The sequence below is a fragment of the Perognathus longimembris genome, chromosome 4, assembly GCF_023159225.1.
Source record: "Perognathus longimembris pacificus isolate PPM17 chromosome 4, ASM2315922v1, whole genome shotgun sequence".
Classification (NCBI taxonomy): Eukaryota; Metazoa; Chordata; class Mammalia; order Rodentia; family Heteromyidae; genus Perognathus; species Perognathus longimembris.
This window is the reverse complement of record NC_063164.1, coordinates 64,034,718-64,106,806: the sequence shown is the minus strand read 5'-3', so window position 1 is coordinate 64,106,806 and position 72,089 is coordinate 64,034,718. Positions and strand designations below refer to the sequence as shown.

General features: G+C 37.5%; 2 protein-coding genes across 3 annotated transcripts in view; one reads left to right on the top strand and one right to left on the bottom strand.

Annotated features, from left to right (window-relative positions):
- The first annotated feature begins 21,668 nt into the window (after nt 1-21,668).
- Galnt5 (polypeptide N-acetylgalactosaminyltransferase 5) lies at nt 21,669-60,651 on the top strand. Its single transcript, XM_048345756.1, has 10 exons — nt 21,669-23,062; nt 38,568-38,734; nt 40,291-40,410; nt 43,051-43,186; nt 44,153-44,272; nt 47,278-47,395; nt 48,383-48,706; nt 55,115-55,195; nt 58,700-58,861; nt 60,511-60,651. Exons 1-10 carry the CDS (start codon nt 21,669-21,671, stop codon nt 60,649-60,651), a joined length of 2,763 nt encoding a protein of 920 aa, XP_048201713.1.
- Nucleotides 60,652-69,309: 8,658 nt separating this feature from the next.
- Nucleotides 69,310-72,089, bottom strand: part of Ermn (ermin) — a 4,404-nt gene continuing 1,624 nt past the window's right edge. For both annotated transcript variants that reach the window (XM_048344284.1, XM_048344285.1), the window contains exon 3: nt 69,310-69,827. In XM_048344284.1, coding sequence (XP_048200241.1) covers nt 69,310-69,827 — 518 coding nt within the window. The remainder of the gene's footprint in view (nt 69,828-72,089) is intronic.

Here is a 72,089-nt window from a genome sequence, read left to right as displayed (position 1 = left end):
TCACCTAGCGGGGAGTTGATGTAAGGCAACTAGTGGCGGGCACCGATTGGTCCCCCGGGGGAGTGTGGGGAGCGTGGACAGATCGTGGCCGGCAAGCCGGGCAGATGTGCCTGTGGGCTATGTCTCCATGAGCAGGAAGTGTGCTTCTACTGCTACTCCAGCTGACTCAACCAGACCTGACCAGCTCTACCCACAAATTCCCCCTTTTCTTTTAAAAGGACCGTCATTATGGTGACCAACGCGTTGTTGGAGGCATCGTTGCGGGGAGTGCAGGCATTTAATAATCCCCAGAAGAATAAGCCCTAATAGCACAATGCCTCCCCAGATAACTAGGGAGGATGGCGAAAAACATTGTTGCAGCTTTTTAAGCACATCTTCTAAAAAGGAGGCAATGGGAATAAGCTGTATAGTGGTCTGATTTAGGTGGGTAATATCATGCAGTAAGCATTGGGTAAAGTTTAAGTACTTAAGGGACCAAGGGCCTTGGATGTATTCACTAAGTTCAGTGACATTGGGCACGGGAGTGGAAAGCTGACAGACAGAAGTAGGCATAGCTTTGCACAGTCTTCCTTGTTGCAGCCGAAGAAAGGTAATCTGTTCTTGGAGCAAGTCTATTTGTTGTTGGAGCACAAGAAGGCCTCCTTTAAGATGATTGGCAACCTGCAGATGTTGCAGTTCTATGGACGACAGCTGAGGGATGAGCTGGTTTATCTGATGTACTGTGGACACGCTCTGGGACAACCATATAGCGGCGGTGGTAGCGGAAGCCACTGAAGCGATGATTGCCGACACAATCGCGATGATCAGTCCTATTGCTCTCCTAGGGCAGGGATGAATCAGTTGAACCTGAGAAAACTGAGAGTCGTTAGTAGCCAAAACAATAAATGGGGGAACACGTAACAAGCCTGCAAAGGGATATGTGTCATTTGGTTCCCAGTGATTATTGAGGGTGCAGGTGTCAGAAGAGTTGTCTCCTAGACAAAAAAGGAACGGGGCTCTAACTCCCACCATCCCTGACATTTGGTCACACGCAGAGCGGTTGCAGTGACGAGTGTTGGCCAATAGAAAAGGAGACAGGTCCAGGCAGAAATGTGATGAACAAACTATTGGCATGGGGGGGTCCTAGGCCCCCCAACCACCCCCCTGAAGAGTTATAAAACTCCTTTAGATTTTGAGATTTGGGGTTCTTCTCAGACCCGTTGTGTATAGCCGGGTGTATGGATGAAGTGAGGCTCCCAAACATCCTGCCTTGCCAGGAGCTGGCACAAAAACTAATCACTAATTCCTCAAGAAGAGTGGTAACATTGCTAAAACTATTAAACTCCCTATGGTGACATAACTGTATATGGAAAGGTATGTCAGTAGGCTGAGTGCAATTTTTTTCAGTGGGGCAAATAGGGTAGGGTCCCATGTAGTTCCACCATCCTGTCCCATGAGTCACTTTGGCGAGGGGGATAGTACAGCCATCAAATTGTCTAATTGAATCATTTGAAAAGCAAAAGGAAATAGCCTCCCCCATGTGAAGGTGAGGTTTGTCTTTGGATGCCAGAAGGCATCTGCTGAAAAGGGGAGGCCTATCGTGCCGTTGGAAGAAAGCATTTGAGGGAAGATGGTGGTATCTTCCCCTACCATCATCAAGATTTGAGGGCTGGGCACTAGCGTTATCTTACCCTGCCCTGCAGCAGATTGAGAATTGGCTGTAACAATGGCACACATCAGAAGGAATAGAGTACCATGCCCGGGTCTGGGTCTGGGGCCATAGCTTGAGCCTGTTCTATCAATCCCTTTAGGTCTCCCCAGGTGATGGCATGGTGTCTAGCTCAATGTCTGTGCCTTCTCCTCCGTGAGCTGTCCAAGTGTAGTAGACGCATCTCGTTTGTGGGTGGTGACAGCTGGTCAGACATCTCGAGCTGGAATCCAAACAGGTTTGTCGCTCGTGTCTGGAAAGATACAAGCAAATCCTCTCCCCTGTGCCATTAGGGGAGCAGGGCCCTCCCATTTTCTTGTGATGGGGTCCCTCCATCTGACCATGGGGACCAGAGTAGGTGCCTTCAGGAGACTCCAATGCAGGGCTGCAGGGGACCCGTGAGTGGTAGGTGCAAATGTCAAAACGTTTTTTATTATGAGACAATAGTTTAATTTTGTTTGGGGGTCTTTGAGTCCTAGCCCATCCATTTCCCCCTTTTCTTTTAAAAGGAGGGTCTTGATTTCCTTGTGACTGCTTTCGACAATAGCTTGGCCTTGTGGGTTATATGGGATACTTATGTGGTGTGTAATGTTCCAAAGGGCACAAAATTCATGAAACTGTCTGGACGTGTAAGCAGAGCCATTGTCTGTTTTAAGGGTCCAAGGAATGCCAATAATTGTAATGGCGTGTAAAAGTGATTTGATGGTGTGCTTTGTTGTTTCACCAGTTAGGGCTAGGGCTGTTATAAAGCCTGAGAATGTATCTATGCACACATGGACGTATTTTTGCCTGCCAAATTGGGGAACATGGGTTATGTCCATTTGCCATGTGCCACTGGGCCTAAGGCCCCACGGATTTGTTCCTATGGACTGTAGTGGTCCTAAGGGCAAGAGAGGCACACAGGAGGAGCAGGACCGAATCATGTGTTTGCATTGTTGGTGCGTTAAATCAGGAAATAACTGTTTGATAGTGGTTGCTGGTAAGTGGAAACGACCATGCAACGCTCGGGCCTGGTCCATGGATGTATTGGTGAGTAACACTGCGGGGGTGACAGCATGGTCATTAGCCTCGTTACCAACAGCTAGGGGTCCGGGGAGGTTAGTATGAGATCTAATGTGTTGAATGTACCATTATTGGGCACGATTGTCTAGCACAGTCTAAATTTGGAACATTATTTGTGTTACATCATGACCATCATCACTTAATAAGGATCCAGGAAGAATGGCAACAGTCTGTACAGCATATAGACTATCAGAAAAAATATTAAGAGGTTTATTGGGAAAGGATGCAAGGGCAAGTAATATGGCTAGTAATTCAGCAGCTTGAACAGACAGGGAATGCTGTTGAAGCACATATTTTTTTGCATCAGCATAATAAATTCCATAAACAGTTTTTCTAGCATCTGTAAAAAGTACAACGGCCTGAGGGATGGGTTATCCTTTTGGACAGGGAGGGCACCGCCATAAAAGTGGCAGCTCTTGGGTAACTCTTAACACAGGGTTTTTGGGCATGTGATTATCAATGCTAAAATAGTAGTGGATGACCTGTAAGGCTAATTCGTCTTCAGTTGTCAGGAAATTAAAGATGGTTTTTCCTATGGGCCAGATAAGATGGTCTGGGAATGTGCCATAAGTTTGACAGCAGCGTTTCGCACCCTTAATGGCCAGGTTGCACAGCATAGTAATGGGTGTGCTAATTTTTGGTAACTGGGAAGTGGCTAGATGTATCCATTGTAATATACCATGGGGTTGAGTTAAGGCTGCCAACAGGCAGGCCATTATTATTTATTATAAGTATGGTGATTTCTTGAGTGGCATCTACAAACACCAAGGGGGTTGACCATAATTGGTCAGCAACCTGTTGTAGAACTTGCTTAGCATCAGGGGAAAGTACACAAAGAGAAGTTGGGTCAGAGGGACCCTGAAGTAACTGAAACAAAGGTTGAAGTTGCTGGATAGGGAGACGCATAAAAGTCACGCACCCAATTGATATGCCCACATAATTGTTGCAATTCAGTTAAAGTATATTGGGGCTTAATAACAATACTAGGCCAATTTGGGGCAATTGTTTGATCTAAATGGTATCCAAGATAAGCGTAAGGGGTTTTAATTTGAATTTTCTCGGGGGCAATATGGAGGCCTAGTACTGCAAGGTTTTTCTTGAGTTGTGTTAAGCAGTTTTGCATGGTGGCAACATCTTTATGTGCCAACAAAATGTCGTACATATAATGGACTCAAAAGCACTTAGAAAGTAAAGGCCTGATAGCATGGGCAACATACATCTGACATAGCGTAGGGCTATTTTTCATTCCTTGAGGGAGAACTTTCCATTGATATCATCGAGTGGGTAGCTGACAGTTAGGTGCCCATACCGAGAAGGCAAAATATTCTTTATCATTAGGGTGCAAGGGAATGGAAAAGAAACAGTCCTTAATATCAATAATGGCAACATGCCAGCCTTTGGGTATTGCAGAAGGGTGTGGGAGTCCAGGTTGGAGCGTTCCCATCTTTTTCATATGACTATTAATGGAACATAGGTCATGGAGGAGTCTCCATTTCCCTTGAGCTCTTTTTTGGATAACAAAAATAGGAGTTATGGGGGCTGGTGCTGGGTTCTATGTGCCCCTTTTTTAGTTGCTCCTCCACTAGAGCCTGGAGATGGGGGAGCTTTTCAGGAGAAATAGGCCACTGTTCGACCCAAATGGGTTGGGTGGTGTCCCACTGGAGTGGAATTGGCTCTGGTCATACAACAGTGGCCATTAGAATTGGGGGTACTGCAGGTGATTAACGGCTCAATCTGTCATGAAGTCCTCATAAAAGGCCCTATCATCTGTTGTTAGCACAGTACCCATATTAGTAAGAACATCTCTTCCCCAAAGAGTGCATGGAAGGCCAGGAGCAACAAGAGGCTTAAAAGCCCCGATGGCCCCATCACAGTCTTCCCATTTAATAGGCCACTGGACCTGGAGGGAGGCAGCCTTTCCATTGACACCCTGTAGACAGGGGCCTGGAACCAGATTCCATCCCAACCCCTCGACTTCCTCCTTTCTAAGGACTGTACAGTCAGCTCCAGTATCAATGATGCCTTTAAATTTTGTTCCATTTAAGTTCCATTCTAGCTTTTCCATTTTGGATAGGAATAGTCCATAACACTTGGGGGAGGGGGTGGCTGTTGCCGTTGTCCTGTTGGGGTAGGGGCTGAGGACTGCCCCTTATCTAGTTTAAAGGCTGAGTTTTAGAGCGACACTCAGAGACCCAGTGAAAACCTTTTTTGCATTTAGGACACACAGAAGGGGGTTGTATCCTTTTGGGTGAGTCTCGGAGTGATGGGCGATCTTTTTTAAAATGACCTGTCCGGCCACATCCCCAACAAGGTCGGGCTCCCGCGGCGCCACTAGGGGGCACTCGAGTATTGGCAGTCATAGAGGCGAAAGCCTGTGCAAAGGCAGTCATAGCATGAGTTGAGGTCCCCAAATCTCTTGTGGCCAAGATCCAATCAGTGATCTCCGCGTTTCGATCAGGGGCAATGGCTTTTTTACATTCCTGAGTGGCCCCCTCCCATATTAGTGTCCGGGCTAGTGCATCTTGGGCTCCACCGTGGGATAACTTTCGGGCTACTGCCTCCTGAACACCAGCAACAAAGTCAGTGAAAGGCTCATTGGGACGCTGTATGAGGGTTTTTAGTTGCTTGTCTCCTTCCTTAGAAGGGACTGAGGAAACAGCCCATAATGTACAGAGGCGTACTTGGTCAAAGTACTGAGGGGGCACTGCCGCCTGTGGGACAGGAGAAGCATAAGCTCCCTCCCCCTTTAAGCAATCAGGATCCGCCATGTTAGCATTGTCTCCCCCAGCAGCTATATTTTGTGCACTTTGTTGTTCACATTCGTCATAAAAGGCAGCCTTCCATAAAAGGAAGTCTCCTGAAGATAGGGCTGCGCGCATTAAACATTTCCAATCATGGGGGCAGTTAAGGTCAATGCTAATGGTTTCAAGCATCTGTTGAGCATATGGGGAATGTAACCCATCCTCCCTGACAGTGGCCTGGTATTTGTCAAGCACCTTCGGGTCATGGGGTACCATAAATTGGGCTGGGTGGCAGTTCGGTGAACATTCACCGGGAATGAGAACTGGGGCTCATTTATGGGCTTGGCTGCCATTGCCACGGTAGCTGGGGGGGCCCGTAAACAGCTGTTGTATTACAGGAGGAACAATAGGTCCTTCCTCCTGAGAGAAATTGGATATGTCTGCCCAAGGATATAAAGTCCCCTGAGGGGGGTTCCCAAGCTAAACGGACTAAACGGCCAAAAGAAGTGGTTGGGTGGACTTCCTGGGATTGATAGTAGTGGGGAGGTGGCTTGGCAAGCACAGCCAGCTGGCACTCTGAGTCACAAGATGGCAGAAGTTGTTGATCCTCCACCATCTTGCTGGCATTGTCTGCTGCGCCACAAGAAGGCTGAAGTACCTGTGCAGCTCCGCCATTTTCTGCATGTTCTGCCTCCTCCCGCAGTGAAGCGTTGAAAGCCTGCAAAGTTTCTCCCTCCTCTCTCCGGGACAGACAGGCTTGAATGGCTATTACAATCGGATAAAAAGTCAAGGGCAGCTCAGTACCTTAGCAGATTTCTTTTTTAGGAGCTGCTTGAAGGACACAGGTCCAGCTCTCTGCATCCCGAATGGCCTTGGAGTCACTCCACGGACACAATGCACTATTTCCCATATCAAACTAGCTTCTTTTTCGGATACTTTTATCCGTCTACTCCGAAGCAGGGCAACAAATGCTCAAGATTGAGGCTCCCACGCTGCAGGTGGAAGGTTGCCCATGGAGGCACTTACCTTGCACTAGACTGTCCGTCTGCCAAAAACACTCAAGCCCTACATTGGGCGCCACTTGCAGGGCTAGATCTCTGGCAGGAGGTAAGCGTGAATGACGCACACAGGAACACACTCTGGGAGGACAAGCTTGAAGCAGGTCTCGTTTATCGTTGCGCAGATCAGGAATTATATAGCCCCCAGCACCCCAACCTCCTGAGTCCTCCCCAGCCAATCACCTAGTGGGGAGTTGATGTAAGGCACTAGTGGTGGGCACTGATTGGTCCCCCGGGGGACTGTGGGGAGCGTGGACAGATCATGGCCAGCAAGCTGAGCAGACATGCTTGTGGGCTATGTCTCCATGAGCAGGAAGTGTGCTTCTACTGCTACTCCAGCTGACTCAGCCAGACCTGACCAGCTCTACCCACACATTCTCTTCTTGCTTTTTCACACACACACGCACGCACGCATATACAGGATGATTTTCCAGCCAACAAGATTTGTGCTCACTTGATATAAAACTCCATATAATATATATGAACATGAGAAGTAGGAAACCAATTTTTAAAATAATACATTTTTTCCAAAAATTAACTTTTTCACTAGTATTCTATATTTCCTTTTGTAATTGAACTCATAAATTCTTTCTGACCAATATTTGCTTAATTGGTAAGGGAGTGATGAGCCCACGACTGTAATTCTCTGCGTTAATCCCTAAGTTGTGGACAGTAGATAGAGGACAAAGGATGATATATTGGAAGCCAAGATTCATTAAGTCAAAGCCAAGATTCTTTGAAAAAGAATAAGAAGCCCTGTGCAGAACTCTCAGTCAAGGGCAATAAAAAAGGCCTTGGCACAGCTTAAGTAAAAAGGTAGCTAGGGATGCAGAAAGTTTACCTCTCCCTTCTCAAAAGTTCCCCCAAGCCTGTGTTGTTTCCTTGACTTATATTGTCAATTTTATATGCCTTCTTTGCCTATTATTCAATTTTGATATCCCAAACATTTAGTTGGTTAATTAGAGTCTTGTGGGTTTGTCATTTCAGGCTGATTTCAAACTGTGAACCTTAGACCTCAGCCTCCTGAGTAGCTAGGATTTACAGCTATGAGCCACTGGCATTCAGCTAATAATCTCAAACATTTAGCATAGTCCTGGGCATGCAAGTCTTATAAACAGAGTCTCTCTACAAACATATATATGCCTCACTATGAATAGAATTTCTTCTTTTGTGAAGAAAGTCACCTTTATATGGACAAGTTTATTAATTGAATTAACAGCACTTTAAATTGCATGAAACTTTATGTTTTTATACTTAAATATGGAGCGGTCCTGGTCTGGAGGTATGGTTCAGGTGGTTGACCATCTCCTTAGCAAATGCAAAGCCCACAGTTCCTAGTTCAATGCCAGCACTAGAAAGAAAATAAGAAGGAGAAAGAGGAAGATGAGGAAGAAGAGGGGAAGAAGGAGGGGGAAGGAGAGGGAGTAAGAAGAGGAAGAAAATGAGGAGGAGGAAAAGAAAAAAGATGAGAAAGAGTTGAAGTTAGAGTTCTTTAACATGACTTTAGAGTTGATTTAAGTGTTGAGATACTCATTAAATTAGTGACAAATTAGAAGAGCATGCATTTGTCTTTATCACCAGAAACATCCTACTGCTAATGATTGAAAGGAAATCAAACTGGTGAGCATATAAGTACTGCTTTTTCTAAAAGAGTAGAGTATGCAATCAGGACAAGATTATCAAGCACAAACAGTCAGAGCACTCCCCATGCACTCAACTCCACCCTCTAACCCAGAGCTTACTGTGGCCTCAAATTGAGAACAAGAAGACCTCATTTTAAACTAGGTATGTGGACAATGTTACTGTTGCTTGACAGATAGAACATTGTGATGAATATCACCATGGGAAGATGATGAAAAACACAGATCAAGGTAGTGTGGAGTGCCTGCACATAAGCAGAGCAACTCCAAGGTCACCACTAACAAAAGGGTAGTACCTCTCAAAATTATGCAGTAAATATCCTTTCAGGACTGTTGCTTATCTGGATATGTGAAATCATGGTCCAGACTGTGTTATATCTGAAGAGAAAGACACACGAACAGTAACAAAGTCAAAAGTTCAGCCATCACAGTTACCAGGATGGACATGTTAGAACAAAGCACAACCATTGTACACTAAAGCTTCCAGAAATCTCTAGAATAAAATAGCATGAGAATAATTGAATTTAACCAAGCAACTTGGTGCAGCAAAACCTTGGCCTGTGTGATTTAATGAGAGACCAAAGACTTCTCTGCTCAAAATTCCACCTTCATCTGCTCTGAGGCTGGTCCATCCATGTAAGTCCATCGTTAGAGTAAGCATTAAAGAATCCTTGGGCAATTAGGCATTTTTCTCCCTTTATTTCAATGGCAAAGGAACATGAACTTGAAAACACTACAAAAATAATTACACATTGAAATAAACAAAGTAAGACAACAGGAATATAAGAGCAAAGACAAAGTATAACAGTCTTCCTCATGGGGGAAGTCAGCTAACAAGTTGACTACTTGTTGGCTTTCCTTTCTGGGCTTGGCTACCAAGAGGCAAACAAGCACAAATCAGTCAGCAAAGTTCCTCAGAGAATCATCACTATCAACATTAGGGTGGATGCTTATATGAGAAAAAAAGAAGTAACTTACAAAGAAATAATTTCTTTTTTTTGCAAAAATGTTTTTGCTAGTATAAATTAATTTTACAAAAATGTTCCATTGTGGCATTTACATACATTCTTTTTTCTTTTTTTCTTTATTGTCAAAGTGATGTACAGAAAAGTTACAGTTTCATACATTAGGCCTTGGGTACATTTCTTGTACTGTTTGTTACCTTCTCCTCATTCCCCCCTCCCCACTCCACTTTTCCCTCTCCCCCTATGAGGTATTCAGTTGGTTTACACCAAATGGTTTTGCAAGTATTGCTTTTGGAGTCACTTGTCTTTTAACCCTTTGCCTCTCGATTTTGATATTCCCTTTCACTTCCCTAGTTCTAATACCACTATAGAGAGTATCCAATGTACTCAGATGAGATACAGTGATAGTGCGGGTACAACCACAGGAAGGGGATACAAGAGGATCATCAACAATAGAAGCTACAGTTTCACATGGCATGTTGAAAGTGATTACAACAATGATATAACAGTTGTTTCCAAAACGTGGAGTTCATTTCACTTAGCATCATCTTATGTGTTCATAGGGGCATAGCTATTAGGCTCTTGTGATCCTCTGCTGTGACTAGCCTAAACCTGTGCTAATTATTCCCTATGAGGGAGACCATAGAGTCCATGTTTCTTTGGGTCTGGCTCCCTTCACTTAGTATAATTTTTTTGCAAGTGCTTCCATTTCCTTACCAATGGGGCAATGTCATTCTTTCTGATAGAGGCATAAAATTCCATTGTGTATATGTACCATATCTTCCATTCTTATAATGTTCTCATTCAGTATCATCTGCGATTTATTGGGCTTCATTATGATTTTCACATATGTATATATTGTTATTTTTCTAGTTTAATTTTTATTATGAAAGTGATATACAGAGGGGTTACAGTTACATATGTAAGGTAGTGAGTACATTTTTGGCTTAGTGGTAGAGTGCTTGCCTGGCATGCATGAAGCCCTGGGTTCAACTCCTTGGTACCACATACACAGTGTGAAAAAGCCAGAAGTGGCATTGTGACTCAAGTGGTAGAGTGCTAACCTTGAGCAAAAGAATAAATTTATTAAATATAAAAAAGCAACACCTTTCTACAACTACTTAAAGATAATTAAAAAACTATGAAGAAGTAATTTGAAGTAATTTCAAATAGTTTAAGGAATATAATTTGTGTGTCATATTATTATTATTATCTTAGAATCACAATGTTGATATCAGTAGTATTTTTCAATAGTATTTTTCTGAGCTCTTAAGGCATTTTTCTTCCTGGAGAAATTTTCGATTCACAGTAAAACTGAGTGAAAAATACAGAAATCCCATAGACCTTCCCCTAAGCACACATAGCCTCCCCTACAATCTATATTTTCCAACAAAGTGGTTCATAAATTCTGATAATAATTTATAAATATAATATATAATAATTTATGTCTTCATTTGTACCATAGAGATTGTGAATTTTTATTCCAGTTCCCCAAAAAGTGGACAAAGCATATAGAAATTGTTACATGTTCAATGTTCAAATTGGGGTCAAATAGTCTATTCCTACCCTTCAGGAAAATCAAAACCATAGCTGATATTCCTCAAATGTCTTTATATGTTTGAGCTTCCTAACACTTAAGTGAGATGAACTCATTTAATCCTCAGATCAAATAGTACATATACCTTATTAAGCTACAATATTGCCATATTTTCTGTGGGTTAAATGGCATCCAATACATATAAATCACATGTACCAGAGTTTGCTCAATAAGTACATTTATGAACAGTAGAAAGTTTAACACTTATCGGTACATATTCACAGAAATATACAATAATCATAACAGCAGGATCACATGGTTTCTTTACTTTTTACATATATATTTATGTTTCTTTCCAAATGAGGTACTCATTTACAAAAGGGATATTATATATTTACAATGGGAAAAATAAATTGGAAATTTTGTTCATAATATCAAAGCACAGATTACTATGAAGAATTTGGAGTCTGTTTCCATGAAATATGTGAAAAATGGAAAATAAAAAAGCAAATGTCAGAGATTTTTTTCCTAGAAGCAAATTCTATGTCATTAGCTATCTTAACAGATTCTTCATAATCAAATATGTCTTCTACAAAAGACATATCATCGAGTAATAATTAAAGTCCATGATGATGACTTTGGATGTGGCAAAAATCTTAAACTATCTTCCTATTCAATCCATAAAAGCATAAAGATAGCTATCATAGCACAATTAGGACTAATCTATTGAATTAACTCTAAACTTTTCAAGAATAGAGAACTAAAGAAAAAAACATTTAAAATTTTTCCATAGTCTCCCTGTATTGCATGTGTATTTCTTATATCCACATATTAAGGAAATATAAGCCACAAAACTCTTTAGAACTTACTGGTTTAGCAGGCAGAGGGGCTCCCAAGGTTTAATTTCAGTGTCTCCTTCTTTCTATACATGTGCTCTACCACTTGAGCTAAGCCCATAGCCCTTTTTTGTCCAACTTGAATTATTTTTTCAGAAAGGATCTCCAGATATTTTTTCCCAGACCACTAGGGAACCACAATCTTCTAGAACTCTCTTATAGTGGGGATTTCAGGCACATTATCAACATATTAGCTCTTTATTTTGTTGTTTAGGTGAGTCTAATAGTTTGCTGGCGGAACCTGAACATCGTTCTTCCCAATTAGTTACAAATAGCTGGGATTACAGGAATAAGCTGCTGTGCACTAGCCAAATTTATAATTTACTAGTTACAGCTACGTTTCTGTGTGTAAGCATGCGCATATGTCAAATGTCAAAAGTAAAGAAATTAAGAAAATAGCAGGGAATATACTTACATATGTAAGATGGAGGGAAAGAGAAACATGAGTTAATTTAATCTTGTTAAAGCTTGATGCACAGCTGTCTCTATAGTGATATCATAGCAGTTTTTCATTTTCAAGGGTCTATAGGCCACACTTTCCATAAGCAATGCTCATCATGTTCTAGTTCTACAGATACCATAGAAAGTGTATAAAAAGCTTCATATACTCAACCTGGAGGATTGAACTTGAGTAGCCCATCCCCAGACATTTCAGAAAAATCAAAATTCTAAATGAATTTAATTGAATGGTTTATAAGTTTATCACACCACTTTTTTTTTTTTTTGCCTGTTCTGGAGCTTGAACTTAAGGCCTGGGCACTGTCGGTGAGCTTCTTTTTGCTTATGGCTAGCACTCTACCACTTGAGCCACAGCATCACTTCCGTCTATTTCTGTTTATATGGTACTGAGGCATCGAATCCAGGGCTTCATGCTTGCTAGGCAATCACTCTGTCACTAAGCCATGTTCCCAGCCCAATTTTTCTTGATTGCAGTCATTGATCTTCATGACATTGCAAGGTGCTCTCATTACATGCCAGACTATAGATGAGGGAACAAACCCTATGTTAAAGTATTTGTCCAAGATCACCAAGCTTAAAATGGCAGACAGCCCCAGGCACCCTACCTCTATAGACACATGGTGTTCCTTACATGGAGTTCTCAGATGGTGTAAAACTTGGTTAGATAAAACTGGCCAGCAATTGCAGGACATTAGGCAGTTCTCCTTCCCCCATTTAATGCCACTAGCAGCACCTACCATTGTGACAACTAAAAGTGATTCCCAAACTAAAGGACTACCAAGCATCTGCTTTGGAATGAAATTGTCCAAGTTAGAAATACTACCAACCCTATTCCCAAAGCAATATTACATGAGTGAATACAAGCATACAAAGACACAATCAAGCATGTGTAAACAGTGAACCATCAGATAATCAGACAAAGCCAAGATTTGTTTTCTGGACAAACATTACTTCACTCCACTCCTTATGTATAGAGATCATTTGTTGAATGAAGAGGAAAACCAGAACACACAAACATTAGGGGTGAAAAAAAGAAGTGTTGGTAACAGAAATCAAATTTAAAATGAAATAAAAAGAACAGTTATCTATATATAACCTATTGAGATAGCACTTAGTTATTCATATGTCGTTGTTATTCACATGTAATTGAATTTTAAAAACAATAAAATAAAGCCACATCTGGCCTCAAAACTTGCTTATGTATTTTAGAGAACTGTTAGCTTTCAGAACAAAAATGAGGGCCTTCTTCTATTCAGTGTGTAAGTCTAAGCCTCCACTGAATTTCGGAATGCCCAATACAAGTTTTGTGACAGATGGCCTTCCATCTTCTGCCACATGTCATTTGCAAGAGCAGGCAGATCATTAACTACTTTTAGAAGGAATTCACGTCTCTTTTGTTTTGTACTAATTGTTAGAAAGATGTTCTCATTTAGAACAGAAATCTGCTACATCTCAGCCTCGGTTCCACCCTCTGAAACCATATGGAATGAGTTAAATCCCTCTCCCATATGAGATCCCGCCAAAATCTTGAAGCAGTGAGATTGCCCCTGAGTTTTCTCTTACTCAAAATAAACATATGCAAAACATATGATCCACCCTCCAAAATGTAGCACGCCTAGACCAATATCCTCAAAAGCCCTGTTGCCTGTCTTCCCCAGTAGTAATCTGTTTGTTACAGGTCTCGAAGTCAGCATGTCTGGATTGTACTGGTATGGCTGTGTTCTCTGAACTCTGCATGTACATATATGCATAAACATGCACCCAAACCTAAACCACAAATGGTGTTTGTATGCTTGTATACAAAAATACAGACACACAGACATGTACAAGTGTTTTCACATACATGTTGCTTACCCATCCTTCTCTTTCAAGTGTTTCTTCCTTCTCTGACTCCAATCCAACCACACACACTGCAAAAGTATCCCTATCTCTGGGCTTAGAAATAGGGTGAGTGTATGAGAGCTGTGTTTCTACCTCTTAGCTTGAGCCATGACAATAAACTTACATCCATATTTGTTAGCATATACATCACTAACTTCAGTCCAGTAACATTTTATCTTTGAAAGAAAATATTCATCTAGCAAACACACTGATATTAACTGTATGATTCAGTGAGTATTAACAAATACATACTTTCGGCCCAGTGCTAGTGGCTCACTTGTGTAAGCCTAACTACTCAGCAGTCTGACATCTGAGAATCATGGATGAAAGCCAACTCAGGCAGGCAGGAAGGTTTGAGAAATGCCTATCTCTAACCATCAAAAAGCTGGAAGTAGGGCTGTGGTTAAAGTAGTCAAGTGCTAGCTAGCTGGTTAGTTGATGGGCTCATCAGTGACTGACTTGTAGGAGCCTTGCTTTCCCAGGTCACCAGCCTCACATTTGTCTGATTCTGTGAGTCTGCCTAGCACAGATAGAACTGAGGTCAAATATATTCCCATTGGAAAGGTCTGAGGGGAACTCAGATACCATGAGTCCTGGGAGGCCTCTGGCAAAGAACAAAAGAATGTGGACATCTTCACTTTGGCCTTTTCCTCACACACTCAGTTTGTGTATTCTTTCTTTCTGCTCTCTGCCACTTGGCATTTGCTTATTTCCTGTGCCATTTTCAGATATTGAGAGAAATGTCCAAAGGACCCTGGGTTCAAGTCCCTTTCATATTCCTCAATCTAGTCTGAGTTTAACAGTTCCATGTTTTGGCAAGCCTCAGATGCAAGGGCTATTTCCAGGTAATGATCACATAATTGGATCCAAAGTCATTATCACACTGTCATCCTACAGAAAGCTATTTTAAACTTCCTCCTGGGGGCAGGAATTGAGTTGGTTGGGGGAAGAAGAGAGGGAAAGAGGAGACAGTTTGACAGAACCCAGCTCTTTTGAAAGGCTTTCATCTCATCCTACTTCTTCACAGCGTAGGAATGGTGCCCTGAAGTGCCCTATGTGCTACCATCTGTTCCACCCACAACCCTTCTTTTTCTACTCATTTCATTCTTTTTATCCTCTTTGCTGAAGTTGGTGGTCATAATGAGGGCAGTAAGGCTCTGTAGAGGACAGATAAGGAGAAGAAAAAGAGTGATAACTAGGTGGCATGATCTTCCAGAGGATATTCCTGAGGGCAGCACCTGGAAGGTTTCAGGGGTGGCAAACAGCAAGTTAAGCCAGAAAAACTCCATCAGGCCAGGTCTGGGTTTGCTTATCATGCACCCATCTCATTCTACATGACAACATGACTCTGTGAAAGCCCTAAAGAGACTCCCCCAGTTCTTTCCTTAGCTCCACTTCTGAATCCTTTAGGTGATATCAGAGAAGAATCATCCAGTTTTGCCCTAAAGATAAGGGACTTCCTTTTTATCATAACTAATAGTTTTTTAATGGATAAAGTCATCACTTTGGTCAATAAAGAATGTCTCTTTCCATCAACGAAATATGCAACAAAACATTCTAGAGCCCACTGCCAACTGGGACCTATTATGTAATTCTAATGCTTCCAAATCCAGCCTTTGTACTTCCTAGAGGAAGTAGTCCATGATATGTCCCATTTCATTCTTGTCAAAAATTGTCAAACTGCATTTACTCTCACATCACCTTCTGACTCTGCCTCATGAATACTGTGAGTGTCCAGAAACCTGCTTTGTTCTGCGTCATTCAGTGTTTTCCCTGCACTAGGTGCTCTGTGTAAATGACAGGATTCTGACAGCCTGTGATAGTCCTTACTATCTTTCTGAAGTAGTATCATTTCTTTCTTAGGATATACTCACATAGTCAATAACCATTCAAACACCCTGAAAGACTATGGATTCAAAGCCAAATAACTGCTATAACATTTATAAGTTATAACATTTATTGAGAACTGGTATCATATTTGTCAAGTAAGAATCTACATTCTCATTCTCATTGAAGAGATTTGAAGCTAGAAATAAAGCTATGCTCCAACTTTTTTGCAATGAGATGTTTCAGAGATATTTTTCATAGAATAAGGATGCATATTGAACTCAAATTATGTGACAAGGTCTCCTGCTAGTGAGTTATCTAGCCTATGGAAATTAAGTGTTGAAGGTTAAATAAAATAATTATTGTCAAATGACTGTCCTAGTGGCAGATATTTAGTAAATTCTCAATAAACGGTTGTTATTAAATACAATGGACCTGCATTGAATAGAGAGAAATCCCTCTTACTATGGAAAATATACCATTTTACATAAAAGAAAGCTAAATTGTATTTTAAATTTTACACAGGAAATTGATTCAATTAATAATCTTGAAAAAATATTCCAAAAATCATTGTATAACTCTAGATTTTTACATTGCTATTTATTCCAAATACATATGTTCAGTTGTGGGGAAATTTGATACAAAAAGGTAAAGCCTCTGGATTCCATCATCTGGAATGACAAACTAGACTGTCCCAGTGTAGAGAACCACAAATAGCCAAGGCTATTTCCTTTTCTGCTGGTAACATGAAAACTAATGCAACTGAACTGCAAGTAGGCTCAAAAACTACACAAAGACCATTTCTTGGGCAATGTGTGTGCTGACATCTGCTAAAAATAAACCTCAATTTCCTTATTTTTCCTTCCTTTTGCTCATATTAGTCATTGTTTAAGATACTAAACATTACATGTGTCCAGAGAACTGGTGAATAAGAGAAGAGATGCATAGGACCAGCAGAATCTGTTACTGGATCCCTCAGACCCACAATCTTGGGCCTGTAATATTGATTGATTTAATCAACTTGTGCCATCCCAATAGATTACCATAGATTTATCTGGGAAACCACAAGGAAGAGATACTGGGAGGAGCACAGATGATATACACACAGCTACTGGTGGCCAGGTCAGTAATTCAAATAGTAATTTAAATCAAGCCTAGCTTTCAGTTCATTATGCCTTCTCTCTGTACTTAACCAATGTTTCTTTTCTCTGTCAGGAACCTGGATTGTACATGATATAAGTTTAAGCCAAAGTTAAGTTACTTTAACCATACTAAATAGACAAAGTCTCCCCTTCAATTTTTATAATGTGGTATTTTGGTTTTTTTCCCTTGCTGGTTGCATTTACAAGGCGGAGAAAGAGAAAGAAAGGAGCATTTGACATCGGATCAAATGTATATGTAAGAATAAGGAAATATTTATTCTGTTATAAAACTGTTTTACGTAGGAAGGATGTAACAAGTGTTGACTTTTCTATAAAAATTTTGAGCAAATCCAACTATCTTGACCCTTGAGGAAGAGATATTTTTGGAGGAGACTCCAATGTTGTAGAATAAAATATTTACAAGACATTCTACTTTCCTGTTTAAAATAAAACTGTGGTACAAACTATCTATCCATGAGAATATTAAGTCCAAGTTTATTATTACATGTGGATTATAGACTACTATGTTAAGTTTTGTGTTGATAGGTCTCTACTAAGAGCAGACATGAGGCCATTAGGATGTAATTTGCTTCATTTTAGGGCACAAAGTGAGTTCACAATGGATCCATAATAAAATGAAATAAGTGGCAGGAATAGAATAACATAAAATACTCAAATTCACTTCTTGCCCCATTGGTAGAACCACATTACTCATAAGTCTTTTGTTTTATTTTTGGGAAGAGTTGGAATGACACCTTCAACATATGCCCCATACTCCAATCACAGCAAAATATTAATGACAGTGTATATTATTTATAAGGTACAAGAAGAACCTTGAATGATTTTCTTCCAGTCTTCCTATTAATCTGGAAGGCAGAAATTATTTTATTATTTATATTGCTCCCACATAAAATAAACTAACATGCAAGGTCAAATAGCTAGAGAAGCAGTACTGTGCAATGCTTAAATACATCTTCATACTGTTATGTATGCAAGATCCATCTCTTCCAGTCTGCACTGTAAAACATCTCTCTATTTTTACTCCTGATTACAAAAGAATTGTAATTTTATCCCTCTGTTGAATTATTCTAAGTATTGAGTGAAGTACTTAAACAAAATGCAATGGCAAAATACTTGAGACATACTAGATTCTTTTTCTTATCAGAAACTCTGGTCTCTCTGTGTCTCTTTCTGTCTATGTCTCACTAGTGCTCTGTTTCACATTGTCTCTCTCTCTGTATGTCTCTGTATATATCTGTCTATCTGCCTCTGCCTCTCTCTGTCCCTGTCTCTCTGTCTCTCACTCTCTTTCTTTCTCTCTCATACACATCGACACTCATAAAGAGACACTCACACAAATGCTAATACCAGAACCAGTGTTTCTAGTCATTTTTTGGTTCTCAAAATCTTGTGTTTGCCCTTAGGAAACTATATTTAACTATGTTTTTTTGCTAATGTATTATCTCTTTCATATAAATAGTAATTTTATTCTAGACCATTGTGTAATTGTTCATATTCTTCCTGTGAAACTTTTGAGTTAAAGCCATACATACATACCTAAACTAAGCATTGTTCTTATAAAATCCAAGAGGATATTTTTCTCAATATACATAATGCTTATTGTAATATTCCTCCTGTCTGTGTCCACTGATGCCCTAAGAGGTCTTCAAGGATAAGAACTGTCAATTTACTCAATATCAGTCAATAACTTAGACAGTGCTTGAACTAGACAACATTCTCAATGATACTGGACGGTTTTGGCCACATGTATGGATATTCCAAGTCAGAATGAAGAGGCACTGAACAGAGAGAAGAATCAGATATTTGTGAATCATATTAGTATAGTTGCATTTATCTGAGCTCCCTCGCTTGGGGCAAGGTACAAACTTAAAGAGCAAATGTTGTGGAAAGCAATGCACAGTTACACAGAATTCAGCATCTTTCCTTCCCTCCTACTTGAGTCTTTAGGGGGCCAAGCTTATGTCAAATCAAGGATGGTGGTTTTTCTCCCAAGAAAGTATAGTGCTATCTGAAGGCCTTAGAAAGCACTGCCCCTCATCTGTGTTTTCAAATTTGGTGCATAACCTTTATAAATAGCAATGTTGAAACATAAATTTGATTCCATTGTTCTGGGAATGCAGCTATTATTAGGTTTTACCCTACCTAAAAAGAAAATTCCACACAAATGTTGAGCTGTATTAATCAGGGATATTCAGAGAAAGAGAATCAAGAAGATCAATGATAGGTAGGGAGAGAGAGAAAGAGAGAGAGAGATTAGAGGAGATGCATTAGGAGAATTGGCTCAAGCAAATATGAAGGTTGAGATGTGTTACCGTATGCTTTCTATAAACTGAAGAACCAGGATGGATGGAAAAGTGATTCAATCCAAGTTGGAAAGCCTTAGAACCAAAAACCAGTAATGTAACACTCAATCTGAGGCCTGAGAAGCTAGGAGATCTCTGGTATAAATCCTAAACTCCAAAGATAAAAGTACTTGGAATTTTTAAGAAAGTGGGTATAATCTGTCTTAAAGAGAGAGAGATCAAATTTTCCTTTCATCTTTTGTTTTCTAAATTTTCGAGTAATAAGACAGTGCCTAATGTCCACTCATGAAGAGATTCTTGTACTCAGGTTCTTCCTTGCTAGTTCAAATGCCACACTGCCTTTCCCCCCTCTCTTTCTCTTTCTCTCATACTAGAGATTGAATTTAGGAGCCTGCTGTTACTAAGCATGTGCTCTACCATATGAGCCATGCCACCTGGCCCTCAAATGCCACTCTCTTCTAGAAATACCTTCACCAAAGAAATGTATCACTAGCTATCTCAGCATTTCTTATGCCAATTATGTTGACATATTGACACCCAAAATTAGCACAGGTTTAGGCTAGTCACAGCAAAGGGTCACAAGAGCTCAATAGCTATACCCTTATGAACAAAAAAATGATGCTAAGTGAAATGAACTCCATGTTATGGAAATGACTGTTATATCACTGTTGTAATTACTTTCAACATGCGATGTGAAACCGTAGCTTCTATCATTGATGATCCTCTTGTATGCCCTTCCTGTGGTCGTATCTTCACTATCTCTGTATCTTATCTGACTGAGTACATTGGAAACCGTGTATACAGGTATTAGAACTAGAAAACTGTAAGGGAATACACAAATCGAGAGACACAGGGTAAAAAAGACAAACAATTACAAAAGCAATACTTGCAAAACTGTTCAGTGTAAATCTACTGAACAACTCATGGGGGGAAAGGGAAAGGGGGAGAAGAGAGGGGGTAATGAGGGAGGAGGTAACAAACAGTACAGAAATGTATCCAATGCCTAAAGTATGAAACTTAAACTGCTCTGTATATCAGTTTGACAATAAAAAAAATCAGAAAGGAGAGAAAAAAAGAGAAATAGGAGTGCTTATTTATACTTGACTACAATATCTCAGCTTTGACTGCACTTTTAAAGACCCTAGGAAGATGCTAAAATTTTAATATCAGGCTATATTTCGTTAACAATCAGAATTTGAGTATTTTGTGGTCTATGAAATAATTACTACAGCTGAGAATAAGTTTATCTTAATTCAAACTGCTACAACAGATACATGGACCAATTTATAATTATTATCAATTAATTTCTCATACTTTGGAGGCTGAGAAAGTCCAAGTATGGAAGACAGAGTGAGGACCCATGTTCTGGTTTCAAGATGTCTTTTTGCTAGATCCTCTTCTGGTGGAACAGACAGGGTCTCTTAAGCCTCTTTTCTAAGGACACTAATTTCATTCATAAGAGCTCCATCCTCATCATCTAATCACTGTCACATTGGTGACATATGACTTGGATGGAGTTACAAACTTGCAGATCATAGTAAAGTGTCCAGAAAATTTCATAACAATATGACAAATCCAGGGTATGTCTATTAAATCTAGTGATAATAATACATGTGTTATTAAAAAAAGGGGAGGGAGAATAGTTGACCTACAAAAAATATATTCAAGAAAGCTTCAAGGAAGGGCTCTGAATAAATATCCATCTCTGGCAATGAGGATGTGGGAACCCCTTCTTTACAAACTATTAATCTCTTACAACTGAAACAAGAAGGTCAGAGATTAATTTATCAAGCAGAGCACTCAAGCAACTGGGTACCACAGGGTTAATGCATAGGAGGCAATAGTGGAGGTAGAAAGTAGGAACATATGCCCTCAAAGTTACATAGTTTGCTTTCTGTTTAATTGCATTTAAAACACACATAGGCTCTCACATAATACAGAAGGTGAGAGCTGAATGAAGTTTCTGGGTAATGGCTTGAAATGTTTTCCTTATGAGAAGTGGTGTTGGGTTACAGTGTGCACACCAGAACTGGGAGGAGAGAAGCAGCAACCAGGGCCTGGCCCCCACTTTTTCTTGGGCTTGTAAGAAGGCGGACATGGGCTCCCGGAAACAAGTGAAGTGATATGTTGAACTTTCCTGTGGCTTCATTTGACTGCTCCCATAGTGCCCTAAGACTAGTGTTTACCAGGGTTTGGCCAGGGCTGGCTGAACAGGCACAGATGATCCGCTATGAAATGCCACGCAGGCAGAGACTGACAGGCAGTAGGAGCTGAGCTCTCCCTTGGACTGCTGTTTCCTCTCCTGCTGTGTTCAGGGGCTGGGGTGCTTTCTGCGAACTCTGCTGCTGCTGCTGCTGCTGCTGCTGCTGCTGCTGCTGCTTCAGCTCTCTTTCCATTCCAGGTAAGCAGGCTCAGAGGGAGGACGGACTGCAAGAGAATCATTTATACCATGAACAAAATCAGAAAGTTTTTCCGAGGAAGTGGGCGAGTCTTGGCATTTGTATTTGTGGCTTCTATCATCTGGCTGCTCTTTGACATGGCAGCTCTCCGCCTCTCATTCGGTGAGATCAACACCCGGGTCCTCAAGGAAAACATCTTGAGGAGGGAGCATATAGGATTCAAAGTTCAGCCAGACCAAATGAAGATTCTTTACAGCATCCGAGAGAGGAGGCCTCTCCCAAGAGGCTCTGGAAAGTGGGGGTGGGGCAAAGAGAACTTTAGAAAGATTGATGAAGGTGCACTCAATGTTGAGGACGATTTGGACCATGCTGAGAGGAAAAGAAGGATACAGAAGTCCCTGAGAAAAGGCAAAGTTGTGCCTTTGTGGCATCCTGCACACTCACAGATGCTCCCTCTGACTCTTACCATTCAGAAGGCAGAGGGAAGAGACAGCAAACCTGAAGCCCCTACTTTCCAGGTGACATTGAAGCCAAGCCCATTGGTTGAGATTTCCGTACACACAGGACCTGGTGGTCTAAAACAGGGACTGAAGAATCACAGTCTCAGCCATGACACAACAAAACAAGTAGCTGAAAGGGACCTGAATGTGACCATCAATCTTATGACTGACAGATCAAAGCAGCAATCACAAATAGAGGTCACTAAGAGGACGCACCCAGCCAGCCCACCAGGACTGGAATTTGGGAAGGCTGTAGACTTAAATACAATTGAGACGCAGAGCAGAAAACTAAGGGAAAATAAATTCAAGGCCCAAAAGGGCCTTCCTTTTATCAAGTTGATTGCAGACAGAGATGGCTTAAAGAAGCAGCCTATGAATGAAATACACTTGGGAGGTTTGCCAAAGGATGATGGAGCCATAGTAGCTCCTGCGAGGAAAGAAAATGTTTCTGAAAGCCAGGTTGTGATTATAACTAAGGAGGAGGAGCTAAAGACATACACCAAACCAGTTTCCACTTCTCAAACCAAAACTATATTTCCTAAAGTCCTGGGTAGAAGCCAAGCAAAACCGTCTTCCAGGAGCAAAAGTGACATAGCTTTCCTTTCATCTGCTTTACGGAGATCAACAGTGTCTCAAAGTAAACAAGTCTTACCTGGAGGACCAGCCAGACTCAATGTAACCATTAAAACCAAGGTTGCAGAACACAACCAAAGTCATACAAAAATCCTTCTACCTGACAACCAAGTAAAGCATCCTGTGTTAAGAATAGATGTGACACTTTCTCCAAGGGACCCCAAAGCACCAGGTCAGTTTGGACGTCCTGTTCTTGTTCCCCCTGGAAAGGAGAAGGAGGCAGAACAAAGGTGGAAAGAAGGAAACTTCAATGTCTACCTCAGCGATTTGATTCCAGTGGACAGAGCCATTGAAGACACGAGACCTGTTGGGTAAGACACATTTCTCTTCTCTTTCTTTAATTCCAAGTATTCTAGCTCCTGTATAAACAATATTTGTTTCTGGATAATTTAGTATATGTTTTGGTCATCTAGAGAATTAAATTAGCATTAATCATTAGACATTGTCCAAATACCCCAAAACAGAAAACTTCTAATGTCAGCATATACACTCTGTTATCTTTCTATACTATCTTCTCTTGTCCATATCTCTGTTAGCTCAGCTTCCATTTCCTCTCCTTTGTTGAGGCCTTTTTAAGTGATAAGTGAATTCAGTTCATAATAAAACACATTTGAATGGTAGAACTTAAAGCTTAACTCCATTATAACAGCAATAAGGGAAGGAATTCTAAACTTGTAACTTTTCAGTATTAACAATATTACCATGAAATACATCTGGGAAACCTAGATATATTCCAAAAAGGAATATTCTTTGCCTTCCTAGAATTGTATCTTTACCAGTAGAATTCTGCCTAATCATGAACAATGATAACAACAAAGGAAGAAGTGACTTTAGTCCCTGAATTTCAATATCATTTGTGTTTGAGAATTGTAGATGTTTCATAAGTTCATTTGTACAGAAATAATAATTCTGGAAAAGCCCATCATTAATGAGCAAACACCTGCAGAATGTTTTATAGCACAATTAATAATCTCTTACATTGGTAGAGTTTGACCATTTGCAAAGAACCAATGTGCACACGGCTGAACTTTTGTTAGAGCCCTAGAAAAAGTGGTAGATATCATGGTCCAAAGGTCCATGATATGAAGGACAGCCAGAAATGTATCTGTTACTTTTACCAAAGTGGTGTAGCACTGAAACTATCCAATGTGTCTTGAGGAACCAGTTGTTCAAAGATTTAAATTATTTAAAACATCAGAAGGTGGCTGAAATCACAGATACTTGATCTAATTCAAGCATATTTTGATTCTGATTCCTTTTGTTTCACTCCAAACTGAGGATACATTGTGGCTATATATTTACTACCCATTGATAACATTCAGTTTCCTAAGCCAAAGGATGATTGCCTAGAATTAGATGGCAAGACTAAAACTTTATCACAAATAGTGTGCAAACATTGGTCTTGTTTGGTTTCTGTAGAAAAATTTTCTTTTTACTTATCCAGTATTAGTATATGAAAAAACACTTAGAGATAAACCCATGTCATACTAGAATAATACCAACATCTTCATTATCATGCCAGCTACAACGGGGCCATTTTTAATCCTTAGTCATTGGCAAATCAGCCACCTATTAACTCCTGCTTACATGGAACCTTGTGGCAAGCATGTTCCACACTTTGGCAAATGCATCCTTGATGAAAACACAGACACATGCCCAGATGAGGAAAGTAAGGAAATTTACTTTGTCTGTGATCATAGAGCTAGTAATTGAAAAAAAAAAACTACTAAAATCCATGCTTAAAATTATGATGTTGTCTTTCTCCCATCTCTTATGAATTATCCCCAAAAGAGAATCCTAAAAATATATCAGCCCAGTTCTAGTCTGAAATCCTATATATGACAGGACTGCATACACCAGCTTTGAGCTCTAAACATAGGGGAATGACATAGTCTTTAAGACAGCCTCTGTGTGTGTGTGTGTGTGTGTGTGTGTGTGTGTGTGTGCTCATAAGTCACATGGCAGGCTACTGTAGAGTCTGGGAGAAATCAAACACTGTACAGAAGCACAAGTTTCATTTAAAAGCCAGACAAAGGCCAGTATGTGGAGCCAAAAGCAAGTAATGATGATATTATCATCTTCGTGATTTGTTGAATGCTTGATGGCACCCAGTGCTTGTTAGTTCATAATGTGGTTTGTGGAAGTGAGGCATGAATTCCCAGGAATGGTATAGTGAGAAATGGACATGTGTGCTTGAGGCTGATGAGTCAGAGAACATGTAGCTCTGCCCCTCCCTCTTATCACTCAACCCACCCTGGCTAAATATAGATGCTGCACCCCATAAGCTGCTTGGCCTTGGTTCTGTTGCTCCAACAGGAGAGGAGATGAACTAACCACCAAAGAACCTATAACCTGGGCTCCCTCAGTGTATTTGTAGCTCTTTGTGCCACTCTTCCTTGAACAAGAATAACTCACCTTTTTTCTTTCACTCATACACTTTGACTGCAAATGTGTGCAAATATGTATCAAGTGGATGAAGCATGGGAAAACATTCAAATGAAATACACTTGGTTCATTGGGTGGTAAGATTTGGAGTGAAACGTATTTGTTGTTGTTTATACTTTGATTTTGGTTATTTCATTTTGAGCAAAAAGTATTTGAGATATCCTCCAGAACATTTGATAATTTTTCAGTATAATAGATTTTCAAAGTCATATAAGGAGTTGGGAGAAAATCATTATAAAATACAATAAAATGTGTGTGATAGAGAGAGAAAGAGAGAGAGTCCTACAAGAACACAGCTAAAAGAATTGGCCTTAAAATAGCTACATTAGCCGTCCATTGCAACCTTCCAATTTCAAGAGTTTGAGGGAATATTCTCTTACTGCCTTTTACATTTTACCCAATGTCTATTATCATAGATTAGCACAATAACAGGAATATAACAGTCATTGAATATTGATTGAAAAATATAAAAACTGTAGGCATGCTATTTTCAGTTAAATTTAATTCCCTCAAGAAAAAGAACAACTAGATAGTAATTAATAAATTCTTGGATGTGAATTAACTCATACCCTAGGACAAAGCTGGCAGGAAGAGGAGTTCTAAAATCAGACTCCTTTCCAACTCTGCTCTCTTCTTCCTCTCTGGACTATCTAAGGACCATTTCTAAGATGTTGACATGCACAACCTTTTACCAAAGCATTCTCCTATCATCAGCAATACCTAAATGTCCTCTCCTGGATGCTCAATAGTTATGCCCCTCGTGGTGAGTCTCTGGCATGACACATACATCATTTTCCCCAAAGTGGGCCTTCACAGAGTCAAATCTCATGAATATTTTCAGACACTGTGGTCAGTATTATGTCCTAATGTTTTTGTTAGCTGGTCTCTTCTCATAATCCTTCTGCTCTTTTCGTATGTGGCTGTCACCATTTGCACTCACAAAAGCTAATCCAGCATTGCTCAAAAATCATCTTCTGGGGCTGGGGATATGGCCTAGTGGTAAGAGTGCTTGCCTCGTATACATGAGGCCCTGGGTTCGGTTCCCCAGCACCACATATACAGAAAATGGCCAGAAGTGGTGCTGTGGCTCAAGTGACAGAGTGCTAGCCTTGAGCAAGAAGAAGCCAGGGACAGTGGCTCAGGCCCTGAGTCCAAGCCCCAGGACTGGCCCCCCCCCCAAAAAAAAAATCATCTTCTGTGAACCTTTACCTGGACCATGACATGACTGAGCTCCATTGACATAGAATGTGCACAGGCCTTCTAGATACTGAGATGCTTTGTCTTCTGCTCTCACTTCACTGAATATAGCCTTGAGCGTTTTTAAATTTTTTCTTTTTACTTTTCAAGAAAATTGCTTCTGAGAGAAATGGTTCTTAACTTTATTTCATACTTTTGGTATTGAATGTAGTAAATGTATAATACTACAAAGATGTAAGTTTGTATAATATAGATTTTGAAGGAATGTTCCCCTGAAACATTTTATATCAGTTCCAATTTTAGAAAATAAATAAGAATCAATTCAAGTGAGACTTGTAATAAGTCATATTATGAATTAATTATGACTTCCTAATTTTTCCTTTTGAATGTATGGAATATATTAGCACTTTGACTAAAGAAAATATATTGTTTTAAACTGTGATTTGTTAATTCAGGCTTCTTCATTAGTTCATATGTTCTTAATGTTTGGTTTTTAATTTTAATACTTTGACTTTAATCAAGAAATATCTATTGATTTCATCTTGGCCTGCAACCCTGGCATATAAAATATGTTTAACATACAGTGTTCTTTTGGCACTTAAAGTCTCACATTTAGTCACTTTATATTTAAAAAAAACTAATCCTGTAGTTCTTGCTCCTAATTATTGGAATTTGTTTCACTGCCAATGAAGTACAAAAAACACATATATGTACACATATACTCCCTCACACAAACATATACTTTTTCCTGAACTATTGCTGTACCTACTGAAAATGCAGGACAGTTCTATTTGGAAAAATTTTGTCATGTAGCCTGCAGCTATAGCTAACTGAAACTCCAAAAATGAACTTATTTTAGGAATGCACTTCCTGAATCTGAATTTAGAGGGGTGTGGGGGGAGGCTCAAAGGAAATTTTGCTGCCTGTATTTTGTTTTGAAAGTGTAGTAAGAATTACGGCATGCTAATTTACCTCTTCTGTGTTATAACATTACTCAGTTGCTAATTTAATGCTTTGCTGTCTCTGAAGAAGAGCTCTGACAAGTTTCTCAATGAAGCCATAAAAATAGGTCTTTATTCTCCTAGTCCAGAGCTGGGACTGTCAACCAATAATTTCATTCTTTCCTACACAGCTAAGGAGAGTATTCTTTTGGCATGTATGCAAAACAAAGATAGTTGTGGGCACTTACCACAAACCAGTCTAAATTACTGAGCAGAAAGGAAAACTTTCTGGGACTTTTTTAATATTGAGCCTAGAAGATCAAAAGCCATACTAATGAGCTACTTCAGTAAGGACAGAAGGAGGAGGACAAGCTAGAAAACAGAACTAAATTAATCACATTTCTTGCAGACTATAAGCTTCTAATCATTTATGAGGCTGAGAGGGAAAGAAATCTTGAAGTGAAATGAAATTTAAGGTTTTTATTTTCTCTGAGATGAGCGTTTTAATTGATGAACTTGTGAGCACGTGCATGTTTCTAAGTTGGGAATAGGTCTCTGTTTCATTGAAAAGTCACAGACATGAGCAGGGAATTAATTGGAGGCTGTGTTAAGAGGCACAAACTAGGACATAATACCACAAAGGTGAAACAGGGCGTAGAGATGATCGTGAAACCTTTGCATACTGTATCACATTCTCTCCATGACAAGCCTGTTCCCATAATAAGGAGAAAACTGATAGAAAACAAAAATGTAATAATAAAAAAACTTTTCTGCCACTAATTCAAAGCAAAAATATCAAACCATTCCTAATTAATTTTAAACTGAAAAATATTAAAACAAATCAGTGAATTTCCCTCGTAAATATTCTATAAAACATAGAATCCTCCTGGGAAAGATTAATTAGTAAATGTAGGATTCTGAACCTATTTATATGGCTTTTTCACATATGTAACCCAGGGCCCAATATAGCCACCAACCTAATTTTATCAAGTGTGTGTGTGTGTGTGTGTGTGTGTGTGTGTGTGTGTGTTGCTAATGCCAGAGCTTGAAATCAGGGACTCACACTCTTCTTCAGCTTTTTTGCTCAGGGCTGGCACTCCATCATCACCTGCGTCAAACCTCCTCCAGCCCAGTTGTTTTTGTTTGTGTTTTTGTTTTCTGGTTAATTGGAGATACGTCTCCAATTCTGTCCCGGCTATCTTCAAACCATACTGTTCAAATTTCAATCTCCTAAATAGCTGAAAATATGGGCATGAATTAATGCTCAACTATGTTTTATCAAATTATTGATATAATTTCTTGAGTTACAGAAGTAACTTTCTTTTGGGTTTTCTGGCTGACTCATTCAAAACAGAACTCCTGAAGTGTTTTCTTTGTTTGCTTTTGTTTTCCCAAAGGGTCAGAAAATTCAGGGGAAATAATGCTTAGAGAGTTTGTCTTGTTTGTTTTCAAAAAATGAAGAGAGCTAGGATTTCCTGGAAAACATGAGAACTATGCCAAAATTAAGTACCTTTTAATTTGGCCCTGCTTCTAAAATACTGGCATTTGTAGGACACAGTAACGTGGAGAAACTGGCCTTTCAAAGGCTTTACTTGTCTTCTGTTTGTCTTCTCCTTTGATTCTGAAAATGATTCCTCCAAGTAGATACTCTCACCGTCCCAGCTGTACCTATAGAGAAGCTGAGACTTGTGCAGGAAGCTGACGTTTCAGATGAAAATGACAGATCCTTTGGATAGTGGCAGGTTATTCCATTCCAAACAATATCCACTCGTTGCCAGGCCACCAGGAACTCTCTTCTTTCAAGACATCATCACCTCATTTGATCCCTGCAACAACCAAAGTCCCTCATTATTAACAAATAAGGGCAGGTGCACACAAGCACGTGCGCGCACACACACACACACACACACACAGAACGAGAGAGAGAGAGAGAGAGAGGACAAGTAACTTGTCCAAGAGACTGCAGCCAGCTTGCATGTGACAAAGTTGTATCCCCAAACCTTTGTCTTCAGATTCTTCCTTATAAAATCATAATTCTACTTCACTAGTTTGGTTCCGCCAACCCCAACTATATCCTTATCATCAATTTCACTTCTCCTGGCCTCATGTGCCTGAAGGGAAAGCCTCCCTTGCTGAGACTCATCTGCCCACCCTCCCACTCCCAAAAAAACTGTTTATTAGATTCTAGGTGGTAATATGGGTATATCTGTATGTGATAAGTGCATCTTTCATAGGGGTAGATGAGCGTACGTGCATATTTTTATTCTAACCAATCGCTGCACCAACACAGAAGAAGAGATTACTTCTAACTTGCTTTACCAGGAGGCTATACAAATCAAAGAAACAAACAATACAGCTGCTATGCTGACCCAAGTCATTTGACACTCAAAAGAAAATTTTCCAACTTCTAATTCTAATGCTCTTTATGCAGGCTGCAGCTCCTTCCTTTTGTTCATCGTAATGATATGACTGTGGAAGAATTTAAGATACTTTTCCTTATACGTAGGTCAAAGATGTGAGAGGGTAAATAAGGCTAATGTTATATGAAAAACAGAGATGTTAATACTAAGTGAAGATTCCAAAGTGATTGATCCAATCCCCTATGCAACAGAGAAGGTGTAAGGACCGAAGTGATTTGCCTCAGGTCACACACAAACAAGCATGGCAGTGTTACTCCCAAGGTGCCCTATCCTCCTCTCTGGACTATTCTTGTCTCATCACACCGCCTCCTGCAATCTTCCCTCCCAAACCAGCTCCACCCTGACAGCTGTCTGCTCAAAATAGACTATTGTTAAAATGGCAAAGGTTGATGCTAGGAGTGGTTTATATTTCTAACCTGTAGTATAGTTGCTTTAAAGGATACACATCGGCCTAAGAAACCCCAGTATCAGTTCACTAAAACCTTTGGAAAGAAGGAGAGAAAAGTGACTTAAATGTTCTCAGCTAATAGCCAGCTGACTTTCACTGTCAGTGATAGTCTACCCCAGAAAGAACAAAAAGCAAAATTCTTATATCACTGTACCCTCTTATCAGTCAGAGACAAAGGAGTCCCAATATTCTAAGGTCTGAGGGAAAAGAATATAATTCCAGGCGGAGCTCCTCAGCTGGAAGCACAATTCTCCTGATGCTCCCAAAGATACCCGAGCTTAGGGAAGGAAGGCCCCTAAAGGCTCCCATTGAGGCGACAGTTGAATTGCAAATAGAAGTTGAGAAAAAATTCTCCCGACCTTCTGTTCAAACCTGTGAAGACAGAGACTTGACCCACATCATACATTTTGCCTGTATTGGAATAAAATGAAAAATTCATAGAAATGAGAGAATGCTATCATTCCCTTGATCTTCTGATTTGAAACCTTTATTTGATAGGCTACATTCAAATCAGGTTAGTGGCAGAGCATTCAGCACACAGAATCTGAGAAGGTGAAGTACATCCCATTCTGAGTCTCTTTTGATAAATGATTGAGTGCTTGGTGGGTTCAGACTAAGGGACTGCCCGTTAAAGGGCAGTGAGTCTGGTCAGAATGAGGGCATTTGCATTATGGGTCTTAGGAGGTCATTATGTCGGTTTTCTGAGATCTACCAAGTGTTTCTACACCCATTATCTCTTAAAATCTTTATGGCGGTTCTCTGATATAAACTGCTCAATCTTGATCTTAAACGTGAAGAAATGGAGTTTTTGAAAGGTTAAGTGATTGACCACAGTAGCTGTGTAGCCAATGAAAGGCAGAAAGGACTCAAAACTCAGTTTCTTGTCTTGTTTTCCAAGTTGAGTTATTTTCTGTTGTAGGGTAAACATGTATCAGTTAGCTACACGATGTTGAGCTCCCCCTCTTTATAGCCATCATTTGTGTGTAGTACTTGAACTGGCTGCCGTAATCTGAATCCAGATGTCCCATAAACAAAAAATTAGGGTTAAATTTAAGGCAAAGCAAAACAATATGAGCTAATTTCACATACCCAGTTTGTATAATAACAAATGGCATACATAATAAAAATAGAATTTCTACAGACAATAAATTTATAAGCACAAAATTACCTTGCATTGAAGTGAGACTTTAATTCCATTCCTATTTTCATAATGCAACTAAAATCAAGGTTTCCAATAAGAACATATAAATAAAACAGATTACTTTACTTGGATGAAAGAAAGATATATCTATCTTGAAATGACTGTTGAAGCCTATGGAAGCTAGATGAAATTGGATGACTGTAGCTACAAAGTCTTATTTCTAAAAGACTTTCTGGTTGATCCATTGTGCCTTTGAACTAAATACGCATGCCATTTGGGTTTTTGTTTTTTTCTAGATACCAGAAAACATGTTTAACCTGTTCTGTAAAACAGGAGATCTGGCTTTGGGTCCAAGTCTCACTTTGACACTTGGTATGTGAAACCTCCGATAGATCTTTCGTGTCCTTCCTCCCCATCCTTTCATCCTGCCTTTTACTGGGCACTAGTATGATCTGTAGCACATCATATTCCTTTGGATAGTCTCCATGTGATTTCTTCGAAACATAGAAAATACAATGTTTTTCAATAATTGGCAGAGTTTAACTAATTTGTTAGATATACATAAAATCTAGTAAGAGTTTTACAAGATCAACCCATACGGGTTTCTAATGATAAAACAAAGGCACCTTGGCAAAATGGGGGCAATGGAGGATCAAGTAAGATGTTTGATGATTGGAGATGACATCTCTAAATCTCTTCAACATCTGACAGCTCTGCTCAGCTGCCCATTTCAAACTTACTGACATCGTAACTTGTAGAACATTCTTCTAAAATACATTTCATAAAAATTATCTGCTGGCTTGTACGATAAGAAAAGCTACATCATATGAAGGTTAACTCTTCAAAATGTGTTTTTGATTTGTCACTGTATATGTCTAACATTTAGTTCTCCGAATTTCACAGCTAGCCTTGTTAGTTCACACAGAATTTATACAGCTGACCTTTTGCTTTTTAGAGCTGATTTATTATTATTCAGCACCAAACGTTGAAAGAACATTTAAGTGTGAGATATGCATTTCTCATTAATTTACATGATAAAATTAGACATGTGAAGACATAGGATATTCCAGATGTCTTCTGTCTCCTCCCTACATCCTGGCCATTACCTCCTCATCTCTGCCCCACAGAACCCATAATTAAACATTTAACCACTTTACACCAGTTTCCTTACAATTTTCTACAAGTCTTTCTTTTTTTTCCTATCTCACTGTTATGATGACCCCTATACTTGAATTTTTCCAACGTGTTCCTCTATCTCCTCTCATACCCATATGCCAATCAATGGTAAAACAAATTATATACTTGCATCATGAAAAAACATTGGCATCTCCAACTCAAGAATGTGCTCAATTACTCTGAGAAATGGTTTTATATGCAGCCAGCAAGCACTCTCTCATTGCCCTTAATTCCTATCCCAATATTACACATTCACTTCAACGACTAGTCTAGTTCACTAGCAAATAACAAGTAAGAGTTGTTTTTAGCTTGTCATTCCTTCCAAATAAACCTATTTGTAGACATTGACCCTTATTTTCATCCTGTCTCAGAGGAAAATGTATCTTAACCTACTACTTAAGCTTGTTATCTAAGCTCTGTCCTGTCTCATCCCAACTCTCCATCTGCTCAATACAAATTCATAAATTTTTTTTTCAAATTTTTATTATCAAACTGATGTACAGAGAGGTTACAGTTTCATACGTTAGGCATTGGATACATTTCTTGTACTGTTTGTTACCTTGTCCCTCATACCCCCCTCCCACCTCCCCTTTTCCCTTTCCCCCCATGAGGTATTCAGTTCACTTACACCAAACAGTTTTGCAAGTATTGCTTATGTAGTTGTTTGTCTTTTTTTACCCTGTGTCTCTCAATTTTGGTATTCCCTTTCAATTTTCTACTTCTAATACCAGTATAGACGGTTTCCAATATACTCAGATAAGATTACAGAGATAGTGTATATACAATCACAGGAAGGTGATACAAGAACATCATCAATAATAGAAGCTACAGATATGCATGGGACCTTGAAAGTAGTTACAACTGTGATATAACAATCGTTTCCATAACATGGAGTTCATTTCACTTAGCATCATCCATCTTATGTGTTCATAAGGGTATAGCTATTGGGCTCTTGTGACCCTCTGCTATGACTTCCCTAAACCTGTGCTAATTATTCCCAATAAGGGAGACCATAGAGTCCATGTTTCTTTGGGTCTGGCTCACTTCACTTAATATAATTTTTTTCCAAGTCCTTCCATTTCCTTACAAATGGAGCAATGTCATTCTTTCTGATAGAGGCATAAAATTCCATTGTGTATATGTACCACATTTTCCTGATCCATTCGTCTACTGAGGGGCATCTGGGTTGGTTCCAGAGAATGGCCAAGAGACTTGAAAAAGTGCTCTACATCACTGGCCTAAAAGAAATGCAAATCAAAACAACAATGAGATTCCATCTCACCCCAGTAAGAATGTCATATATCAAGAAAACTAACAATAACAATTGTTGGAGGGGATGTGGCCAAAAGGGAACCCTACTTCATTGTTGGTGGGAATGTAAATTGGTTCAGCCACTCTGGTAAGCAGTATAGAGATTCCTCAGAAGGCTAAATATAGAACTCCCCTATGACCCAGCAGCCCCACTTTTGGGTATCTATCCAAAAGACCACAAACAAAATCACAGTAAAGCCACCAGTACAACAATGTTCATTGCAGCGCAATTTGTCATAAAATATTTTCATATGCAACTATACTAGAAGCTGGGGTAATTTAGAAAAATTTGACCAAGATGCAGGGAATTCTGGATTCCAAAAATAAATAAGATTGATAAATAAATGCTTTGAAAGAAACACAGGTTATTGTAAAAGACAATAATAGAAGATAATTATATTATATAGTAATAGAATATTAGAATGGTCAAAGAAAACTTCTCTGTAGTGGATATATTTAAGCTCAAACCCGAGTGGACAGAGAATCCATTTTGCAAGCATGAAGAGGTACTCAAAGTAAAAAAAAAAAAAACATAGTAAATTAGACTCTGATAGAAAATGTGTTTTTTTCCTTTTTCCCAATAAGGATTTATTTAATAATTTTAAGAGAAAGGATGTTAAATATATGAAAAAGCATGAAAATTAGAGTTCTTCCAGGAGACTTCTGCAGCAACCCTAGAAGTAGACAGTGAAGTTTGAAGAACAAGGGTGGCAATGGAGAGGTGTGAAGATAATTGGTTACTGATATATTCCAGAAATACAATGGACAGAAGTTAGTGGATTGATTAAAGTAAAACAGTATCTATATTTCTAGATGTGATTGAGAATTGCAGAAGAACTGGTTAGGTTACATTGAGTGAAATAAAAAAGTCTTCATAGATTTCATACCTTAAGATGCCTGTGAAACACACAGGAGCATGTAAAGTAGTTGATTTGATATGTGTCTGAAATTCATAGGAGAAATCTTGTCTAGATACAAATGTGGAAGACGTTATCAGATTTAAAACTATGGATATAGATGGGATCATACAGTGACATAATATATAGAAAACAAATGTCCAGGATGGAGCTTGGAGAATATGCTTGTAGTGAATAACAGGGAAAACCTAAGAAAATGAGTGGGACAGGAAAGCCAGTGAATCATGGGTGGAAACTAGGACCAGAAAAAAATGAGGAAAGACTACAGGAGACCGAATCTGTCAATTTTACTGACTGTGATGATATTGCTGATCAATGAAAGGAAGGATATATCAGTCATTAATTGTAATTAATATATCTTCTTGTACTTTCCCTGATGTCCATGAATATGATTCTGCCACTTTTATTCATGAGAAGAATGGGAATCAGATGATGAATTGTTCTGCATTCCACCTGGCTACCCTCCTATCTCTCATTCCTAAGATTTCTTGCTAGTCTACAAAATACTATCCATTCTTGAACCTACCTTTGAATCTTTACTCATTTTGCTCTGTCCTTTCCTTTTCTCTCCATGATAAACTTGAGTCTCATCACTCTGGTACTTTAAAAAAGTTATTTATTTATTGTCAAAGTGATGTACAGAGGGGTTACAGTTTCATATGTAAGGCAGTGAGTACATTTCTTATCCAACTTGTTACCTCCTCCCTCCCCATTTCTGCCCCCACCTATGAGTTGTACAGTTGGTTTACAGCATATAGTTAGGTTTGCAAGTATTACTGTTGCATTTCTTTGTCTTTTATCCTTTGTCTCTCCATTTTGGTATTCCCCTTCCCTTCCCTCATTCAAAGTATATACAATATTCAGGGTACCAAAGTCAGTTACAGTGACATCAGGGGTTTTGACTCTCCCTGGTACTTTGGTCTCTCTCACCAGAGATCCTGAAAATTGGATTCCTGCATGAGAGACTTTTTCCATTTTGTAAAGTAAATTTTAGAGATTAAATTTGATGATCTCCAAAATTGTCCTTCAATTGTTAATAATTATGCAATCAAGCACATTTTTCATTTAATTCTTGGAAATGCTTCAATTCATATTCTTCATTTTCTAAGTGCTTCTCTAAAATTGAGAATTAATATTAGAATTCATTATTTTGTACCACCAATAGACACTTCAATAATTTTTGAAGTAAAAGTTCATAAATTTCAAGAAAACTACAAATACAGTAAGGAAAAGAAAAAAAAAAAACAAGACAGAAAATGTGCCTTTTCTTGAGAGGTTGAGGGGCTTTTTTTATAAAGCAGTTTAACTTATTCAGTGCTTCAGATATATTGGTAGAAATGTCTCTCAAAAGACAATATATAACATCTATCATCTATGCTTTATTTCATGTTTTAACGTTCCCATTTTATTTCACATTTTAATTTAGTGCTTCAGGTGGATTGATAGAAATAGCCCTTCAAAGACAAATAATATATATTTATATGTTACATATCATATCTTATATTATGTAAGACATGTATTTATGTAATTTATTTATGTAGATATATTAATTTATATAATAAATATAATTGTATTCTATATAATAAATATGTGTTATGTTATTATATTTACATTTATATATGAGATTATTACATTTAATTATTAATATTTTAATGATTTAATTTTACATATAAATGTAATAATTATGTTTACATATAAATGTAAATATATTGGTAAATATAAATCTATAAGTTTATATATTTATGTTTATTTACATTTATATACTAATTTACAAATTAATATATTAATACATTACATATAATATACAATAAATATAATTTTATTTATTATATATAAATAAATGTAAGCGTGCAACATATTATAGTATACATGTATATACTTAATATATATTTATATATAAATATATTTTGATTTTCTATTAGTAAAATTTTCAAGACTTCATATTAGTCCTCTAATTTTTAAATATTAACCATATAAACAAGGAGAATCAATTAACTTTACATTAGGACCTAAGTTTCCAAATTAGCCTGTTAATAACTTGTGAGTCATTTATTTGATTTTGTTCTGTTTGTTTCGTAAGACATAGATTCTCAGGCTAGGCAAAGATTCAGTACAACATTCTTAGGCTTTTCTGGTTACTATGATAGCCAATCATTGTCAGAAAGCATTGAACTACAGAGAAGAGAGGGATTTGCTTTTTATTTCTTAAGAACATGCTGTGGCAATATATACCAGGTGAATATCATGTAATAGGTATATTTCATTATAGAACAAGCAGGTTTTCAATCTTTGCTTCATAGTTGACATGTTAAGGTTTAACAAACTTATGCATCATCTACAAGCCAGTAATTAGCAAGAACTGATACTTGCTCATTTTATCTAATTCTCAAACTTAGAGTTTTAGTGCAGAAAACCAGCAAGACAGTACGTTGTCAACTATAAAGTGAAATGGAAATATTTTACTGTATTTTCTTTCATCTATTTTTTATTTAGTGAATAAGCAATGTATAGCCATGTTATTTTCACAAAACACTAGCTCTCACAAATGTCGTATCTACTGCTAGCTGTTTTCATTCTTGTCGATTTAAGACTTCTTGAATGGTTAGTTATGGAGCCATACTGAACCAGAGTTTCATTCCTTGCTATACTAATGATATTATAATGAGCTAGCCCCTTTGGTGTTCTCAAGCACACATTTATAAAACAAAGAAATACAAGTGGTTTGATGTTTAAGTCAAAATTAAAGTAGTTATAATGTTCACTTATGATCACTATTAATTATTACATTACTAACTGGAGATGTGATAGCAGGATGGAAAATACTCTGTGAAATTCCACTGGACACTCCTTCATAAAAAGCAAAATAGGTAAGACAGGAAGCAATGCAGGACAGTCTGAAATTTCCTAAACACTATCTTTCATTCAGCCTTGCTCTTATTTCTATGCCAACAAAATGGTTTCAGCTATGGCTACTCTGCAGCAGAACCTCAGATAAGTACTTGTAGTTGAAAAGAACATATGAACATATATAGAGAGAATGGAAGAAAGGATTTTCTTTTGCCACTTGGCAATGCCCAGTTATAAGGGCAACCCTAAATGATGTTTGTGATGTTATATATAACTCAGAATTCCTGTGCCAGGAAAGTTGCTAGATTTTTTAATGTGAATTATTACTAGACCACAATACTCAATACCTCATTTTATAGTGTGGAAACTGAGGCACAGAGAGATTAAAGAAGATATTATCTTTGTTTATCTCATAATATTCAAATTCTGAGAAATTCTGGTGTAAAGATTTGAAATTGGGGGCTAAGAATGTGGCTTAGTGGTAGAGTGCTTGCCTAGCATGCACAAAGCCCTGGGTTCGAGTCCTCAGAACCACATAAACAGAAAAAGCTGGGAGTGGTGCTGTGGCTCAAGTGGTACAGCACTAGCCTTGAACAAAAGAAGCCCAGGAACAGTGACCAGGCCCTGAGTTCAAGCCCCAGGACTTGCAAAAAAAAAAGAAAAGATTTGAAATTGGGTCTAGCCATCTTTTAAACCCTGCCTTTCTATTTCAGCACAATGCCCTCACAACTGCTCATGTCCCATATTGCTTGCCCTCAACAGCTATTCCATTTTCTGGTTACTCTTCTGCTACTCTTTTACTTTACTCCTTCCCCAGGAAAAGGTACATGATAAAATGATCATTAATACTTATAAACACATGGTACATAGACAAATATTAGTGCCAATATGTGTGTAAAATGGTACTCAGGAGTTTTCCAACCATCTTATGTATTATATTATTTCTCTTGCATTCTGCTTCTATCTTGTCCAGTTGTGCAGATCAGCAAGTTCACAACAACCTCCCATCCACCAGTGTCATCATGTGTTTTGTGGATGAGGTATGGTCCACTCTCCTGAGGTCTGTTCACAGTGTCCTCAACCGGTCTCCTCCTCATCTCATCAAGGAGATTTTACTGGTGGATGACTTCAGTACCAAAGGTAAGAAAACCTTTTGTACTGCAAAATCAAAGTATTGGTAGGAGGCAAATATCATTGAGATGGAAAATTTACAAAGTACATTGACAAAGCATAACTATTTCTAAATGCTAAATCCTTGTCTCCTGTGGAACTTACAAGCATAAGTCTAAATATCTGTGGTATCAGAAAACTCATCACATGTTCTGGTCCACTAAGTACCTTAGACTTCCCCTCTGCAGTGACATTCCTGCCATGAAGGGGTGGTTTTTAAAATTACAGCTCCTTGAGGTAGGGCACTTCGAAGTGAGTCCAGAAGATGTTCCCAGTCCATTTTCATTGGATCCAAAAGCAATGTTTCCCCACAATTAATAGAAAGCCTTTCCTTCTGATAATAACTCAGGTTCAGTTCAATAGAAAACAAAGAAATTGAAGTCATATATCTTCCATCCGCCAAGAATGGCAGATTATGTGTTCAATTAAGTGTGAAGAAGGCAAAATTTTGGAAGCACCAGAGAGATGGAGTTCTAACAAAGTTCAGAAAGAGGACATACTATGTTTTTTAAAGCTTGTTTTGGTTCATTGCAATAAAGAAGAACTTCAGCCTTTAGGATGTCCATATATATATATACATATGTATATATATATACATATATATGTATATATATACATATGTATATATATATATGATGTATATATATATATATGGTGGTCCCACAAGTCGGGTGACTACTACATTGTGAATTCTCATATTGCAACCTATGTCTTGTAACTACCAAGGAAACACGAATGTTACTAGTACACCCTAGCCTTGTACTGTGAACACGGTGATGTGAATAGTCTTTTGCCTTGAAGTTCCGACTGTAGTAGAAACTGAGTCATAATGAGGTCAAGAAGCAGTAACTAAAAACATTAACAAGTAGTTCTGAAAGCATAAACCAATTTTATATCAAATGATGAAGCAGGAAAACCTCCTTTGTGGTGGGAAGATCCAATTTTTGTGAGCTTTGAAAAGTTGCAGAGTTTTCAGAGTTCTCTTTATTTAAAAAAAAGAACACAGGTCTAGGGGTACAGTTCAGTCAAGTATTGGGTTTAATGACTAGTACATGCAAACACACATGCAAATATACACCACAGAACTAATGGGAAAGCGAGCTATAAAAAGAATCCTATTTCTAAAAGTCATTCTTGCATCAAATAGCTGTTAATAGCTTAATTATACACAGAAACAACCGCAAGCCACACAAAGAAATCCTTAAAGTTCCCAGCCATGATTTTTTTTTTTTTTTAGCTGAGTCCCACTGTGGCTAAGTAAAAGAGAAAGGAGGGCTTGATGGATGCAGGGCCAGAGCAGGGATGACAGAGATTTTCATTAACTGCATCAGCGGCATCAGCTACTTTGTGCAAATTTTCCAAACCTGTGCACATTAGTTAGGCTCTTCCCCTGTAGTGGGAGAAATTAGGAGAAATTTAATGACTACAATTATGTCATAGCTTTTGGAATTTGACATTGTGGAGGCAATTATGGCAGAGATTGAGTATATTAAAGTTTTTCCTCATTTATCCTTATTCTGATATAGACTACCTAAAAGCTAATTTGGATAAATACATGTCTCAATACCCCAAAGTTCGGATTCTTCGACTCAAAGAAAGACATGGCTTAATAAGAGCCAGGCTGGCAGGGGCACACAATGCAACAGGTAAGAAGTTATTTTTCTTGCAATATATTTTTTGCTTCAGTTTAAAATGTTTTTCAAATGTTAAAGAAACTTGAAAGAATTAAACAATGAATGGCTACATGTTCATCACTAAAGTCTACCAGTTTTTGTCTTTTTTTTCTATGTGTGACTCAAGTGATAGAAAAACTAATTTATAAAAGGCCCTTGGTACTACCAAAAATAAATTAATAGATAATATTTTAATACAGATAATATATACACATATTAATTACATATATACAACCATATATATGCATACATACTATATAGAGACACATCTACATGCATAAATATATGTATATATTTCTAATCCATGAATTCAACCTGTTGTGGGTTTTTTTTTAATAAAAGTAAAACATAGAACAAACTGCTTTGTTATCATCTCTAAATAGTATGGCATAATGATGTACACTGCATTACATATCACAAGTAATGTAGAAATGATTTAAAGTAATGTAAGTTCTATGTAAACACGATGCCATTTTATATAAGTAACTTGAGGATTTGGTGCCTACATTGGAACCTGAAACCAATCCCTGTAGATACTGAAAAATGACTGTATAGGTGAAATAACAATAAATTAATAAACTTCTTGTAAATTGCTATATAGTTTTGGTACATTTATTTTGAATTACTCTTCTCATTTCCTCTGGATGGTAGAGACTGAAGCTCACATTTTGAGCAGCATTAGTAGCGGTTCAATGCCTTAGAATTTGGGAAGAAGTGCAAAGGTGTGTCAAGATTGGGTTACAGAAGAGACTTATGTAAAAATAGGTCAAACCTCCTGCACGTAACTGCTATGGGGAATTCAAGGGATTCTGGTCCTGTACCATCTGCTGCTGCTGATACACTTCAGATATCAGCTTTGAGCAGGGCTGGCCTAGTAAATCCTTCTGACTATGGGTTCTTCTCCAGTCCTCACAAATACACATGATCAAAATTTGAATACTACATTCAAACCAGAGACCAGTAAAGATTACCCAGCAGAAACCTTCTCTAGAATTCCTTGCCAACCATCGTTCTCTAGAGGTTTGCCAAGGGAAATGTGAAGAAAGGAAAGTGACCTACAAGGATAAGATCAGAAATTCAAGGACACACAGGAATAAAAATTAAGCAGCCAAATTTTGTCTGTGGGTTTTCTCAACCCTTCTTAAAGTTTAGGAGAGTCAGTGGGGCAGCTTGTAGCTCACACTTGTAATGTTAGCTACTCAGGAGGCTGAGATCTGAGAATCATGGTTCAAAGCCAGCGGGACAAGAAAGTCTGTGAGACTCTTTACAACTGACCACCAGAAAACCAGAAGTGGTAGCTCGAAGTGGTAGAGTACTGGCCTTGAACAAAAGAGCCCAGGGGCCAGCTCCATGCCCAATGACAACAACAAAGCGTTTGGAATACTCATTAGTAACCAAATTGCATTCATTCTTACCATGTCCACCGTGTTTTCAAGATTAAGGACATGTTACATTTTTCAGTCCAGAAGCTCAGGTCCAATCAGTTGCATAGTGTGAATGAGGCGGTCAAAAGGCCCAAAGAGAATTTCAAATGTTGGCAAACAAGCCCAAAGCAACTTATCTCCAGACATCATTCACTATATGGAGACCAATAACACAAGAGGGCAGGCTCACCAGTGACTGTCAAAGTGAAAGTGATTTAGCAAAATATTGGCATTGCTGTTAGACTTAGATAACAAACTTTAAGTGATTGTATAAGAAGTGACATATAACTTCATAGCCAACTTCAAGTCTGAGATACAACAGTGGACATCTTTCTTTCAACTTCTACAGCCTATTTAAGCTGTAGGGTCAGCATATGATTTCTCTGTATCATTTATAGGTCAATACATAACACTAAATAGTTGAACCATGCCCAACATTCCTTAAGAACTCCAAATATGATACTATAGCACTAACTAGTGCTGGCAGCAAGATTTCGTGCTTGTTTGTAAGTACATGTTAGAGCCTGTGCTCATCAAAGACCTAAGGCTGTTTGCCTCACTGAATAGTTTGGGGATGGCTTAAAATGTGTTTCAAATTACAATAACACCCATCTGGCATTCCTGGGACCTAGTCATAGAAAAAAAAAAAAAACCTGCCAGGTTACCATCAAGATTGGGCTCTGAGCTTGAGTTTAAGCGTTTGTTGAAGAACAGTGAAAAATACTAACCATTTATTAAGAATTTAGGGATTAGGGTAGATTTTAACATTATCTCCTTAAGGAATAATTCCAAGAAGAAAAAGAACTTATTTTTCTGTTTAGGAAGAGCAGGGTTGAGTTTAAGAACAGTCATGTGTAATTTCAATATAAATTCAACTCATCATGCCTTTCAGAGTCTCAGGATCAGAGTTAATGGGATCCACACTCCTTTAAATAAACTTTAGTAACCACCCTCAATACTAACTATTCCTTCCAGAGATTTTCTTCCCATCCTAAGTGGTTTATCAGTTATTTCCAATCATAGAGGATGATAGCCTCTCAAAACCCTGACATAAAGTTTCTTGACATCATTATGAAATAGAATGATATTATCTTTATGACCACATTTCTGAAACAGTCCTGAAACCATTGAAGCTGAAGTACACAGACTGACTATAATTTATTTTCAAAAATTTTGTTTTCTTCTCTAGGTGATGTGTTGACTTTCCTAGATTCCCATGTGGAATGTAATGTAGGTTGGTTGGAACCTCTTCTGGAAAGAGTTTATCTAAGCAGAAAAAAAGTCGCCTGTCCAGTCATCGAGGTCATCAATGACAAGGACTTGAGGTAACACGGCTGTGACCTCCTACACATTGTTAAGTGCATCTGAGCTCACAAGTAGCAAAAAAGGAGGTGGTCATATTACAGTATGTGCATTTTTTTTTATCTGAGAGAGACTTCCATTTAATAAGAAAATATATGATATGTAGCAACAGATAATCTAGTAATCAATTTGGTCACAACAGATCCTTAACCCAAAATACCAACCTGACTCTAACCTGAATCAAATGGCTTATTCTCTCATTCCCCTTTATGTTTAATTAAACTCAAAAGTATTTATTTTTTCGTAGTCTAGTTCTTTTTATATGAAAGATACGTTTGTATTGCTTCTTTCTTTCTCAAAAATGGCCAAGACATTATTTAAAGAAAAGTAGCAATTAAAAGTAGCAATGTAAGGAATTTGTCATAATTATTAAAAAGTGATGATCTAAAATTACCTCCTGTTGCACACTTGAATAAATCTCAAGGCTAAATTGATCAGATCTATGAAAATGTATATAATCCCAGGTATTAGTAAGTGCACCTTTATCCACAAATAGTAAAAATGGCTGGTCAAAATGAGTTCATTTTTGTTTAGTGGTGTGTGTGTGTGTGTGTGTGTGTGTGTGTGTGTGTGCAGGTCCTGGGGCTTAAAATTAGGGCCTGGGTACTATTTGGGGCCTTTCTTGCTCCAGGCTACCACTTCGTCATTTGAGACATAGAACCAATTCTGGCATTATTTTGGTGCTTAATTGGAGAGTCTCAGGGACTTTTCTGCCCAGAGTTGCTTCGCATTATGATCCTCAGATCTCAGCCTCCTGATAGCTAGGATTGCAGGCATGAGCCACCAATGCCCAGTTTCTGTGTATATTTTTTAAAACCTAAGATATGTACAGTTTATCCATTTAATAAATGAGAATATGTGACAATTACTTTAGCAACAGATAATCGAATGATCACTTGTTCGCTACTTTATTTTGTTTCTTGGGTTAGTTACATGACAGTGGACAATTTTCAAAGAGGCATCTTCACATGGCCCATGAACTTTGGTTGGAGAACAATTCCCCCGGATGTTGTTGCAAAAAACAGGATTAAGGAAACTGACATAATAAGGTAAGTGTGTGAAATTTATGACTAGGGGGCAGTCATGTCTTTTTTTTAAGATATAGAAAAGAATTTCATAGAACAGCTACATTCTATCATTTTCGAGAACATACAAACATATGGACTTAGCCTACAATAACTGAATAATGCTATAACCCCAGCACTCCAAAAGCTGAGAAAGAAAGAAGAGTTTGAGGTCAGCCTGGACTACATACTGAGATCCCATCTCAAAAAAAGAAAAAGAATTAAAGGTCTAGCAAATAGCCTACCAAAGCTAATAAGGCTTTTCAAAGAAATTAGTTTTCTACTCCAAGTATTCATTTTTAAGTGCGATTAATTCAGCTCTGAACTTAACAAAACAAGCCAATCAGCCGATTGTACTTCTTTTCTCTGAGATTTTTAACTCAAGAACCAAACTAGTTGAATATGCTGTATAAACATAGATAAATTAACCTATACATGGGTAAAAGTAAAAAGCAGTAAATAATATCAGAGATTTGTAATAGTAGCTAGGATACATTTTTCTTACAAAATCTCCACCTGACCTCTCCTAGCAGAGGGGCTAAGTTTTGTAAATAAATTAAGAAATAGACACAGAAGATCATTATCAATTAAAACATGAGCATTAGCCAGATGCCTGTAACCATATCTAAGGATCAAAGTTTGAAGCTAGCCCATGCAGGAAAGTCCATGAAACTCTTATCTCCAAAAGTCCAGAAGTAAAGCTGTGGCTCAAGTGGTAGAGTCATGGTCTTGAGCCCAAAATCTCAGGGAAAACATCCCAGTTCTGAGTTCAAGTCCCAGGTCAGACGTGTGTACATGCGCACGCGCGCGCGCACACACACACACACACACACACACACACAAAATGAGCTTTATCACTAGAGAAATAAGACAAGAATGCAACTTAAACTTGAAATAAAAAATGGGGGTTTCTTATTACTGCCACAAGTCTAGACCTATAGGACAAGCACCATCCAGTCATAGGTCGAACAAAGTCTTGAAGTATTTGTTCCTGGTTAGAGATAAAAATCAAATTTGAGTGGACACAAACCCACAAATCCCACAAGAAAAACAAGATCAAGCTGTTTTTTTGTATCATGCTTTTCTGAGTTTACCCCTCAATAAATCATGTTTCTTCCTTTGCCAGATGTGATGCCTTCAGAGTATCCTAGGGAGTAAGGAGGAAGTCAAACCATTTATTATACCCTGTGAAGGGCTCTTAGCCCTCTCTATATTCATAGAGAAGTGGGAGTATTCACACTATGTAGATGAAAAGTTGAGAAATAAATAAGAGTAATATAGTTAATAGGAGAATTTGAGCCTCAAACATAGTTCTGCCTGAACTTGATTCCCTAGTTCAAGTCCCACATCAAGAGGACCACTATGCCTTTTCCACATTCCCATTTTGACTTCAAATTATGTTCAATACACTAAAAGAAATGCACTGTGAATAATCTGATCAAGAGAACCAAGTCCCAGACAGAATCTATACATAAATGTTGAAAAGGGGAGATACAAGGCAGAATGCCCTTAATACAAGGCATGTTCTCTCTAGTAACCAATCTGAGTTGGCTCAGCAATGCCCACCACGAGAAGTGGTCATTGCCTTGATGAAGTTCTGACTAAAATGTCAGTCCTTTCCTCATGATCAGTAACAGCTGTGATGATTCTGTGGTCAGTCATTTTGAGTTTTAATCACAACTACTACCTACTAGAGATGTGAACCTGAAAAATGTACTTAAACACTTAGAGATCCTTAATGAACACCTCATTTCTATGTGAAGACTACTACAAGCAGCTATAATTAAATAGATTCTCTAATTAAATCAGACTCTAGATAAGAAGTGCTTCCAACAGTGCTTGCCACATAACAAGTTGCCAGTCAAGTGTTCCAGTGGGTGAGAAGCAGCACGGCAGAGTGCTAGGGCAGAGTCAAGCCAGACTGCCTATGTGTGAACCACAGATGCACCTCATGCCAGTCTGTGGACCTGGGGACGTCTTCACTTCACATGTATAGTTTAAATTAGTGCCTGGGTAGTTCTTACACAGTATACATAATGGGGCTCTAAATAAGTTTTGTATAAAATATTTCTGCCTAGAAAACTGGCACTGGTGGCTCATAGTTGTAACCCTAACAATTCAGGAGACTGAAATGTGAGGATCGCAGTTTGAATCCAACTTGGGCAGGAAAGTCTGTGAGAGTCTCATCTCCAATTAACCATCAAGAAGCCAGATATGGAGGTGTGGCTTACATGTCAGAGTGCCAGCCTAGAGAGAAAAATGTTAAGAGAAAACTGGGTACAAGTCCCAGGAGGGGAACAATAGCAACAAAAAAATATTCCAATCACAATATGTATGTAATGATGTAACTAGTGATATAGCTAGTTATATAGCTCAGTGATAGACCATTTGTTTAGGATATGCAAAATCCTGGATTTGACCTTCAGCACTGAAACAGAGAGAGAGAGAGAGAGAGAGAGAGAGAGAGAGAGAGAGAGAGAGAGAGAGATCCTAGAGAATTTGTGACAGACTAATAGACATCCCAATTCTGAGTTCTCTTTGCTGGTCTAATCAAGCTCTGCCATCATAATCTAGAGAACACAGCACATAAATACTGGTATACTTCATCTTAAGACCTCCCTGCATTTGGTGGAAAATTCTCCTAATTCCAATACAAGCCCAGAGGACCAACTCTAAAATCAGGGCTTCTAAGCTATGCAGTTTTCTTTTTTTCTTTTCTTTCTTTCTTTTTTTTTTTTTTTTTTTTTTTTTTGGCCAGTCCTGGGCCTTAGACTCAGGACCTGAGCACTGTCCCTGGCTTCTTTTTGCTCAAGGCTAGCATTCTGCCACTTGAGCCACAGCGCCACTTCTGGCCATTATCTATATATGTGGTGCTGGGGAATCGAACCCAGGGCTTCATGTATAGGAGGCAAGCACTCTTGCCACTAGGCCATATTCCCAGCCCAATATGCAGTTTTCTTAAAATAAATCATTTTTTTTTCTTCCCATAGGTGCCCTGTCATGGCAGGTGGATTGTTTTCTATAGACAAAAATTACTTTTTTGAGCTTGGAACCTATGACCCTGGCCTTGATGTTTGGGGTGGAGAAAATATGGAGCTCTCATTCAAGGTATTTCCAAGTGCTTCCCAATTTTCCTTTGCAATGAAGAGTTTGTCCTTATAAAAATAGTTTATTTTACTAGTACAGTGCAGTATGTATCTATCTCTGAGTGGAAATTTCACTTAAAAATAGGATCTCTGAATTAAGATTTTTATATCCCAGGCTGATTTTTTTAAAATCAACCACTGTTGTGAAATTTATTAGCATTTCTTGATATTTCATGGCATTGAAACTTTTTTCCATCTAAATAGGGAAGAAATTATGTTCTGCCTTCAGCATAAAAGCTACAGGTCCATACTTGATATGAAATAACTCTGGAATACATATTGACGCCTAAGTAACTCTCAAAAACATTTCTCTAATGTGTTGGAAGTAAAGGGATTATTCCATAATGAGTCATCTGGAGGATAAAAATGGTCCAAGAATAAAACTACCTAAAGCACAGGTGACCAACAGACCAAGGACATCTAATTACACAGCAACTTAGATACTTCATTACACATACACCATCGGTGACTGACACCCAGAAAGGCCTGGCAGCTGCAACAGTAGAGGTCATCCAAAAAGCACTCACTTTGTTGTGTGCTGGTATATATTAGAAGGAATAGAATGTGGCAGTTCCTGGTCATGAATGGTTCTGAGTGGTGCATATAATCCTATGGGGATTTGGGGAAGGGGAACAAATGGGCACCCATTTGCCTTTCTCCAGTTCAACCAAAGTAAGAACATAGGAGAAATTCACAGGAAAGGAAAAGGATTTACATTGCCTATTAGGAAGGTAAAACATTCTATTGTACTAATCCTAAAAATGGTCCTTTCCAGCAAGAGTCAAAACTATATAAAACTCTTGGGTTGAATTTCTCTTTCAGAATGTTTTCTCTGTTGAAATTACTACTTGAAGAACAAAATAAAATTGCTAGATGATTTCATTGTTAATTGTCTATCATATATGAACCACCCCTTTGATAATTGGTGCTTGTCATGCAATTGTCCTAGGTGTGGATGTGTGGTGGCGAGATTGAGATCGTTCCCTGCTCCCGTGTAGGCCACATATTCCGAAATGACAACCCATATTCCTTCCCCAAAGACCGCATGAAGACAGTGGAACGGAACCTGGTGCGGGTGGCTGAGGTCTGGATGGATGAGTACAAGGACCTGTTTTATGGCCATGGGGATCACCTCATAGACCAGGGGTTGGATGTGGGTAACCTCACCCAACAGCGAGAACTTCGAAAGAAACTGAAATGTCAAAGTTTTAAGTGGTACTTGGAGAATGTCTTTCCTGACTTAAAGGCTCCCGTGGTACGAGCTAGTGGTGTGGTAAGTTCACCTGCTAATTTTTAAGTCGTATTCGGTAAAAGCAACAAAAAGATTATCAAAAACATGTGGAAATGAATGACCATATTCTGTTAAATTATTTGTATTATATATTATGAATTGGTAACAAGTACAAATGTCAGGAAGACAAAGCAGAGTTAAGAATTAAATGTGAACTTGAGGAAGCTGGCCATGTACACTGAATACTTTCGTATCTGCGTGGCCCAATCATATTCATCCTCATATTCAAAAACAGAATGGTTGCTGAAGCAGACTCAGACTATTCTTTTGGAACTTAAAGTAGAGCAGAGAAGAAAGATAGCCAACAATTTAGCAAGTATGAATACAAAATGAAATGCATTAACTCCTATTCAGGGGACATGTCACAAGAAGGGGGTACTTCTAAGTCAAGGTGATGAAGAAGTCTGTAGAGGAGACTGTGAAACCTTCTTCTGGCACATAAAACATCAGCCAAGCTCTGAGGAAAAGAGGATGAAGTAGAAGTTACAGCTATAAGCTGTAAAAGTCTAAGGAAGAATGGGAGGGAAAGGCAGAAATCAGATCACTAAGGGCCTGGTAGATAGAATAAATATTTTCTTTTTTATTTCCTTCCTTCATTCTCTTCCTCCTTCCTTCTTTTTTATTTATTTTTTTCCTTTAATTTTTCTTGAATTTAATTAGTAATTATTGAGCAATTAAACAGAAGCAATTAAGGGTATTGAGCTTCAAATACAGGTTGAAATAGTAGAAACTATCAGATCGGGAGGGGAGGTAGCAAAGGGAAGAAGTTAAGCCAGATAGGTTGAATAGAGTACAAAGCTAAGAGCAAGCGGAAGAGGAGAACCTAGAAGAAAGTCTCGCCAAACCCATTCTAGAAGTGAAGCTTCATTGAAGAACATGGCAAGACATGAGGACATGTCCCATGGAATGGGCCATTTATTTGACTGTATTAGAGAAATCTAGGAAGGGTGTGAAATACAGGAAACTAAGTCTGGTTTTATAAAAGTTGACTGAACAAACAAGCTATATATAAACAAGTCTCATGTATGTACAAAAACATTTTAAAAATTATTAACATTCACCAGGCACTGGTGGCTCATACCTGCAATCCTGGTTATTCAGGAAGCTAAAATCTGGGGATTGTAGTTCCAAGACAGCCCAGAAAAGAAAGTCTATGAGACCCTTATCTCCAAATAACCACATACACACACACACACACACACACACACACACACACACACACACGTCAACTTTATTGATCACAATCAAATAGCAAATAATTCAGAGGGCGGAAAACGTTATTATTTTATTTTATCATTAGAAAGAATACCTTTTACACACGGTTCCAGTAGAAACTTCAAATATACCTATAAAATATATATTTTTTTAAACATAAAATTTCATCCCCTGGCAAGAAAAAAAGAGGAAACATTTCTACATAGTAAATTTTTCTAACAAAATTTCAGCAAATGCATTACTGAACTTGAACCACTAGAGGGAACTAGAAAACTGCCTTTTAACTCTACTGTAATGTTAACTGTAAGAGTTATAAAATCTTTGAAGAGCTCACCTAACAAGAAACTTCTGTGCATGGCTAAAGAATATATCAAAATTCACAATACATTTAAAAATGATTTTAACAGGCTCCTTCTTTCTCCTTTTCTATCTCTATGATGTCTTCCATAGATAATGCTAATGAAGATATAACTTGCTCCCTTAGAAGCAACTAATAGGGAGTATTATCATCATTACACAAAATTGGGAACTTTCTCTAAGTAATTTAGAGTATGATTAACTGGACTGTTATGTCAGATAAATTATCTTGAGAATATTTTAGGAAATAAACCACGTCTTTCTGCTACTTACTTCATGTTTTCCTATCTTTCAGCATACATACTTAGTAAGTCCAGTGAAAGTTCTTTCAGGTTTTTAAATAATATATTAGCTAAATAATTAAATATTGTTGAGCCCATACTATTTGAAATTAATAAATGAACCTAATCAATAATGTGTTTTTCCATTAGACTACATTGTTGTCCAATATCCCATAGACTAAAGTTTAACAATTTCTCATAAACTGTGGGGAAATCTCATCTTCTGAAATGGAAAATGAAATCACTCAATACAGGTAATCTAAACCTTGCATACTGGCTAGTTTTTAAAAGCAAAATGGTTTGAAATGGTTTACAATACTAGCATAAATAACATTCTCTTTTAAAAATGAAAAATTAGTGGCTGAGAATATAGCCTAGTGGCAAGAGTGCTTGCCTTTTATACATGAAGCCCTGGGTTCGATTCCTCAACACCACATATATAGAAAATGGCCCGAAGTGACACTGTGCTCAAGTGGCAGAGTGCTATCCTTGAGCAAAAAGAAGCCAGGGACAGTGCTCAGGCCCTGAGTTCAAGGACCAGGACTGGCAATAAAATAAAAATGAAAAATTAAAACTACTGATAAGTAAAATGTAAACATCGCTTAACATTTCAAAGGTCATTTCTATGAGAAGAAAATGTTTTCCTAAAAAAAAGACACCTTCAAAGGAGAGAAAGGGAAGGACAGGGGAACAAAAGAGTTTTCCTTCTGCTTCCATTGCCTTTCAGAACTTAGAGGGAGGAATTATATCAAATAAAAACAAAGGAAACTATAAAACTGAGTGCTCCCAAACACCATCCTGACCAAAGTTAATTGTGCTATGCCCACAGTCCCATGAATCTGGGAAACACTCAATGCCTTCTGAGCAGCAAACTCAGCACTAACACTCGTACGGTTCTGAGAATTTCTGGAGTAAGACAACCTGCTCAATTGTGTTGGTACTAGACTTGTCAAAATTTGATTGAAGATAAAATATTTTCTGTATGATCCACAAAGGCAGGAGTTTATCAGGTCTTGGCTGAGAGCCAGAGAAAAATGGAGACATGATTTCCCTGCTGAGTTGTTCTAATTTCCTGTATTTCTATTCACTCTCCTATCCGTAGCCTGTGTGATGGCTCCTTCTATGTGTGGTGACTGATCACATTTACTACTTGTGGATTGTCTGCTCCCATATGTGCCATTTCAAATTGTGAACAGAGCTGATTTGAAGGGTTTTTATGGAGATCTGTCTCTTTAGAATTTCTTTGGTGTTTTCTGAGTCTATCAAACTAGAAATTACCAACCTGGTATTATTTTTAGTGTTTGCATCTACGTTTTGAAAGTCAGTGAGGATTCTATCCCAATATAAAGAAAATATAGATAGATAGATAGATAGATAGATAGATAGATAGATAGATAGATTGATAGATAGATAGATCTTGCTCGAACTTAAATGAAGGTCAGTACAAAGCCTCAGAGTACCAGAGGAAAAAAACCTCTAACTTTCTGATAGTATAACTTGGATAATGGGTGAAATTGTTTTTCCTAGTACACTAATCTAGAAAAGGTCTGTTTTGTTTTTCACCTCTATACAGAAAACCTCAATCCAACTCTCTGACTTATCCATGTCCATATTTTTCTCATGTTCTTATGAACAAGAGTTCATTTTTCACTCTCTCATTCTGTAGTTACTGATCCCTAAAGCTTCCCCTTACCTTCTTTTTATTTTGCCACTCCTTTTTATTCAGCAAGTACTTAGCCAGTAAAGAATAGGCAACATCCCATAGACAAATTCTACTCCTGCAGCTCCCCCTCATAATTCTATATTCAGCACAGTGCCTGGTATGTACTAGCACCACATTAATATTTGAAGAATGAATTCAGGAAAGCATGGATGAGTGAATGAACAGGGTACCAAAGGATTTTACAACCTAATACCAACCCAATAACCAAGGCAGTCAGTGAAATGACTCCTTCCTCTGAGCTTTTGTGCTCTCAATTGTGCCTCTTCCCTCATCAGTCCGGATATCCTTTCCCACTATGATGTTTGCACATGATGTACTGTACATCATATAATATAATTGGTTTCATACAGGTCCTAGACCAGGTTTGATTTTGTTGTTAATTTGTTTAATGTGTTATCCATGCAGGGTCCAGTTATATTTAAATAAGAGCAATTTTGTTTCCAAAGCAATGATATTCTCAAACAAATTTTGATAACTAATAAATGAAGATACTCAACTATCCTTCCTTCCTTTATTACCTTTCTTTTATCTTGCTTTTGATTCTGTATAGTTTAGGCTAGCTAACTTGTGATTTTCCTAAATGGGATTACAGACATGCATCCTGCTCAAAACTGATTCTCTCTCTCTCTCTCTTTTGCTCTCTCTCTCTCTCCCTCCTTCCCTCCCTCCCTCTCTCTTTTATTCCTGCTTTTCTTTCTTTCCCTTCCTTTCTTTCTTTGTGCTGGCAATCGAACCTAGGTCCTTGTGCATGGTAGGCATGTGCCCTGTCACTTAAGCCATGCTCCCAGCACTGGTGATTTTTTAAATTTATTTATTTATTTAAATTGTTAAAGTGACTTATAGAGGGTTTATAGTGTCATATGTAAGGCAGTGAGTACATTTCTTACCAAACTTTTTACCTCCTCCCTCTTTTTTTTTTTTTTTTTTTTTGCCAGTCCTGGGACTGAGGGCCTGAGCACTGTCCCTGCCTTCTTTTTGCTCAAGGCTAACACTCTGCCACTTGAGCCACAGTGCCCCTTCTGGCCATTTTCTGTATATGTGGTGCTGGGGAATTGAACCCAGGGCCTCATGTATAGGAGGCAAGCACTCTTGCCACTAGGCCATATCCCCAGCCCCTCCTCCCTCATTTTCCTCCCAACTTCCCCCTTCCCCAGCTCCCTCTCCCCTCCAATTGTACAGTTGGTTTACAGTATATTGTCTTGTAAGTATTGCTGCTGCATTGGTTCGCCTTTTATCCTTTGTCTCTCCATTTTGATGTTCCCCTTTCCTTCCCTAGTTCTGATAATGTATATACAATATCCAAGGTATCAAAATCAGTTACAGTGACATCAGGGATAAAAACCATGAAGAAAAAAGACAAAAGAAAAAGACATAATTTCTCATGGTATGTTGAAAACAACAACAATGATAAACCACTTGTTTCCATAACTTGGAGTTCATTTCTCTTCGCATCACCTTATGTGTTCATATGTACATAACTATTGAGCTATTGTGATCTTCTGCTAGGACTATCCTAGACATAATCTAATTATTACCAATGAGGGAAACCTAGAGTCTATCTTTCTTTGAGTCTGGCTCACTTCACTTAGTATGATTTTTTTCCAAGTATTTTAATTTCCTTATGAATGGGGCAATGTCATTCTTTCTTATAGAAGCATAGAATTCCCTTATGTATATGTACCACATTTTCTTGATTCACTCATCTACTGAGGGGCAGGGGAATCTGGGTTGGTTCCATATTTTAGTGATGACAAATTGTGCTGCCATGAAAATAGTTGTGCTGGTGGCTTTAGTGTGGTCTTGCTTGTAGTCCTTTGGGTAAATGCTCAAAGGTGTACCCCTTACTTTCTATCAAGCTAAGCTATGCATATAAACATGGGGTCCAACCCACTAGACACCTTTTTATGAAAGCCAGCAGCCTACAAAGCTGGGGCACGCCAGAGTCAAAACTCTGTGTCAGGCACTTCCTCAGAACAGGAACAGATATACATTATGTCATTACCTTCCAGCTCAAGAGACTTTCCTGGCACATGTAAGAGAGAGTTTTTTCTTCAGAGATCTTCTAGAAATCTGAAAAACTTAAGTTGCATTATTAACCCTATCTCATTAGCTCTGCCCAAGATGTCAAAGAGGGTAAGGGAACCAACATTTTTTTTTCTGCATTAAATAGATCGAAAGCTACTTCCATATCTGACCCCATGAATCCATTAAGAGCCTGACAGCCTGCCAGAAAGTGCCTTTACACTTGGCTCTGTTTTAACTTTCGTGACTTTCCTGTAATGAATTGTAGCTTCCTTGAGTCATTAGGAAGATTCTGACAGGGAATCAGCTGGTATCTTCTGTTCTTTGAAGAACTCAATTCATCTGTGATTCCGTGTGTAAGCAGTCAGATAACATAGAGAGGCCAGCCAAAAATGTGGCCCATAACTCTTGGCTTGATTAAAGTTCAAGTGTAAGTGGATTTTTAATATATGAATGAGATAAATTTAAAACCTACCTTCTTCCCCTGCCACCTTTAGTTCATCACCATTCAGCATCCCAGGAAAGGGTTAATTAAAAGCTTCTGTTTGTTGGCTCTGACTGAATCACAGTCCTAAATTGACAGATTGAAGCTGTACTTTAGCAAGATTACATTATGCCTCTGTTAGATCTAGCAACTAATAGAATTGTATAGTGCTAAGTAATGCTAAGCTATTAACTTAACCATCTCTTAACCTTATTATAGTTTTATATTCTTTGCTTTCTAGATATGTCTGAATTCTCTTGTTCTGCTTGATGTTTTTCTTAATTCTTATTTTATATTTTACTTCCTAGCTTATTAATGTGGCCTTGGGAAAATGCATTTCCATTGAAAATTTCACAGCCGTTCTGGGAGACTGTGATGCCAGCAACAAGGTATGATCAGCTGGGGTTTTACATGTCATGGTAGTCAATAGGTACAATGTTGACATATTCATTACTCACTTGAGAAATTTGTTTTCACCCAGTAGAAATGAATAATTAAACATTAAACTTTGATATAATCATGAGGCTGGTATAAGAGACTTTACCAGTAAATGAAAGGATAGTAAGCAAGGAAGGGAAAGTGTGAATACTAACATCAGTCCATTATAGCCATCATAGATCCAGTCCTTGCTCCTTTAGCTGCAAATATGTTACCTTGTATATATTCTTTAGCATTTGAGTAAATGGTAGTGGTTATAGTATCTATCTTCAGAGCTGGGATAAGACCAAAATGAATAATCTATAGGAACAGTACTTCATACTTAGTGTTCTGCAAATATTTTCTGTAATAATAGAAACAAAACTGTAAGACAAGCTATAACAATAAGATTGTAAATAAGACAAAGACATACTTCTAAACAATCACTCTAAGGGAGCTATTTTATTCTCTGACTCCATTTTCTTATTCCCTGCCATCTTCCTGCATCATAAAGAATAACAGAAGGCACAGAATCTATGAGAGGTGACAGAAAATTCTTTAGTAAAACTCAACACAATGGTTAGGGGAGTGAGTAGGGCCAGGAAAAGCAGAACAGGAACTCCTCCTGCAGGGCTGGAGGTGAGTTCTGTGCTATCACACCTCGCTTTACAACATATGCTCCCTAACAGATTTACATGCTGTGGGAACAGTTATCTACTTTGGGTGCCAAATAGGACTCACAGGAACACTGATTCATGAGCAAAAATCAGCCCCCAATGATTACAGACCACACGCTAGAGAAATTATCTTACCGTGGTAGTCTAGGCTTCTTGAGTCTTGTTCTTACTTTTGACTTGCAGATCCTACTTATATTTGCCACCACATCCCATTTCTACCTCTTAATTCAAAGTTGATACTAGAAGAAAAGGCATCACTGTGACTATAATTTGGCTATGAGTTGTAAACTTGAAGTCTAGAGAACTTTTTCTTAATTAAGGAACATAGGAGACAGAGAGATTTGTCAAAAATTAATTGAAAGAAATAGCTTTTCTTAACAATTTAAATAGAAAATAGTCATAAATTATATACTCAACTCCACAATTTGTCTAAGTTATATGAGATATTAAATAATGCACTTCTTCAGGACTAATCACAGTAGAAAGTTTATGCTTAAGTAACCAGTATTTCATCGGAAAACCCAACTTCTGTTCTTCATTACCTTTGAGTCTTTGTGGGAGAGTAAGGAAAGGAAAGTTGAATAATGTACTCTTTGACTTCTACAAAACTCACCTTTCTATTTTTTTCCTTGTTAATCATTTTTAGCTTCTCAATTTTGTTTGCTCAGTAAAAGGGAGAGGAAGATGGGAGAAATTAATTTGGTTTGGTTAGAAAACAAAGCCCACAACTATTCTTACAAGATAACTGAAAAGGAATAATTGCTCAAATTGAACCATCAAGCCCTATCTCCTTTCTTACCTAAAAGTCTCCTAGTTATTAATTATTTAAACAACTGAGATATTCCTTTTCAAAATATTATCTAGCTTATCTTAATAGCACATAAATTCCTTTTAATGTAGCATATGTTCATATGTAGACATTTTAATGTCTACACAAATCAGTTGTGGAGAATGTTAATATGTATTAAGACTTCATAGGATGACAATCAACTGAGAGTCCCTATCTCTAGCTAGCACCATATAATATCTCAACCAGTATTGCTCTAGACATGAGCCTTTGAGGAGGGCAAAGTCTAACAATGGTTTCAATTTAATATGCCAAGCTCAGAGTGTATGTTTTCTCTCATATGTGGAAGCTAGATCAAAAACACAACAGGACATGATAACTTATATAGGGCTGTACACATTCACATGCAAGCACATTGAAAGAAGATACTCTTAATGTATGCACTGCCTTACATATGAAACTGTAACTCTTCTGTACATCACTTTTACAATAAAAAGATAAATGATTTTTTAAAGATACTCTTAAGGGAAGAACCCAAAGGCATAACTTCTCTGAACATTTAAGATACTATTTATCAAAACAAGTCCCAGTAAATGGAAACTTTTTGTTGTTGGTGGTAGTGGTGGTAGTAGTGGTGTTTGTTTTTTCTTTGGGGGTTTTCTTTTTGTCTTGTGGGGGACATGAGGGAGCCCCAGAAATGGAGAGAAGGAAGGTGAACAAAGGTAGTTATGGTATTCAGTATACACTATGTGGAAAATGAATTATGTAACTTGTGGAGTGAATGGAAGGAAGGTGACATTGTCCAAAAAGAATTATACATATTACCTGACTTATGAATGGTAACCCCTCTGTATAACACCTTAATAATAGCAATAAAAGGATATTTTAAAATCTCAGGTACATTGCTAATTGTTAATAAAGCAAAAGAACTTAAATACATTTTTCCAACAACCTATTTTTCCCTGAGTATTCATGGCATTACCAAGCCTTGACCAGGCCACATTAGAGTAAATGTTAAAGAACCGTTGAAAATGTTTTTAATAACTGAAAACAATAGTACTGTTACCCGCTTGACATTTATTGTAGCCATAGTCAATCTTCCCTAACTGTACTTCCTGAAGAGTCATTCCTAGTAACTGAGGGAAGGGGTGACCAGTGCTAACATGGCAGTAATCTGATAGTTACCTACGTGAGTAGCAGAGGAAGACTTTACCCTATTTTACATAGTCAAAGCCAATCAGAGTCCAGAGTCCAATTGTCTTCATAGTCCAAAATAATATTTTCCACTAAAGAAATTAATGTTCTGACTGTGAGCTCCTTGTAACCATCCATGACATGGAAATGTAACCATGACAGTTTAATACATTGCTGTACTTCAGACACCAGACATGACTAGGGCTCAGAACATGTGAAACAACTCTGCATATAAGCATATACTAATTGTACTAATAACTGACATTGTTACAAGTTATATTTATTTTTATTATTTTATGTATTTATTGTACCTGTCCTGGGGCTTGAACTCTGGGTCTGGCACTATCCCTGAGCTTTTATACTCAAATCTAGCACTCTACTATTTGAGTTATAGCTCCATTATGGCCTTTTGGTGGTAAACTGGAATAAGAATCTTATAGACTTTTCTGCCTGGGCTGGCTTTGAACCATGATCCTCAGGCCTCAACTTTCAGAGTAGTTAGGATTACATACATGAGCTACCAATGCCTGGCTCAACTAATAATTATTAAAGGCTATTATGTGCTATATACTTGATAGTGATTCTCCTGTCAAATATGTATAATATTTCTATACCACTTCAAACTAAGAATTATTATATCAGACAGGGTAAGTAATTTGAATATGTCTATATTTTCAGAATGAAAGTGGCAGCATCAAGATTTGAACACGTAAGAGGTTGTATATTTTTACGTACGGCTAACAAAAAATAGGCTTGGCAGCGATCCTACCTAGGACTGATGTAGGAAGCAGTCTTATGTTTGTCCATTTCCCCTACAGAATCAACAATTTAATTACACCTGGTTACGACTTATTAAGCATGGAGAATGGTGCCTAGCCCCCATCCCTGACAAAGGATCCCCAAGGCTGCACCCTTGTGAAAATGGAAACAAAGAGCTCTGGTGGCTGCATAAATCACCATCCTTCCTCCATCCAGAACTGGTAAGCGAAATATCTGCACCCCTTCCTTACCACAAATTCAAATGTGACATCAAGTCTTGTTTGTCAGCTTCTTCAGTTGGCAACTTTAAGTGTGTATGTGACAATAGAGGCAATATTAAAGTTTACTCAGAGAGATAAAAGTATTTTTGTAAATTGTCAACTCCCCTTTGTTTTTAGTTTGGGTGTTTTTTTTTAATTTATGTCACATGGATAATTTAGAATTTACCACCTTTTGGGATGTTCTTGCTGTTCCTAAGTCATTTGATTATTCAATCAAGAACACCAAAAGTAAACTGAGACTGATTTGGTTTCTCATTGGTACCAGTAAAGCTCATAGGCAAAGTATAAGGTAAAAGCGAGGAAGCCACCTGCTTCCTAAAAGTTCTGCACTTTGGAATGACCATAGTTGTTCATTCTGCCAACTTTGAATGCGAGAATTCCCTTAAGGTTCCAGAGAATTGGGTTTCACTGTAGTGCAGGAGCCTGCTCTCACTGGCTTGCAGGAGCTGGTTGTGTGCCTCTCTTGCTGACTTTGACTTTAGTGATAGTGAATGGTCGCCTGAAACCAGACAAGACACCACAGAAATCAGCAGGAACCACAAGATCAGGAGATAATTATCCAGAGATTTACCAGAACCTGTTCTACTATGTTCATTTCAAAGTCCCAGCAGTTTTTCTTATGTCTTAAAAGGATTCAGAGTCCTGAGCTTGGTCATAGGATCTTGAGATGGCAGGATTTACCATATTACCAACTGCCTCCTCAAGTTTTCTACCATCTCACAAGCAGGTAATCCCATTTTGGCCAAATTTATAAAGCATTTTAAATTTTTGTATGTGCATGTGCTGGTATGAAGGTTTTAACTTCTAGGTTTTTGTGGTTGTATGGAGATAATTTGTCTGCCTTAGCTGTCTCCAAATGTGATTCTCAGTCTCAGCTTCCTGAGTAGCTAGGACTATAGGTGTGAGCAACCTCCAGTTGTCTTAAGAGCTACTGCTTTATAATTAAGATTACACTTGTCATAAGCATGGGTGATGAAGAAGATTTATAGAGAAAATTATAAATTAATAAGTAATCAATCATATCAAGGATATTCAAATATTAAACAACAATAAGGCCCACTGAAAATCTTTTTTTTAAATGAAGTCTGGATCTTGAGCATCAGGGATGACATGCAATCAGAAATTGTAATGAGGAGCTTATAAACAAAATTCATTCTGTATAACATTTTGTAATACAAATGTGCATCCTAACATATGAATGTAACAAATAAATGAACATAGTCACTTTTTCTCATGGCATGCATTTATTTTCTTTACTACCAACAATGAAGTAGCTTTCATCCACCAAATGTTCTAAGTACTATCTGGAATTTTTAACCTTTAAATAATATAGTTTTCAGTCATATCTCTAGAAAATCCATTTTTTGTTTCCTAAAAAATTAAGTTCTATAGCTTCAAGTTGTATTATTATTTATTTTGAGACAGAAACAAACTTAATGCTTTCAAAAGTGTGGGTTTATGTCATTAATTTAGTTCAGGAGTCCTGAACTAAGGAACCAATTGCTTATCCTCTTTGGGGGTGGCATACAATTTTTATATTCATATTGTCAGATTCACTCTGGCTCACTCAGACCCTTTTTTCTCTCTAGATGAGTCACATTGTTTTTGAAAACTCTCGTCAGTTGCTATGCTTGGAAGGAAATTTTTCTCAGAAGACTTTGAAAGTATCTACTTGTGACCAAATGAAATCAAATCAAAAGTGGAAATTTGAAAAATACTATGAGGACTAAAGAAGAAGAGGTTTTTTGGTGTTTTTTTTTTCTCATAAGCCCATTAAACACTGTGAAAATGTCAACCAACTTGGTGACTATTTCTCAGTGGCAGTTTAAATTTTCACTTGTAGTGGCATTTGAAGAACCAAAAGACAACTCAGGGAAATACCTATACCATTGAATCTGAGCTCCTTGTAGCCCCAAGTGATCTTAAGAATTTCCTACCTCCTTCCCTGTGCAGTAATTCATCCTGCAACCTCACAGATAACAGGAAAACAACTTGGAGAAGCATGATGATACTCATCTCTGGTTGACCCATAATGAGAACCTGGTCCTTTATTGCCTATTATTTTTCATCAAATGTCAACTTCTTTTGTTCTATTGACTAAAAGACCTAAGATAGGTTAAAAAAAAAAAAGCTGTCACTGTTGAAGTCCCAATAATCTACAGTCATGTTTACCTAACAGTTCCATGTAGTATTTATCAACTATTGGTAACCCTACCTAATGGTATATTTTTATTTTGTTTACCATCTGTTGTTTCTCAATCTGATTTGGAAGAAAATATTTTGAGAAAGACAAGTCTTCAAAATAGTCCTAGGCCTGGAAATTGTTTCAATGTATTTTATGCTTTTAAAAGTACAGCTAAGAAATTGTTGCTAGACTTGTATTTTCTGAAGAAAAGGCAAAGAGGGGAAAATCTGGTTTACAACACAGTGTAATAATCAAAAATATATTTCATCACTGAGCACATTTTAATGCAGTGTAGAATTGAAACATAAAGGCAAAAATAATGCTGGAGAATATTAAGGTTTCTTAAACATGAAAATAATAAAAATGCTCCTTTAGACTAAGAACTATTGCTTAATCTATTGTTTAACATTAAAAGTACCTGACTTTTGGGGAGAGACTTGAGAAAAAAATTACCCTAGAGTTATGCATAGAAGAAAGAGGAACTGAAGGAAGGAAAAAAGAGCTGGCCTTGGTGTGGGCCCAAGGACAACATGAACAAATCTAGGGCAACTATCTCTGATCCAAGTAGTTATGTTCAAAGAAAGCTTGGAAATCAGGACACCCTTTATATCCAGTTAATAAAAATACTGACATCTAAAGACAACTTATATGCCTAAAACCCACAGGCCAGTGAGTGAGAGAATCAAAATGACAATTCAGTTCTCCAAAGACAGGGCTTCTCTTCTGTTCAGGCCACTGGCCGGAAGCCTGTTGCTTGGCAATCCTGAGAAAGATACACAAACCTTTTAGCTGGGGCAAGGTCCTGGGAGGACAGCTATGCTTATTCTTGCTAAGATTAAAATACATAATCTCTGTGTTCACTTGAGATGAAGGTAAAACTGTGGATTTTTAGTTCCAACTTCCTATTTAGCATTCGACTTCCTTTTCTAGCTAATTGCATAAAAGCAGAGGTAAAACAGAGGGTGGAAAGGGAGGCATTTCTGCACAGTTACAACATACTTAAGAAGTCTTATTCAAGTAACGTACAATTGCAGATGACAGAAGAGAATACCTAGAAACTCAGATGATTCTTTCCAAACACCCAGCGAATAAAACACAAGTTGGTTGCCAAAGGACTGAGTTACTGACCAAACTGAATCAGCTGAATTCCTCATGTAATTCTTCAAGTAACTAGAAATGTTGAAGGTCCTCTCCACTCACGTCTGTACAGTCTCTGTTTTACTGAAAAAAGAGTTTTCATAAAACCAAGTTCAGGAAAATCTGAGTTCAGCTTTGGATACACATATCTTTGGGAATACTAGCCACAGAATGTCAAATATTTTCCTCAAAAGAAGTTTCTACAATCTGCATGGTAGATGTTCTCTCTGACATTACCTTTACATATTTATTTGAATCTATAAAACTATATTTGGGGGGCTGGGGATATAGCCTAGTGGCAAGAGTGCCTGCCTCAGATACACGAGGCCCTAGGTTCGATTCCCCAGCACCACATATACAGAAAACGGCCAGAAGCGGCGCTGTGGCTCAAGTGGCAGAGTGCTAGCCTTGAGCGGGAAGAAGCCAGGGACAGTACTCAGGCCCTGAGTCCAAGGCCCAGGACTGGCCAAAAAAAAAAAAAAAAAAAAAAAAAAAAAACTATATTTGGATCTATATTGACAATAGAACAAAGGAATATTTTCTAAGATTACATGCTTATTCTTGGGTAGAAGTTGTAAAACCAGTTTGCCATTTATTAGTTCAATTACCTTAAGATGCTAAGATCAAATCCTACTAAGTCATGTCTTGCTTTTAATGATAAACATTTGAAAGGGATACTTGAGGGTCCTATGAGCCCTGAATTCTTCAATCGCAGGCTGTAGTACTAGGGACTTCATTTTCCTTAGATTGAATAAAATTGTCTTTTCTTAGAAAAATGTCCACAAATCTTGTTAACTTTATAATGCCTTGTACCTTGATAATATGTTACAGAACTTATTTGATCAAAGTTCATAACAGCATTTCTGCAACTTTCAGTTTGCTCCACTTCTTTCTCTTTTCAATGATTACCCACAGCTTCTCCCCGGCTCTCCAGTGGGAAGACACAGCTGTTGTTGTTGGGGTACAATTCTATTTTATCACCAGTATCATACCAGTTATGCTTGCTGACATTCAATTACTGTCATCACAGGCTGCAAAATCACCATGTGCCATGATCACGATGTATCATTAGCTTCCCCACACTCATTTGGAAGCATTCTCTTAGATATTAAAAACACCTTGCTTCTAGGAGTAGGGATTGAACAAGGATAATAAGACCAGGATCCCAGTTATAGTGTATGGAAATTCAATATTCCTAGTCAGTCTTGATCTCTTAGATGCCTCACAATGATTTTCAGGAGCCCTTATGCAAGAGAATAGGTTTAGGAACACCAGATAATGCCATCTTTTATCTTTTTTGGTAATGTTCAAGCATTTATAATTTACACTTCATACTCGGAAAACAGAAAGGAAACAAACCCCTCAGATGAAGGATTGAATACACTGGAAATAAGAAAATTGGAAACGGTGAAGGGAAAAGAACTATTCATCATTGAACATTTACTGTGTACCTGGCACTGCCATATATTGCATCTCACTGAGGTGAATTTATCAATCTCCCTACCACATAGATGAGATGAGTGACTCTCAATTGTACTAATAAGGTATCTGGTCAAACCTTTAGCAAGAGATAAAACACAATTCCCATTCAATCAAATGCCCTCCCAAATAATTCCTTATACTTCACCATGCTGCTATAATTATTTTTTTAAAAAATAGAGCAGCCAACGTAAGTGGGCTCAGTTAAAATCCCTTGGTTGATTCACAGATTATAAAATAAAAAGTGAAGTAAAACCTCTTGGATTTTTGTAGAAAAATTCTTTTGGATTTTGTGTAGAAAGAAAATAAAAGCAAAAGCTTCCTTTCTGTTAAGCAATTAATGTGTAGACATTAGTGAGATAATTGTCAGATGTTTCACAATTACCTGTATCCTTCTTGTATGCAAGACCTATTCAGTTGCAGTTCTTGGATCAAATATGACAAACCAAAACAAATATGTATAGCAGTACTCTCTGGTAATATACCATTTTTATTTTCCAGCCTTTAGGTATAGCAGAAAAATTACTCAATTTAAATAAAGATCAGAAATTAAAAAATTTAAAAGTCCTTTAATTTAAAGTAGAAACCATGATTTATAACCTTTTCTCGTTATGTAGATCCTAATATATGGCTTTTACAATTTCTATTTTGGGTTATTTAATGACTGCTACAAACAAAATGTCTTTAAAAGAGAAAAGGAAGCCCTAACCAAAGCCTTTGTACAAAACCCTGTTTGTTTTGACAAATACCTTCTCCATGGACTGTTTTGAATAAGCCAATAAAATTGTATTTTCTCCTCCCCCAAGAGGCTTATGGATGGTATTTCAGGTGTTGGGGATCCTTGTGTCTAAAGAATGAAAAATATAGCACCATTCAAGCAGTTTTAATATCTAATTTCAACATAATACTTCAACTAGTAGTTACCATTTTTCTTAAGATCCCCTTAGAAGTTTGTGTGAGTCATTTGAAAAAATGTAAACAAAACGGAAGTGAAAAAATCTCATTTTCTAGCACATGGGGCATCTTAAATATGTTGAGTTCCTAATAATGATAATTCTTTTCGAATCAGTAACAATAATTTCCTTGAAAACAGAGGTTTTCTATTTTATTGATTAATAAATACTTGCCAATTTAAAGATGTTGTTTGTAAATATCTATGTAAATAAAGCTTTCATATTAGATTCTAAACTTAAAGTTTTTGGTAATATGAATAACGATTTTAATCTTTACCTGATAATTTGAAAACATCCAATTTTTATAAAAATATGCCTAAATGCATATGTGAATATGGGTACAAGTATGTTTGTGTATGTATGTGTGTGTATTTGATACTTTAGGAAATAAAATGAAGGATCTCTATTGCAACAAAAAGGAAATGAAGAAATGTCGTCAGATATTTTTAACTGTCTTTAGTCGCATAGCTATATCTATCTATGGACTGCTGAACAGAAGTATTTGAAATGGACTTTCATTTGGGGTGTTATTTTGCAGTCATCAAATGAAAACGCAAGGTGTTATTGTTCAGTTCAGATGGCACATGAACCTTCAGTTCTTCTCAGCTACCCACATTTTGCTAGTCTTACACATATGAGCTATGAGAAAAATAAGAGAATGCAAAAAGCAAGGGGATTCATTTTGCATTTGTTAGTGTGAAAACTACAGATCATAAAGAATTTTGGAGTTAATTGAATACTATTAAAAGTTATTATTGGGTAGTTGTACAAAGTGGCTACAATTGTATAAGTAAAGTTATGAGTATACTTCATCTAGCTCAGTGTGATCCTTCTCACCATCCTCTCCCATTATTCTCCCTTTGAGACCTACCCTTAAATTTCATAGTTCAATTTTTACATAACGTACATTGAATATAATGACTGCATGTACCTATCCACTTTTTTGCTGTAGATCTACTGAAATTATTATAAAGAAAGAATCAAATACATCACATTTAAATTTATGGAAGTTCAATTTTTTTTCTAACTTCATTTCCAAAGTTCTCCTATACTGACTATATCAACTATGTGGTTGATTTCTTGCCCATTGCTGGTCTTCCATTATGGTTTTGTTGATGGTATGTATTCTTTTTTTTTTTTTTTTTTTTTTTTGGCCAGTCCTGGGCCTTGGACTCAGGGCCTGAGCACTGTCCCTGGCTTCCTTTTGCTCAAGGCTAGCACTCTGCCACTTGAGCCACAGCGCCCCTTCTGGCCGTTTTCTGTATATGTGGTGCTGGGGAATCGAACCCAGGGCCTCATGTATATGAGGCAGGCACTCTTGCCACTAGGCCATATCCCCAGCCCCATGTATTCTTTATGAGCTGAGTACGTTTTTGGTCTTCATATTTATGTTGTTATGTTGTAGGTCTGATGTTTTAATATTGGCAAATATAACTTTCGACATTACATTTTATAACCGTCTTGTTTTTATAGTACAAAGAAAGTTCTGGCTTGAAAGAAGTAGCTGCCTTTCTTATATGGCAACTTTCTCATATAATACTCTGGTGTTTCACCCTTTTCCATCACTTTCTATTATTACTTGTTTTAAATGTTTTCTCTATCACTTTGAAAACCTTAAAGGTCTGTTCTCCACTTGAAAAAGTGCCAAAAGAACTATCCCACATAAATATGCAGAAACAATTACTATAAAAGTGTCAGCACAGTTAAAATGAATTACCTTGATGATTGCAAGGATATATTTTTACATTACTCATATTAACATGCATCTCAACTTCTTATTTCCTTATAAACTAGCAGAAACTTTGCACAAACATTAAATATCTTCATATCAGACATTGTTTTTGCAATTTCATGTACAATTATTTTAAGACCTTTTTGAAATGGAGAATACAAATGAATTGAAATATGTTGCTATCTTAATTTTTGAAGAGTCATCTACTGATGGTTATAGATACTGCTGATATGGAAGTGATCTTAGAAAATTCTCTAAATTTTATCGTTTTTATGAGGTAGATGATGAAGCCAATGTTTAGAAATGAGAAACAAAGGATGCATAATTTTATTGAAAGCACGTATGCACAACAATTCTTCATTTAAATTGTTTAGATAGATGATAGGTTAGATAGATGATAGATAGATAGATAGATAGATAGATAGATAGATAGATAGATACTGGATAATACTATATCTTAAATTGTAGAATTATATGAGAGGAAAACTTTGTTACAGAGAAATAATGCTGTCATTAATTCCTGTTCATCTGGCGGCAAAAGAAAATTAAGTCATATAAGACATATCAGCATTTACACAATAAATCACTTCTCCTTCCTATAAAGTACCATCCCTGAACCTTGAATCACAAAAAGTCAAGTAAACCTTCATGTGCAATTACCAAATTCTCTGAATACATCATGTCCCATATGCATTTCAGATATGTTAAATATGCAATCTGTAATAGACTTTTATCTTTCCCAGCCTACAAGGAGTCAGCTTACCACCCATCACCATCATGTTACTCAGCTGTTTAACTATGTGTCCATAGTGGAAAAAAACAGCTAGGGCAACATACACAGATGCCAGAGAATATTGTCAGTGTTCTTTTGCAATTACATGGCCTCATTCTTGAACATAAAACTTTTTCAAACTGAACATATCCTAAAATAGTCTTTGTTGACAATATGTTTCATAGTTAATTGCCTGGTGAGTACACACAACTATAAAGACCAGCATTGTGATCTATGGGAGCCACATAAGAGAAAGTTTCCTTGCTATGTCACACAGACATAGAAAATCCAGCCCACTCATATCCCATAGGAGTTAAACCTTTCTATTAGAATAACTCAAATATACAGGCTTTCTTGATGACAAATTAATGATATAATCCTGTTTTATGATGGACAACTCAATACCGTGCTTTAAAGTTAAGTTGAAAATTATAGATGCCATCATTGTCCCAGGAAAGAAAAATAGGTTGCACTAGTAGAAAGATTTAGAGGATCTAAGTAAACAAAAAATTGTCCGGGTGCAACAATCTCCTACATAACTTTATCAATAAATTCCTGATTTCCCTCACCTTCTTTTGAAAACTGATATTGTCCCAGATGAAATCTTCAGATCTTATAAGGTAACAGAACTTTTCCTATGGTCAATTGTAAATTAATTGAAAGAATAAAAGGAGAACTCCAATTCTAAATCCAAATTTCAGTCCTGTGAACACTAAACAATAGTATATGGTACTGTGCAAAATATATTATGTGACCAGGAAGGATTAAACAAGTTGCCATGAGAATATGTGGTATTTGTTACACATAAGTAAGCAATAATCTAAGAAGGACTAACCCCAGATTTTTCACAAAGTGAAAAAGAAATAAAGGATTGAATAGAACAATGAAGACTGTATTGCATTCAGACAATAAGGAATTGTCTTTTTATTTGCAAATCCCAGGGTATTTTTATCTGTGCTAACAGAAAGTTCAGAGAAATATATAAATGGAAGCATAATTTTTAATGGGGAAAATTATCTGAGAATATAAAATACAGACTCTCTTTTCATAAATATTCAATACATTGTTTGACACATTGGTTTGAGTGAAGTCCCATGAGTATAATTTAAAGCTTACTGATTTGGGCTTAGGTCCAGTAAATTACATATTCTCAACAACTATCAGTGCTCCCTCTCTAAAAATATATCCTTACAACCTACTTTAAAAATATTTTAAGATAATTATTTCCATTTTCGTAGTAACTAGTACAGTTATGATGAGAATTATCTCAGATTTCTAAGGAAATAAAAACTATCATTCTGAGGTACTGTTAATAAAAGGAAGTATGGTAATTGAGAGAGGCATTACCTTAAAATTGTGCTAAAACTGTCATGTTTTATTTTCAATGACTTTAACGATGCCACACAGATTTTGTCACAAAGACCAAACTATCTAATATGACTCTCTAGTCAATATTGCTCACCAGTCCTCTAACCCTTCACTGTACCAGCTTCACAATGGATTTCCTTCAGTCTGAAAGCACAAAGCCAACATTAAGCAAACAGAATTCTCCGGATTAGCAATTACTCAGCCTCTGTAGTAAGCAAATTCAATGAATGGTGATACCTAGGAAGAAGGTCTAGGGCATTAATATATGTCAAGGAGAAACACTGAATATTTTTTGGTCGTAGGACAGCCACAGCATTTAAGAAAGTTTATTGCTAGAATCTGTAAGAACCATGTTTAAAAGGAGGAATTATTTAAACCAAGCCTTCTATAACCTCAATGTACAGAAAGGTATCAAAGGAAATATGAGTCATTTCTAATAGACTCCCTCGTGTTTGATGTTTACCTTTCCCAGAATTGCTAACTTTGAAGCCAAATTATATCAGAGTCCCCATGGGTGCTGACACATTCATTTTATTTTATAGTGCTGTATTAATCGTTGTTAAAAGCAAATGCCCAAGAATGCATCTAAAGTTTTTCCATGTGAGCATATCAGAATAAGTTTTGTCTAAGGTTATTCTCACATTTATCTACAGAGAAGAACAGTAAGCTCATGCATCTTTCCATAATAGATAATGATTTATCTGAGAACAATTGAATTAGCTTTTACTCTAGGGATATGAGATTTTCTCAGCTCCAGTAAGTTTATAAATGCATCATAGACTCAAATTCATCAATTCTTTGTTTGGTATTCCCTTTCCTGATTTTGCGATAGGATATTGTGTTGTATCTAGAGTAAGCATTTCTGGAGATATCGCCTTTCTTTGCTAGCATTGGCTGCTCATCAGGTGTGGCAGGTTGGGAACTGGGGCTGCTCAGTGGGGAGTCCTCACTCATGTCACCCTCCTCCTTCATTTGAGAGCCTTCCTCATGTTTTTTCTTAAACTCTATTACTCGAACTTCATCTTCATCATCATTGCAATCCTCCACCTCATCATCATGAGTTTCTGCATTCCATACCTCTTGCTCTTCATAGTGTTTAGATTGCAATATGTCAACTTGGTTAGGTTTCCGAAATCCCAGCCATTCAATTTCTGTTGCCTGAGGAGCTTTGTTTTCCTGATCCTCATCTACCTCTTCAAGAGGTTGTTCAGCAATACTTTCCCTCAGGCGGCTTCTTTCCTGGGTACTGCTGATGAGAGGAATCTTCTCCCATGGTTGACCTACAGAAAAATCAGTTGGTCATTGAACTGTGCTGAAGTTCCAGAGTTATGAAGCTCAATGGTATAATTCTCTTAATTCTTTAACGGAACAATTGTTTTCCAACTAGTGTTTTATGGGATGTGATTCAACTTATTAGTACATTATTAGTACATTCCATAGAATCAAATATGCTTCATAGTAAATTCATCCTGAAAATAAGTTGCACAGTATAATTAAATAAGCAACTTCAAAATGTATCTACGATTTTTTAAAGCTAATGAATATTTTAAATCATCCAGAAAAGCCTTCATCCAACCTCATTTAGCCATGGGCCTTTACTGTTGTGAAGTACTATGTATAGTACAGTTAGTATTCCCTGAGACAAACTTATAAATACTGTCTAGCTTATCATAACTGGATGTGTGCATATGTATAATAAAATATCTGGGCCTATCTCCTTTACACAGACATCTCTCAAGGAAAATTAGAGTAATACCTCAGGGTGAAAGGCTTTCTTCCAACTGTTCATGTCTGGTCACATTCAGATAACAAGCTTGGCATTTAACATTGTGTTTCTAACAATGCTCATAAAGTAATCAGATATAGAAGGAAGAGACCATGTGCTTGCAGCTAGGGTACCTAGCCCACCAAAGTGTGCACAAAATGGTCTAACATCTGCATATGGTTTCTAGAGAGCCTAGATCTAGAAACCTTGTTGGGTTCCTAGCCATATAATGTCTACTGTTTCACATATATCGTACATGACAACTGATTAGCCAGAAGTCATTTGGATAGCAAATAGTAGTGACTTTTGAAAACTTTTATGTGTTGCTATCATCACTTTTGAAACAGCTATGTCATACCCAACTGCTTCACTGAGCTGCCTACTAAGAATGAATTCCAAAACAACAGAAGTTGCTTTCCGAGCTTTCACCCCTAAGAGGCTGAAATTTCCTACAGCCTATGATACACATGCCTGAGCAATGCTTTCTGGATTCGGTGGCTCACCAGACCAGGGCTTACCATTCCCCTTCAGCACTACAAGAGTCTATATAAACAAGACGAAAGGCAACAGTTCTCATTGTCTTTCCCGTCCCCAAGTTTTCACTCTCCCTGAAAAATGAACACATTTGCATCCAAAGTTTTTAGTTTTCTTTTCATTTTTTGTTTTTTTTTGGTAAATCTAGAAATCAAATTTTAAAAGTAGAGCAATAGAAATAAAGATGAATTATCATACCATATTGCTTCTATATGTTGCTGTAAGTTTACTGGTATCCAGTCAATATTCTTTTCACAAAAATCTACATTAGAATGTTTTTTTATATATAAAGGTTTGTTTTGTTTTGTTTTTATCCACAAGAATCAAAGAAACTGATCATTTTGTTCATATTCATGACTCAGGCAGAGAATTGTCATGAATGAAATTACTCCTTGAATTTAAATTATAGTTTTTGCTCAATATTTTTAGCATCTTTATACTTTTCAATCCAGGAACATTCTCTGAGGATTTTATAGCTGCTTGTCATTGTGAAAATAAAAGATACCAAAAATCTGTCCCGCTATCAGAAAGGAAAAGCACATGCTACATCAAAAAACACAAAAGGATTGAAGAAAGGAAAAATTCACTGGTGAGACCATCTGGTCTTAAAAAAAAAGGTTGTCTCATTCTCCTTTTGATCAAAATATAAGATTCTAGAAAAATGGTGTTTATAGTGGGTCTCCTGATCAGAAATTTGAAAGGGGCTCTAAATGGAATGCTGTAATTTCCCCCACCCTTTGGAGGAACTGTTACATTGGAAGCAGAAAAATTAGAACAATAAGTTATTTGGTTTATTTTATAAGCTTTAAAGTATTATAAATTATTTCTAGCTGTTGCTTGTGGTCCTTTCCTTTAATGTGTAGCCACTGGCCAGGAGACAGTCTAAGAGTTAGCTAAGCAAAAAGAGAAACCCAGGAAGCTGGGTTTAACATCTCATATTTTATGTAACATTCTCATTTTCAACCAGTAGTTTCTTCTATGATTTGCTTGTTATGGTCCAAAATTAAATTTACTAGGTCTAACAAACAGACTTCAGTTTTGAGATAAGCCATTTAAAGCTGTGGGAGAGAGAGGGAATGATTAATTAATAGATTTTATTCTGTACTTATTTGGAGACTGCTTAAACATAAGTGTCTTCACAGAAGAACTGCCTAAAGGGCCTTGTATCACTTAGTCTATTGGCTTTATTTGAAATTTAATATAGAACTTCAATGTGCTTGTTATTCTCATATTCACTTTAAGA

Coding starts and splice junctions, on each gene's coding strand:
- Galnt5 (XM_048345756.1), top strand. CDS start 21,669: ATGAACAAAATCAGAAAGTTTTTCCGAGGAAGTGGGCGAGTCTTGGCA. Junction 48,707..55,114: donor TGGTACGAGCTAGTGGTGTG/GTAAGTTCACCT, acceptor TTTACTTCCTAG/CTTATTAATGTGGCCTTGGG. Junction 58,862..60,510: donor CCTTCCTCCATCCAGAACTG/GTAAGCGAAATA, acceptor TTTTCTCTCTAG/ATGAGTCACATTGTTTTTGA.